We start from the raw sequence: 72,089 nt of genomic DNA on the forward strand, positions 1-72,089 counted from the left end.
TTAAACTGGTTCTATTTGAATGCAGCTCTGGCAATAGCATCTGTTTGACCTGAGCTTTGCAAAAATGCATGGTTAACCCACAGTCAATTAAAAATTAACATGGAGGAGGATTGCTTTTTAGCATATGAAATCCTTTATTTATATAGGAAAAATCTCTTGAGACTCATTGTCTCATTTATAAGAGCGATCTGTTACATACATCACAAAAACATGAAAAGGATAAAGTGATCTGTTAAACACTTCTAAAAATCAAGGTTGATGTGGATAGCTTTTTTCTCTTAAAATAGGGTTTTGGTATTTACTCGGGTTATTTATTTTATTGTTTTTTATTATTTGTTTGATGATGTGAAAACTGGGTTAAGGTTAGATTATCCAAAAAAAAAAAAAAGTAATGAAAGAAATCTGACGGGGTGCAAATATTTTCTCGATGATCTGTTTCCGTCCGTCCATCCATCAGATGCTTAACTTACATGTTGTAATTCCATTTGATGTGGAGAAGCGGTGACCGTACTTTGAGCTTTCCCCGATGAATGGGCTCATCATCGTATTTCTGAGAGTAAGCACAGCCTGCACACAGCAGGACCTCAGTTTAGCACTGACACCTGGCATCTCTTGACCTTCTTCAATGCTGTATCTTATAACATTCCACATGAGGGTTAAAATGAGGGTAGATCAGTGAATAGGAAAGTGAGGTTTCGGATCAGTTCTTTCTTTACCAAGTCAGACCGGAGCAGTGCCCACGTTACTGCGGATATGCCTTGATCCATCTATCAATTTCACACACCACATGTTCATTAATCTTGAAAAGAAACCAGGATACTCCTAGAGTCAAAGTCTAATGTGTCCCCTGAGAAAGAAATACACCCAAATATGGTTGAGATTCCTCCATGCCAGCTGCTTCTCACTTGGCTGAGCACCCTGAAGGACATGGGTTAAGATACAAGCAGAATCATTTTGTCAGCAAAATACAAATGCTTTTACACCAGACACCCTTTATTTTTGAGATCTTGTCCTTGAATGCTACAAACAGCAGTGACAAAGGTCAGCCCAGCAGGAGTCCATCCTGCTTTGGGAACAAGCTTGACTTTACTCAGACAATGTGCACACAGATCTAGTTTTGGTTTTCGAAGGACCTGATTGTCTACAAGAACGGTTTATTCATAAATAATAGAAAATGTCCATCTGATGAAAATTACTTGGATCACAAGTGAAGCAAGGGAATCTGAAATATCATCTCAATTTCACACCATTACTGTTGAATCATATTTGAAGAAAATTGCAATCCATATGTGATGTAGTTAAGGAATGCATCTCCGCAATCTATCTTTTCTTCTACATGACTTTGTTTTGGTTTACCTTTCTGGGGCCTCCCTTACTTTTTACTCAGTGTTGGCCTCTTTTTTTCTGTCAGGCATGGGTATTTAAAAACTGCTGTAGGAAGGCTTTTATTATATTTATTAAGCTCTAATTATCCACTTTGTCAATATTTTGTTAGTGAATCAGCAATCAGCAGTGGTTTAAAGTGCATCGCTTGAAGTGTTATGTACACAGCCAAAATGTCTTTTTAATGTGGCTGGTTTCAGCAGGATGAGGATTCTTTTAAACGAGGCAAACTGCTGCAAAGAGTTCATGCAGGTGCTTTGGGGTTAATGAGCAACAATTAGGTAATAAGTGACTCTGTGTTTTGGTGACCCTGCTGGAGATGTTACTTCTCTTTGTCTAGCAGTTAAGTCTGAACACGATAATAAACTACTTTGAGCCTGAGAGGTGAACCAGGAGCTTCAAAAACAGGGATAATAACTCAGATGGGGGGCTTATTTTCTGCTTGAGTGGACCTGAGGCACTCAGGCAGCACTAATAAGGGGTGAGGGAGGACTTGGATCAAGGTAGCTTAATGCTGCAGTGTACTGTTATGCTGCACAAGGGGCATATGAAATCTTGCCAGTTTTAGGATGATATTTATAAAACATCAACTTCTTTCACTGCGGCTCTTTCAGAAGCAGCTCCGAGACCAATCTTTCATCTCTACAGCAGTGTTAAAAATCTAATTAGCTTTACTGAGGAGGTCATTTCAGTTAGCTTCTTTTTTTTTTTCATGACAAAAGAAAAAAAAGTAGGAGAAAGAAGAAGCATATCTCATATCATTTTCTTTTTCAACATATGCTGCATGGCATACTCTTTAGTTTTATATTTCAAATGTCTGAAACTAAGGAATCAATACATAGTAATTGTCATGTCTTGACTTTATGTATCCCTGTAACTTAAAAACTAAAAATGTTCTAATAGTCTGAGAGAAACTTGAAGTATAATATATAATTTTTTGGCCTTTCATTTACTGTATATTAGAGTGTTGTTGCCATGACAGCAGAAAGAGGCAAGTTGTGAGAGTTATTTTAATAAACAAAACAAACAAACCCTGAATGTCTGAGCTCCTTTACAGAGAGAAGCATCAGAAGGATCGGAGAAGACAATGAATCACCATAAGTGCTCTTACAACAGTCATGTCAGTGACACTGATGTGGATGTTCTGAGAAACTAAGTGTGATGGATGTGTTTTAAAGACATTTTTACAGCTCACCAACAACATTAGGGGGCAGTATAACACTGGATCAGTTTCCTGCAACAACCATGCTGTACTTCCTCTTGTTCTTTGTATTTGTCACTGTTGGATTTTAAATGAAAAAGAGAAAACACAAGTAGAATAATAAAATGAAAACTTACATAAGCCTGCAAGCATGTTGTTGCAATCAGCAAAACATATATTTTTTGGACAAAGTCTCTGTGATGAACGTGATGAAAATGAAATGTGGTTATTGGGGAACTTTGCTTATTGGCAGGGACTGTGTATTCTTAGGTAATAGTTCTTTTCACATTTGTTTTTAATTTTTCACATTCCTAAACTAACAACCTTTTTTTTCAGTTTAACTAAAAGATCTTCCAAGAAATAACATTTACATAAAAATTCACTGCCTTTGCCAATGTAGCTTAGAATGAAGCTGTTTCCACTGATTGTACTTGAGATCTTTTTAGCGATTGAATTGAGTCCACCTGTGATGAATTCTGTTGATTGGACTTGATTTGGAAAGACACACACCTTTCTATAAAATGTTTCTCAGTTCATGAGAAACCCAATGCTCTGCTCTGATGAAACAAAGAACGACCTCTTTGGTGTGATTGCCAGGTGTTATGTATGGAGGAAACCAGGGCAGGGCTCATCATCTCCTGGAGAATAGTGGCAGCATCGTTGTATGGAAATGTTTTGCAGCAGGTAACTAGTCAGGACCATCCAGAGACATCCTGAATAAGAACCTGCTTCAAAGTGCTCTTGACCTCAGACTGAGGCAACGGTTCATTTGTCTGCAGGACAACAACCTGAGGCCCATGGACAAGATCTTAATAAAGGAGTGGCTTCAGAACCGTCCTGTGAATGTCAGAGTCCAGACTTGAATCTGACTCAACATCTCTGGAAAGATCTGAAAATGACTGACGGATGTCTGTAATCCCAGCATGACGGAGCTTGAGTTGAACTGTCTAAAGATGGGTGTGCTAGGCTTCTGTGGTGTTATTTATTTATTTAATAGTTATTTAACCAGGAAGTAAGTGCTGAGGTTAACAATTTCAATGCTCAAATTGACAATTTCTTCTTCAAGGGAGACCAGGCAATGATAGGTAGCAGCGTAGAACATTCAAAGAGACTAGAGGCTATAATTTCTGCAAGGGGTTTAGTAAAGTGTTTGGTAAAGGCTGTGAACTCTTATATGCAATTTTTTGGTTTACTATTTCTAATAAACATTTATTAGTTGGTCAGATATTGTTTGTCATTACTATCTTTATTCCAATTGTTTCTAATATATGTTTAAGGCTCTAGTTTTTTACTCATGTTGTGGAGGATAAGAGGTATTTTTTTTCAGGTCTCACTAGATCAAGTGAAATGCTGCCAATGGGCAGGTGTTGACTTGATCTGCATCTGGACCTAAATCTGCAGAAAAGTTGGTGGATATCTGCAGGAAAGAAGACAGACGGAGAGTCTTTTGCCCAGACCAAGACTTCTCTTCAGGCTAATTTGCTGCTTGGTCTAGTCTGAACAGCTTCAATGCAGCGATGGTGACTGAGTGAGGGCAAGTCTGGTATGAGAGTTGGATGTGAAATGACATCTCCATACACCGAACCCACCAGCCCGTTGCCTTCAGAATGTCTCATTTAGCAGCAGAGCAGAAATGCAGAGAGAAACGTTCTGAGACATTAGTGTTATGGGAATGGTACGAGGTTAACAGACTGAATCATCTGAGCTTTCAGGTCAACAGTAGTACTGGTTTTTGAAACTGTAAAAACATAAAAGCTCATGTTTTCTCTTGAATGTCTAGCTAATTTGAAACACTTTAGCTGCCAATTCATTTAATTTATGTTAATCAGGAACTTTTCCTTTGATTACTATTTTGCTAAAATATAAAAGGGTCCTTTTTACTCAGGCCATTCAGTTAATTGGACTTAGTACTACGTTCACTATCAAGCTGAAGTATAATACATTAAATGCGATGAGAATAAAATCTGACAGCATAAGGTCACTTATATAAACTATCTTTCTTCTTGTTAATACATACAGTATTAATGTGGTTTTACAGAAAGGGTTGAAGTGAAAGATGAAACTTCATAGTTTGCTCTGCAAGCTTCATTTATAAAATCCCATTTAAAATGATCAATGTATTCCAGGAGCATTTCCTCTATTCTAAACATGTTCTTTGAAATGTGCTCGTCAGAACGTCTGTCTGTTTATCTTACAGGAAAATCAGTTATTGGAACCATCATTAAAGACACCAAGGCTCATTACTTAGAAGTGCTGCAATGGGTGTTTATTTGGTTTTCAGTGAAGATCGTTGGACCAAATTGAGAAAACCTTGAAATAAACTCTAGTACTTCTATCAATCATAGCAGTGTCATTTTCAGGCAGATATTTCCTGAACTTGTGGCTGTGTTAACCATTGACATGCCAAGTCTTATTGGTTATCATAAATATGTTAGAAATTAAGTTTTTCTGATGATGCACATGTTGCTGTATGAATATTACATAACTCATGGAAATAGGATTTGTATCTTTTGATGTACACTGCTGATTTTTTTTCATCTGGATAGATCTTAGTAATTATCCTATTTCTCAAATTGCATCAAGCACACGGAGTTGGTCCTTCAGCTTACAGCTAAAAGATTATCTGCTAATAGGAAAATTACTCCATATAATGTTTAATCTCAAAGGTATGAGATTAAGAAAATGCTTCTAAAGCTATGCATATGTACAGAAATGATAAAAAAATGAGAAGGAAAACATGTCCAATCCAACTTTGTTTCCAAAATAGTTTTCACTCAGTCCTACTTGTGTGTTTTGCATCATTGTCCCATGCACAATCAAATTACATTTGAGCTTCAGGTCATGAATGAACGGCTAAACATTCTCATTTAGAAATATCTGATTCAGACTCCTGAATCAGCCTCACAGCCATCACCATCATACTGTCAACATTATGTTCTTTTTCTGAAATGCTCTGTAATCTATAATGTATACACACTTAAAAATCATCTACATTTTCTTCAAACAATTCTGACAATGAATTCAAAGGTTTCTAGCACAACTTCACCTTCTTCCAAGGTGCATGGAGAAGGACAAAGATATTGAAGTGAAGAATGCTTAAGCCGAACGTGTTCCTCTGTTAATAATGTTGGTTCTTCAGTGTACAAAGTGTTGCTGGAGTCTTCAGCTTAAGCAGTAAGCTGTGTTAAATGTCTTTATATCATCAGGGCATGAAGTGTTGTTGGGGGAGAGGCGAGGTAAATCCTGGACAGGCTGACAGTCCACCACATAGTTGGACTTCAATACTGAACCAAAAAAATGTGAACAGTCACAGTAAGGTCATGATTTATCAAGAGGGAGTAATATATGTTACACATTTGGAAATAAAATCTTATTTCCTTTATGAAAAGAAAATTGAAAACTGCTGTTTTATTAAAATTTGGGTAACACTTTATTTGAAGGGGTGTGCATAAGACTGACATGACACTGTCATAAACATGACATAACATCTGTCATGAACATATAGAAGTCTTTATGAACGTCTATGACAGTGGTCATGAAGTGTCATTCTGTAAATAATTACACTTTTAATGCAAAGTTGCTCTAAAAGGTGCATTAAAAGTTCATTAAAAATACCAACTTTGCATTAAATTATCATAATTTACAAAATCATGCAAAGTTGGTACTTTTAATGGACTTTTAATGCAACGTTTAGAGCAACTTTGCATTAAAAGTGTCATTATTTACCAAATGACACTTCATGATAACTGTCATAAAGATTCATAAAGACTTTTTTATGTTCATGACAAGTGTTAAGTCGTGTTTATGACAGTGTCATGTCAGTCTTATGCACACCCCTTCAAATAAAGTGTTACCAAAATTTGTTTTATTTTCAACATTTAAGTGTTAAAATCCTGACAAAACGTTAATAGGTGAATACTCTTTATTTTGCCATGTATCATCAGTTCCCATATTTTCTTTCTGACTTATTCTAATTACAACATATAGTGCAATATTTTACCTACTATTTCTACAATACTGTAATATTTTCCTGATTTCTTTCTTATTTTGGTATTCAAACTTGAAATCAGAAGTATTAAAATATGTCTCCTTTAAAGGCATTGCAGTGATGTGGATGAAGTATTAAGTTTGTTTAAAACTTTGACGTTTCAATTAAAATATAAACTCTTGTGTAACAGTGCTACATCCTCAACTCGGAGGCATATTTTAGCTTTTACAACTTTTTAAAGAAGTGTTGAAAAGCTTCAAACACTCCGGAGTCAGATTCTGAACTCAGACTCAGTGATGTTTGATGTTTTTCTACCTGCCCTCTTTAAATCACACAAACATTTTCAATCACATTAAAGCTGGTGACTGGCCAGGCTGCTCAGGTCAAACGCTTGGCTGTTTGCGAGGCACACATACCTGTGGTTAATAACTCCAACAAGTTCCAGTCTGGTTTTAGCAGCCCACAAAGCTGTATCCCAAAACCCTGTACTCCTCTTCAAATCCTTGTGGTCCAAAATGGTCTGGGTCTTGGGAGTCCATCCAAGGCGCTTTTTCAGTAGTGCATGTTTTATAGCTGCCGCAGAAGCCCCTCTATCTGCCCTTATAAAGGCATGTTGTAAGTGTTTTCCTTTTACAGGATGTTTCTCTTACTTGTCCTGATTAAGTTGCTAAGAACTCTTGATTCATTATTTTCTACCACAACCAATCAGGTCTGAATGAGATGTACATTTCCTAAAAATTGTCTCAACAGTCTTGAAATGTTGTTGTTTTTTTCTTTTTACTTTTGTATACTCACAGTTCTTCCATTATGAATAAATACTATCCTCTCCCAGCTGTTTTGGCTCTTCCTTTCACCTTGATGATTTCAATTTAACTGATTCAAAAAATTATAAACAATTGTGGCATGGTAATGTTAACAAATTTGCCTCTGTGTGCTATATACACCCCTTAATTCGAACAGATAATTGAAAAGACCCTGATGAGTCCCTAAAATTTTAAGGAAGTTAAATATTTCAGATTTTCACTGCAGACTTTGGGACTTTAATCAGCTTTAGTCAACTGAGATTTTACAATCCCTTCTTACTTTTATCTTGCAAATATCAAACAGATGCCTTACAAAGAATTATGATGGCCATGTAGTTTTGATTGTTGTACGAGATTTAAACCAGAGCTCTGATTGAAGATGACGTTTCAGAAATGTCAGAAAAGTTAAGGAGTTCAGAGCTTTGGGTTGGCTTATCTTTTGGTGTTGTCCTGTATTGTACTGTCTCTGGTAAAGACTTTATTTCAAAGGGAGCTGTGTCAAGGTTCTTCATGGTGGGTGGGGAGACCAACAGCAAATTGCAAAGTCTATGGTTGTATTTGGGCCAAAACTGCATGTTTATGTAAACCTGCTTAATTCTATGAATGTCAAAGCTTAACCAAGGCTGAACCTTGAAAACCGAGGGATCATTTTACAAAGCTGTTGTGATTGTGAGTTTTTTGGCTACTGTAGCGCTTATGATCCTAGCTTATCTAAGCAATATTGAGAAGATTAACTTGCTACACTCCATGTGCAAGGTTCTGATCTTTATCAATGAATGGAAACTATTCCCATGTTTACAGCTGAAACCAGGATGTTTCTGTTATACATATAAGGAAAAGTCAGTAGAGTCCTTATACTGTAGTTTATGTCAAAATTTATCTCCACAATACCTGCACAATGCAAAGCATTCTAATTTATGAATACCAAATACCTTAATATCAAGATATGTATGAGGTGATCAAGACAGATAGATATGACATGACTTTCATTTTGCACTGCAAAGCACTATTGAATTGCATTTAGATCTTTCACATTTCTCTCTCAAGTTAGATCAGATGATTTGAGGATTCTTTTTTTTTTTACCTTAACAATGCTTTTTCCATAATTGCCAAATCTTTTAGATGTCACAAGACTGAATGAGAGACAGGGTACAGCCTTCACAGGTCACCAGGACATGACTAACAACCTTGCACATAGACATTCGTACCGAAAGGCAATTTTGAGTGAACGATTAACGTAAGATTGATGTTTTTGGAGGAAACACAAGTACAAGAAAGAGAACCCACTTGAATAGAGAGAACATGCAAACTCCATGAAGGAAGCCTTTTGTCCAGGATTTCAACCCGGGACCTTCTTGGACGCAGGAGTGGATACAATCGCCACCAATCAACCTGGGTTCCAAATGTTGGGAATAAATATATACCAATGCCATTCTTCTTCTTTCTGGTGTTTCCTTCAGGGATAGCTTCAGGGGAGCCTCCATCTCACCTTCTTCAGCTGTTTTATCATCATGTCATCCTTCAGTGTGTATCTATGAATCGTTTCCGGGGTGGTCTTCTTATCCTGCTCCATTTTCAACATCCAAATTTCCAATGTATCCACTATCTCTTCTCAGAATATGTCCAATCCATCTCAACCTCTTCGACTTTATCTCCAAACCACCCAACCTTAACTCTCTCTCATCAGCTCATTTCTAATTCTGTTCATTCATGTTACTCCCAGTGTTTATCTCAGGATCTTCAAATCTGCCACCCAAAGTTATGCAGCTCTGCTTCCTGTCTGACTATTACATTGGCACAAAAAGGACCCTAATTTAACTTGATTTTTGTTGTTTTTTGTCTGTCATACTTTATGAATTCCAAGTTAAATTAAACTCATGTTGTTTACAATTGTTGGCAGAGCTGCTCACTGATGCTGACAGTAAGGAATATATCTCAGCTAAGCAGATGGTGTTTTGTTTCATGTTAGTCACAAGTTTGTGAAATACACACTGAAAACCTAATGAACAATGACCTAATCCTTTCGCCCCCAAGGTACAACAGCTTTAATTTAGTTTCTGAACACTATTGTGTCACAAATGGATACTTTGTATGTCGCCAAGCATTGAAACATCACCTGTGGACTTGGGATGATAATCCTCTATTTCTTTATATTTGCAAAGCAGATGAGAGTCCCTACTGGAAGGTAAAACAAAAACTTGTATGCAAGCTTTTAAATGAATGAGGTTTCATTCATTTAAAGACCGTAGTCTTAAAGAGCAAGACTATGGTTAAAGTCTAGCTTTAACCATGCTTGAGCTTGAGCTGTTTTATGCTAAAGACTGATACAAGTCTTTGTACTTTTGGGCAGTGGCCACAGTGAGCCCACAAACATGTTTTTTGAGGTGACATGAGATATTCACATAAATAACTGCCTGTTTTGTTTTTGCTTTTGTTTTTGTTTCCTATGACTTTAAACAGACTATGGTTAAAGTCATGGTCATGGTACATTCACTATAGTAATGTATGTAAGATAATCTAGCAATCTCAGAGTATGCAAATTTCAGAATCTGACTAACAATAAAAATCATTCTCTGAAAAACTGATTATTCTGCTATTATGCAAATAGAACTAGCTTTGATAAACCTAAATGATATTATAATCTGCCTGAAATAAAAATGGTTATTGCTTTTATTATTATTATTGTATGTAAATATCTGGTAACGGGCATCTTCTATTTATTTTAAACATGTATTTAGATATATATCTAAATGAATATCAAGGAAGTACAGATTTCAAACTTAAATAGTTGCACTTAGGTGGAATACTATGTTTGGTTAGGGAATCATGCTTTGTTTATTTGTGGTCAAGCCCCTGTTGTTAGAATTTTATCTAATAACAAATTTAATTTCCTGAATGGCTGTGAGGAGGTGAAGCATAGAGAAAATAATAACAATCTATTAAAACCTTATTTGTCTGCGCTGTTAATTTATGGCTCTTGAAATGCATTTTCATCCAAGAGAAGAAAAACGTCAATACAATCAATTCATGGCTGGGTTTTTTTTCCCCATCCCAGTGTATTAAGTTGATAAGTTATTTTAAGGTAAGCTTCACTTACTGCCAACAACAAAACCTTTCATTTTATGCAGATTTCAGCTACTTCTGACTTTCGTAGTTTATTTTAGAGCCATGTGGGAAAAAATGATTCCCAAATAAAGCATGTTTGTTTTTCCCAACACAACTTGTAGAAAATAGAGTAGAGGACAACCAAAACAACTGCCGACATGCCCAGGTCTGGTTTTCCAATTGTCATCACAGGATCTGCCAACAGCCATCGCCATCTTCAATTATTCTTTGAAGAAGCTGAATTAATGAGCTACAACAATATTTAATTTATCTAAGGATTATTAAGGTATTTTTTAATTTGAGTTTGTGGAAAGAACAAAAAATATATATTTGCACTTTTAAGTGCAATAAAATCACTTAATTTTCAAGCAATAAATAAAAAAATGTTCACTATATAAATATTTCTAAATAAAGAGCTAAGTATTTAATAGAATGCCTGAAACTTTTCACTACTGTATGTAGTTAGTTCTTTATTATCAACAATTAATAACATAATTAATACAGCACTGTATTATTTTTATGGAATGCACATCTTTTAATTAAACTGAAATTTGTATAAATGAGTTTTATATAAATTCTACAAAGGAAAATAATGGCATGAAATGTTTATGGATGAAGTTTTGAAAGATTCTACATGAATTTGTTCTGGAGTCCGCAAAGTGTTATTGCTGCAGATTTTTTCTTGAATCCTTCCCTTTTTCTAAGGTTATAAGAGGCCAAAACGACACCTATTTGTCGAACCAAAAACCTTTAAGAAGCAGATCACAACAGAGTTCAATGGTAAAATGGTAGACGAAAATGTATTTTAAAAGTCAGAACATTCATTCTCGATAGATTTTGTTTTCGTTTGTCCTGCATATCTTGACCCAAGTAAGCAAAACACATACACATTTGCTCAGTCAGGAGCCAGGGCATTATCTGTTTGCAAGAGTCCAAGCAGAATACACAGGATAAATGATGAAATAAATGGTGTGTTAGAATATTGTCCCTTTGTATTGCTCTTTCCCCTTCCTTTCTAAGAGGGGGAACAAATGGTTATACAAAAAATGCTTATAATAACCAAAACAGGTGTCTGTAAGTATCTGAGAACTTTTATTTAATACAACTCTGCCTCTGTTCAGAATCCACTGCAGGTTCCCGAACAGAAAACCCAGAATCATTCTTTACTGTCAAATATCTAACAGGCTCCATTCTGGTGTTGGTGAAAACTAAATATGTCAAATTTGTTCACTTCCTTCTTTGGCAGAAAAAAACCCCAGAGTGCAGCTTATAGCAATGTTCACTAACACAATGAGAAATAAAAGGGTATTACAGTCACAAACACAAAGCACAGTAGCTACAGGTAGACCTACAGCTTTTCTGGTTATTTCCTTTCAGGTCCAACAACATGTCTTTGCAGATAAAGACCAAAGATCTATATATTTTATAAACAGAGGTGTTATCGCTAAAGCACAACAGCCTTGATGGAAAGTTCTGTTACAAAGCTCTACAGTCTTGACAGAGATGGCAATAATTATGTCAGAGTTGTTTATGTACTTGAGCTGGAGGCATCTTTTGTAGATCTTTCTGGACTTGAAATCTGTGCTTTAGTTCAGGATGTGTAAACAAAATCCATTTTACCTCTGCTAGAGTATTGTGGAGAAATAAAGCTCCTTATTGAGCCAACTAAAGAGAGTGGGAAACTCCATCTTTTCCAGGACAGTTAAAGCACTGAGAACAGTGCAGACACAAAGTTCACTGGTTTCCTTCAGATATTTCCCTTTTCATTTCAAAAAAACAAAAGATTTTACAGGTATATATTTAATGACATGGTACATTATCACACATATCTGTGTTATATGTAGCATTGTTATACAGATGGGTTAGTCCATGAAATTGTATTTTAATTTCATTTCAGCTTGCTGAAACACAATGTACAAATGTACACACTGGTGCCTGGCTGCAGAAGGTTGCCCACATATGTGGAGGCAGACTGTTTTGACACAGAAATTAAGAAAAAAAACTGTGCCACTGTTCATGTTTAGAAGAAGGAATAATAGCCCATGTCAGTTTTCTTCTGTTTCTTCCATCTGCTTAAAGGGTCCTCAGTGAGTTTCCCTGCAGCGTTTAATGTCCGTAGAGGCAATGGAGGAGCAACAACAGAATGCTGAAGGCAGCCTGAAGCATTTGGTTGAGAGGTGGGGCCAAATTTGGGAAACTATTGGAGGGAAGAGTGTCATGGCCCACCAGTAGTTCATTTCCCAGAGCCTGAAATGGAGAAAAATGTAAATATGGTATAATGCTGAAGGGGACAAATGATGCAAAATTCACATTTGGCATGTTTGTGTACTTCCGTTTGGGTTTTTACTGCTTCTAAAAACAGCTCAAGTGCTTAAAAAGTACTCAGCCAATTTTTGGAAAAAAGAGTGGTTTCAAAAACTTCTGGAATGTAACGTCACAAAAAAACAAGTACAGAAGCCCCTGGGAAGCCTAGACAGTTACCTAGCAACCCCAGCAAAGCTCAACCTGTCACCTAGCAACCTAAGGAGAGCTCCATGACATTTGGTTAGCTGGTTTTACTGCGCAGTACAATGGCTGCTGGAAAAAGCATTTACCATCCAGAAGCCATTAATTTATACATGTTGTTCTTTTTCTGTATTGAAACAGATTTGTACAACTACCTAACATGTTTTGCTTAATAGTTTATTAGATAATTATGTAAAGGTTCCATGAGCTCATAAGATTATAAAGAGTACATAAACAAGATATTCACTGAGTAATTTTGGGTCAGCTTTTTTTTTTTTCCCTAAAATCCCACCTTTTCTTTCAAGTTGTTTGTGTGGAAACATTTTTTGTACTGTGTAATGCAACCAAGAAACTCACACCAGTGATACTAAAGTTGCCATCTGTTCCTGAGTCTCCAGTCATTCTAAAGTAAAGCATCATTTCCCAGTTTTTAATGAGTATAGACTGCATTTGACCAAGTGAAAATACAAACACTGACCAAAGTTAAACTATACAATTTAAGAGAGATTTTTTTCAGAGGCAGTCAAAGATTTAAGAGTTATAACTTTTTTTCATTTGACAGAATTTAATTTTGAGCATTTTCTTAGATTTTTTTTGGCAAGCATTGAAGCATAAAGTACAGTTCATAGACTTGTCTGACCTGGAAATCAATATTTAAATGTAGAGTATTTCAAAGCAAATGCAGATTATTTTATTACATATGTAAACCCAAGAAACACGGCTTTAAGCCATGCAACAGTGACTCTTGAGGATATTCAGAGATTAAATTTATGCTTTGATCAACAGATAACTTAGTAGCAATAATTCATTGTGCAGCAATGGCTAACAACATTTTTGCTGTAACAGCCAGGATGAAAACAAATTCATGTAAATGCTCTACATGCAATACATTTGTTGAAATAGGTTTATGCTTTGTCTAGACCTGTGAGCTCTAGATCAAAATCTGGAATAAATTTTCATTAATTCTAGATTTTGGTCATGACATAGTGAAGAGCTGCTGCGGTGAATATGACAGAAAGCGTGTGCACACCTGTGTAGGTATTATAGGCTCCAGAATGTTCCCCATAGTTTCAGTGGTTTGTGGTTGGTAAGTGCTGCTCCGTCTGTCTCCTCCACTGTGGCTCGGTGTGCTGAGAGGAGTCTGCTGGTCTGATTCTCTTCCAAACATTTTTAAAGCATTTTCTGAAACAGAATATAATATAATAAAACATCAGAGTTGATATATTTATTATTTTATTTATTACTTATTTATTCTTCCCCTGAAAGTTTAATTCAATAATTTCACCTCCAAATTTTTCTGATTTTAATTGCCAAATTTTCTAGTTGCCAAAATAATTTTGGACAGGGTCAGCAGCAGAGAAAAACAACACGTACTCAGTCTTAAAGTGTATAGACTGCATCTGCATCTTCGCATTGACCTCATTAACTGTTCAACCACTGGGACTGGAGAAATAATGCTGAGATCCCTCTTTCTCTCTCTTTTCCAGGCAGGGGGCCTGAGAAAAGAGTTGCCAAAGATTTACCATCGCAACGCAAGCAAGGAAAAAAAAGACTCACATAGGTCAGTAAGACGGACATGAATTATTTACACTTTAGGAAATAGGTCATGAGAGGTTGAAAACTAAAGCAACTAAGATGAAAAATTGGGGAGATGCAGCAGAAGAACAGAAAATGCCGCTAATTTACAAAAGTACTTTAAAAGTTCAATAAATAAATTCAAATTCACCTTTTTTGCTAACTATGACATCCTTTGAAAATAGTTTTTCAATTGTGTTAGCTAATAAAATGTTAATTAAAAGTGTTATTGTCTGTCAAATGAATGTTCATGTGTTACTCATAAATTCGTTTTAGGCCTTTTCTGATCAGTCTTTTCCTCCATGCTCTGCAAGATTGTTAATTACAGCTCAAGAACAAGTGAAAGGTCACAACAAAGAATATCACGGTCCACTCCACCTCAGTACGTAGCTATACAGCCAAAACCACAATAAACTGTAAGAAGGAATACTGAACTGCTTGATACAAAGCAAAAAAGAAGACAAGTCTACTGGAGCTCACATCACAGTCAAACATTTTTTTCTCCTGTGATACAGTTTTGCAACCATATCATTTTCATTTAGAAATGCAAACTCTTTGATTTTTTTCTAGACTAAAAATAGTTAAATAGTTGTTGGTTTTTCACAGTGAAGAGAGAGATTTATATCATCCATCACAACTGTATGATGATGTGTTCCCCTATAGTTAATGTTTCCTAGTTACCTGCACTTGAATGAATAATGGCAGCATCACCTGATGATAAAATGAGGAAGGTAGTCAAATTACTTCAGCGACATAACAACGGTTCCATCCTTCATGTGGACGTTGTATAGTTAAATCATAGGAGCACACATAAGATGACCTTGATTGCAGGACGCTGTTAGTCATCATGAATGTTTTTTTTAAAGCACATCAACTATCTGAGACTCCCAAAGGTTAACTGAGCTAATGGAACAAGTATGGCTTAAATTGCACTATAAAGATTAAAAAAAGCAGCTCTCAAAGTTATAATACAAGGCCATATTACATTTGTTCCTTTCAAACATGTAAAATGAGACCCCCTGTTTTGAACCTATTTCAATCATACGTATCTATTAAAGTTCTGCAGCTAAGCAGAAACAGATACATATGAAATGAACAAAATGTTGTTTTTACACTGAATTCCTTTCATTTGTGGCTCAGTTAGGAAATGAATTACATCTCATTAGAGCACAAGATTCTTCAGCAATAAAACTTTTAACTTCACATTCATATTGATGGTACTGACACACACCACCTTCCTAAAGACTGTTGCGGACAGAGTGTTCCCCAATTCCTGCACCTTCGAGGCACCAGCCAGGAAATAATCTTAATTTTAAAAAATGTGCCAGTGCTAAACAGCAATCAACAGCATAAAGTGAAATGGCCAGTCATTCCCAGCCTGCAGTTTAGCAAAAATAGAAACCAGGGTTTAATCAGACAAGATGTCTTTGACTTAATAAATGAGGGTAAAATAGTGGCCCATTTGTTACTGTAATCATGAGTATTCAAATCAAGAGCAACGCCAGCTTTTTCCAGTTTTCAGACAGACAAAAGATAACAAACTAACTCAATGACTGAACTGAAAAAAGAGTTCAAATCACCAGGGATACTCCTGTACTTTTTTTTTTTTTTTTTTTTCAAATGAAAAAGTAAAATCAGTACACTTGGTTAGAAAAAATATGCAGTGACCTCACATTTGCAGGGCCACTTATTTGTAATTCATAGGATCCGACACTGTGAACTCTCGGGTAGCATTATCAAGGTAAGCAGATAAGGGGGATACTAATAGCGAGGAAAAACGGGGCATGTAAATGGAAAACAGAGAGCAAGCGCACGCTGATAATGCTCCTAAACCCACAAAATGCCTGATTTAAATATATCTCGCTTTGCTTCTGTTGAAGCCTGCTGGGAAACATCTGTCTAGCAGAATCCAAACAACTTCGTCCTATCACTTTTTGCAGCCACAAAGCGCTCTTTGATTTTCACATCAAGTCTATTTGAATTCTTCCTGTTTCAGCTTATCTGTATGATTCACTCTGATTAGTGAATATGATTTTCCTGTTTCCTTCAAAAAACGAATTTGCTCTGCAGTGCCGATTATGCATTTAAAAGAATATCAGACAAAAACAATCACAATGAGCTGTATGTTAGCTTTTGTCTCTATGTAGCTGCTTAGCATACATAATATGTCCAGAAGCTATACATCATAAACAAATTAAATGTTTCATGCAGCTGTAAGTTATTTCTTTGTACAATCTGATTAGGATAAAAACAGCAGGTATACTGTGTCAATAGTAGATTGGATTCCATTTTGCTTTCAAACCTGCCTTAATTCTGTGTGGTATAGCTTGACTGAGGTGTTGGAAACGTTTCTCAGAGATTTTGAGTCATGACGTGATAGCAGCACACAGCTACTGCAGTGCTGTAGCTCTACCTCGTTGATACAAATCTGCTGTTCCACCACATCACAAAGGTGTTCAGTTGGATTAAGGCCGGGCGACTGTGGAAACCACTGGAGCACAGTGAATTCATTGTCATGCTACAGAAATCAGTTTGAGTTTGTGACATGGTGCATCATCCTGCCAGAAGATGAGCATACAGTCATTACAAAGAAATGGAAGGTCAGCAACAACCCTAAGGTTGCCGATGGTCCTCACTTGGCACTAATCAGACAAGATGTCTTTGACTTAATAAAGACATCTTGGGTCCACTAAGTCACCCACATCAGCACACCTTAACCAGCAGCCTGAACCACTGATACATGGCAGAATAGATTCATGATTTCATGCTGCTTATACTAAATTCTGACCCTACGAGCTGAATGTTACAGCTTTAATCTAGGTAGTGTGTTTGCTGTCTTTCATAGTCAACTTTCGGTGAATCTGTTTGAATTGTAGCTTCAGTTTGCTGTTTCTATCTGCCCATTCTCATATGAACAGTCACAACAAAATCTGACATATTTGTTCAGACATCTCCTGCTTATTGGACACTTCCTCCTGTCCATGCTCTGAACAGCCAAGATACAGATAAAAATTTCAGCTACTTCAAGTTTCTGAAATACTTAGACCAGAACATGTTGAACACACAGTCATCCTGCCATTAAAGTAATCTCATTTCTTCCCCTGTCCTGTTTGACTGAGGTCTTCCTCGTGCCTTGATGCCTGAATGCATTAAGTTGCCGCAAAGTGATTGATCTGAAACAGTAAGTGTTTAGTCTGGAATCACAACTTTGGACAATTGAATTATAGAATTAAATATTTTATTTTTATCATACAGAAACATAAACACGCCAGTGCAAAAAGCATCAGTTTGTGTGGCAGTCAGTAAGAGATTTATCTGAAAGAGAAGTTCAGAAACAATGAGAATCAAACTGTCAATGCCTTTTTTCTTCACAGATCCAGATCAATTCAGCTAACTAAAGCTGCAGAACATGGCTAATGTTGGCTTGTAAAGTTGTTCATCACTTTGTCCTTGAATTTGAATAATCTTTTTTTCTGCACCGTACAACTGTAGAAGATGCTGTGACTAACTAATGCCCTGATTGCCTATAAAGACAATTAGTTTCTTAAAATATCTGGTTTGAATGATTTAGCTGAATAATGATATTTAATCAATTGTATGCAATATGTCAGTCAAGTGATAAACTATATATGTACAATACAGTCTTATGTTCTGTTTGTGCCATACAAAAGAATGGTACAAATTCTTCAATTAATGTGATTTTTTCCCATGGTGTGCATGTCAGTTTCTTCTGACATGCACATGTTCAATTGGTGTGCATAAAAGAATTAGAATTAAATTATTTCACATTTCTGAATAATAAAATTTAGATTTTGGCTAATTAAGCAGTTATTGTTGAAGGGCTAATTATGCAATGATCAGCAGCAGATGTCCAGGGTTGGAATAATAGTGTCTCTGTAATATTCTTTGTGGAAAAATGTCTGACTAACTCTGCACCAGCCACAAAAAGCTTGGTAAGTCATTCAATATGACTGCAGAGAGCTTACAATGGAGTTCCAGTAAAGCAAAGTTTGTGAGGAGAGCTTTAACGTCAGATTCAAGGTCTTCTGAGTGTGGAAAAACTCAAGCTTGTCAAATATTTCATACCCATAAAGTTGTAGTTAAGAAACCTGCTGCATATTTAAATCAGTTCAGGATTGTTTCACAACATTTTTCATCTAAATCTATTATATGCCATTCACTTTGTTGACTTTTGTGTCTAACTAGTTAAAGTTAAAGGGGTTTAACAACCGGGGCCCGAGGTCAGAAAATAAATGACAAGAGTCAGAACAAAGCAGAAATAAAACAAGTGCTAAATTTCTACAATTTATAACAGAACTAAGTGGTTTAAGATTGAATGAAAATAATAAAAAAAACAGGGATACATGACTAAAAGCAAATGGCTCTAATGGGTCATCATTAAGTCCACAATTCTGTATTAAATATGGTTATCTAATGGTCTGATGTAATAATATAATATTAAATGTTATGTTTTCATTACCTGTAAGTGGAAAATAATCATAATAAAGGTTTTCAAACATCTATGTGTGTATAATTAATGCATGTTCCAGAAATACATAGGCTTTTCTGTAATATTCTAATCTATTGAGTGGATCTGTAGTCTCATTTCTCACCAGAAGAGACTTAAATAGAATTTTAAAATGTTTTCACACCCCAATAATATTTTTTTTCCAATTTAGTCATGTTACAAACACACATAACTACATTTATTATAACAGACAACACAAAGTAGCACACCTCACAATGTAAAGCGTAGGCAAAATGATCAAACTCTGAAAAGGCTGCCATGCATATATACAAAGCCCTCCAGAGTCAGTTCTTTGTACAGCCACTTTTTGCTGTGATCGCATCTGTCTGACTTACTTTCTACTGACTTTGAACATCTCCAGATGGAAATGTTTGCCTATGTTTCATTGTAAAATACCTCAGGCTCAGTCAAATCAGAAGGAAAACATCTGGGACAATAATTTTAACTGAATTTAGGTCTGGACACTGTCAGAGTGTAGCCTTACTTTATGTAAGACTTTCACATAAAGTCCCTATAAACCCACTGCAATTTGTGGTTGCGATGAAGAATGAAAAGGTTTCCAAAGCACTCTAGATAGATGCTGAAAGTGTTCAGTTGCTATGGACTCACGGAGACAGCTGTTGTCTGTGAAAAATCCCAGGAAGCGATCGCATTCATCCCTCGTGCTTCCACTGGGTGAGCAGGAGCACCACGGAGCCACGTTGGATGTGGAGTTGTCAACATAGTTGGGAGTTATGGTGCTTCCTGCAGACAGACAGCACCAGAGTTCGATTAGTATTAAATATTCATTATTCTCAGAATTGTTACACTGCATTCATACTGCTTTATTTTTTTTTCTAAACATTAATGGTCACTGCATTTCCTGTTCTGTTGTGAGGAGATAAATACCATTGTAATATTAGACGTCTGAGAGTGTGTGCACTGGTTTAATACTATAATTCTACCTTTTTAAGTCTTGGTTGTGTTTTTTATCAGCATTGCGGAGGTGGATTTCCAATTGCTTTAGTACATACAAGGCAGGATTAAAAATGCCAAGTGAGTGTTTCTGCTAAGGGGCACTATTTAAAGTTATTGGAACACATTAGGTAATTTCTAGTGGGGGAAATGAGGCAGTCGTTCTTTTCCTTTCACAGAGAAAACAGATTACACCTTACATTATATAAGAGGCCTTTCAACGTATATTTTTATCTAGAGATGCTCACAGTGAACTTTTGTTTTGTTTTAGTTTTTTTTAATCAAGTCTCCCACTCACTCCTAATGTGTTTTGAGTACATTAATTCCCCTTCAAGCAAGCTTCTGCTCATTCCTCTCCGTTTACGTCTTTCCATCTCTCACACAACATATGGTGCACACCTCCATTCATACATCACCGTTTTCTCCTGCAGCATTTCTTATATCGCTTCGTTTTGCACATGTTTTCCTTCTCTGAGTAACATCTGAAATGTCTGCCCACCTATAAGCCCTGTGTAGGCGAGGAGACACGCTCCATAGTTCCCCTCCTTGCAGCCACTGGCAGATGTTTTCGAGGGTTCGCAGTCAAACCGAAACTGTGCCAGACGAGACCTGCAAAAGCACAACATGGGCACAAGTTACCAGGAACATGACAGCAACTTGTAAAGTCCGTACAGAATCTTTCCAGTTTTTTTTTTTTAAATGAATTATGTTGCTCTATCTTTAATTAACATGACATGAAAGATATATTGTTTGCAATGCTAAAGAGACTGAAACTACTGAACTGTAGACAGAAAGTGATAGAAAGAATAATATATTTCATCCCCCAGACCTGGGATCATTAGTAAAGCCCTGTGAGTGTAATGGGGCTGAGGAAAAATAATGGCCATGCACAGGAGATAGCAATGAGCAATAACTCTGATCCATCTGTTTCTCAGTCTGAACTAAATATTTAACAGGTTATTCCAACAGCCTTTCTCCGGGGTGGTTAATGCAATGGCGGCAGAAAGCTTTAAGGTAAAATAGTTGTTCATTCTGCTGATTGAATTGCTCTTTATTCAGTTACCGCTTACTGAAAACAGCTGGGAATTGCAATTCTATTGCAACCTAGAATGTATGCAAAACAATAAAATGCTCCAATTTTGCTCTGCTCTAACCTGCAAACATAGTCTGCATCACACATCTTCTTCTGTGCAATACAATTAGGCTTTTCCCCACTTTCATAGGAACAGCTTGGCACAATGGTCTGCCTCCGACGCTCCGCGCACGCCGTGTCCGTGCAGGGGCAGAAGAGAAGCTCGTGCGTGTAGTCGGCAGGAACCCGGTCAAAAAACCTGCGTAGGGCCCTGTTGCATTTAGGCCGGTTGCACAAGCCAGATTTGGCAGTAGGTTTGATGCAAGCGGAGACGTATTCAGTGCGCAGCTTCTGGCACAAGTCGTCCACGTTGCAAGCCTTGGCTGCATCCAGGCACCGATTCACAGTTGTCATGCCAACGTCCGAGTCTGTGGATGAAAGCAAGCTCAAAGTCAAGAAGTCAGCGGAAAAGTAATAGCAGTATATCAAGAAAGTTTTGTGTTTATGTAAATAAGTACGACCTGTGGCTGCTGCTTAAATTATTCATCATTTGTGCTGAGATATTTTCCTTGACCTAAATATGTTCATGCAAACTTTCATTAACAAACAAAAAACCACAGCCATCCAAGACTCTTGGAGATGGTGCTGAGACATACATGAAATAAAATTATTTCAAAACGTTTCCCACCTTTGTTGTGAAATTTATTCTGCACAATGTATATACAGGATAAAAAATAAGACAAGTATGGACACCCCTTAACAAAACATAAACTAACACTGAAGGTAAATCAAAAGCACTTCCTGATTTATTTTCAGCAAGAGTTCCAAAACAAATCCTGTTCAATTGCTGTCGTCCTTCAGTGCTTTTTTTCTGGGATTGTTCCCATTGAGTTTGATTTAATAAAAAGTCAAGTTTACCATGCTTGTCCTGTATTTATGAGTTTCAAAAACTCCAGAGTGTTTTTTTTTTATATATAAAAAATTCAGATTATTGCGTAGGAATTAATTGCTCCAGAAAGCTTGAAAAGGAACTTTTATTAAATTAAATCGAGAAGACAATGTGATGCAGACAAAACTGTTTTGCTGGATGAAAAATTTGTGTGAAACCATAAAACTTATGTCTCAAAAGGTAAAATCGCAGAGCATCTAAAATTTTTATATCAAACTTGACTTCAGTGTGAGAGCATTTGTGAGGAATTTATTATCACACAAAAAGTTGAGAAGGGCTCTGTATGAAAACTGGGCTGAATCTTCATAGCATCCATTTTTAGGGCTGCTTGAGGGTGGGAAAAAAAACTGGCAGAGAATCTTTTTTCTATGAGGATCCCAGACATTATTGTAAAAGAAAATAAATGCATACTTATCTGTCTGCAATCTTTGTCTCTACCAGAAATGGAATGTCCAATATTTTCTATTTTTGTTTTGGTTTCATTAATATGTTGTGTGATTGTATTGTTTAGAAAGCCCTAGGCTGCGAAGGAAACACAAGATTTAAAATACTGCATGATCCAAAGTTTGTTGGTTAAACCAAATTCCCCATTAGCATGCTGTAACACACAAAGATTAGTATGGGTTTTTTTTTCCGAGTCTAGAATATTGGAGCTTTGTATCCAAACATACTCACAATCCAAACAAATAACTTTGATTTTGGAAGTTATACAAATATTTACACATTTTCTTACATGACTGCAAGAGATCTGTGTTTGTCTTAGGCATGTTTCCAGGGAAGTCAGTGGATTATGTGCCTTATTCCCACAACAAAATGTCTTTGAAGGATGAAATGTCATAAACAACAGGGGGAAAGGTAATAAGAGGAATCTAGCTAACCTGCTGTAATAGAAGCCAAGCGGACATAATCATAATCCCTCTGCACTGTCTCGTAGGGATAACTCTCCACAAGGTTGAGTCCTGAAAGAATAACAGATGTCCTAAATTAATGATCAGAGGACGAAGCAAAAATGTAGAAAATAAATATGTTTATATTTAGTCACTGAAAGATCCCAAAGGATGAATTCATAAATTAATCATTTAACTTGGTCAGTCACTGTGTCTTTGGTTTATTAAAACATTCTTTCTAAAACAACAACAACAAAAAATTACAGACCATGAATGATGGACTGATGAAGACTCCAGTAGATGCTGAGGCAGTTCTTTTCCTTCTTCATCCCTCGTTTGCACTGGCAGCCGCGTAATGGGCTGGACAGGAGGGCGGACACTGCGTTGGCACACTGGCTTCTGGCGCCGGGGCCCAGCTTCATGCTGCCGTTTCCGGCCACACACTGCCGCAGAGTACGTAGGCGCGGACTACAAGTCTCATCACTGGAGCACGAGTCTCCAGCCACCAAACAGTCGGTTCCAGCCAGTAAAACATCTAGCAGAGCTGTTAGAGAGGAAAAGAAATCATCGCAGGGAGCAAATGGATTAGGATATTTGAGGTCCGGAGTAAAACGATAAGATTAACTTAGGGAGACGAAAACAGAAAAAGTGAAAAGCCTTTTAAGAGATCAAATATGATCCCTTTGTATGAAGATGTTGAACATTTTGTTAAATAGGCCAACAGTTTACTGTGAAAATGAACAAATTCTGCAGTGATTATGCCACTGCTCTCATGCAACATGCTGAAAATTTAATGTGTGCTGCTCATCTTTAAAAGCTGGAATATTTTAGAGTTTTTAAACTTGGTGGAGCACTGAGTCACCAGATCCTATTGGCTTTAGGTCAATGTTTTCAGAGTGAAAAACAAAAAAAAATCCTGCAGTACTGTGGGATGATTCATTTTTATACAAGAACAGCACATTATATGTAACAAATATCTTACAAAATTCCTGATTTTATCCACCTTTTTTCATGCAATTTAACAAAACTTTAACATTGGCTAAGATATTAAGTGGAAATTGTGGCAAAACTTGAATATATTATACTTTTTGATGTAAATGCATTATGCACTAACTGAGAGTAATTTATCCATAATTATTCTGAAAAATTCCCATTTAGCTTTTTTAAGGACTGAACTTACAAACAAAATGAATGGATCCAAAGTAGAACTATATGACAATTAATAATTATTGTATCATTCATTTATTTTATTTAAGTTTCACTGTATCATCTTCATTTGAGGCTTTGAAGAAAAGCGTTAATTCTTAGGCAAGGTCTTTAGTGGAAACATTAGTTTACATTTACATGCACATGGAAAAACCTGAGTGAGAAGAGTGGTGACTCCGATGTATAATTTTTATTTTCTATACAGGGTATGTTTGGGCAGCTATAGTCTTGTAGTAATCAAATAAGAGAGATGAATAATGACTTTGAACAACAGTTTAAAGAAAGACACATACATTTCTTCGTCAGTCTTTAAAGGTCTTTAAAGTTTAAAGACCTTCTCCACTAATCTCTGTTTAATGAGCTGAACTATTGATTCCTGAAAACATCATCAGCTTATTTATTTGTTTGTTTAATTTTAGGCATGTCTTAATGGTATCCTGGTTATCATATTGGTCCTGATCAAAGCATTTTATAAGTGACTCAGGTATCAGGAGACTAACTCTGTCAGTACAGTCTGCCAAGCTGGATTTGGGAAAATGTGGCTCCCTGTGTTGAAAGACTCTTTTGTGCATCCAAACAAAATGGATAGTTTGAAACACATCAACTTCAAGGTGTTACATACCTTGTTTACATGAAAGTTGACTAAAAAAAAGCTACTTAAATGTGGGATCATTCCTGGAAAAAACTTTACCTATACAAAACAATAACCCCATAATGTCTTGGTACGTATGCCAGGTCTGTAAGAGACAGTGCAATGCAGAGACTGAAAAATACCAATGTCAAAGATGACATGGTGCATTTATTTTCAGCTTTCTGCTCCTTTTCAAAAGGATATCAGAATTTACATAAAAATCCAAGCACGTATGCACTGCAGCATTCATACAAAACAACAAAACAATGTTTTGGGGCTCCCAAAACCTTGCAGCCCTTGGGTTCCTGCATCTCTATGCCCTTTCCAAAATCTGGTTCAGCCATTTGTGAATTTACGTCAGCTGCATCCCTAGCAACCAGTGATTTATACCTTTATTTTAAGGTACTACCAGGAAAATGTAACCGTAATATACGAACGTGACCTAAAACAGAGGAAAAGGATTTAAAGTGTAAGGTACAAATATTTAATACAAAATACAAAAGTAACTAAACTGAGTTTGAAATAAAATTTGCCATTTTTATTTACAGAAAAACATTGTTTACTATTTAGCAGCTCATTAATGGTAGATACATTTATATTTATGGCTTTACTATATGACTCCTTTAAATTTGTTATGATATTAATAATTCAGATATCTGGTCTGTTCCTTTCAGTCAGCATAGCTCAACAGAGAGACAATTAGCCACCACTACTTTAAAGGTAATCGTTAATACATTGAGTAAAATACTTACATTAAAAATGTATTATCTCCAAAATCTACATAGATCTTCCAAACTGATATTATGTTTTTTTATTAATAAACTTAAGTAATAGAAGAAAAAAGTATCAAAACAAGTCAAAAACATATAAAAAACATAAAAAAATTGCAATAATATTAAAATAATAAACACACAAACAAACTACTTCTTGCTAAGAAGGCGCTCTAACAGTAAAGATTGTGCACATCAAGGTAAAATTTGATTACTATTACTTCACAATAAAATAATTAATCTTTGAATAATTTTTAAAAAGCTTGAAATTTTCGCCACTAAAGTTATTTTCCCTCTGAAATTGGAACCTCTTTTTTGTTTGCATTACATTTTTACCATTCCAAAACTTCGGAATTTTTTTGCATCGAGTTTCATCTTTTTCTTAAGGTTGATGGGCAGACATTTCTCTCATGACTAAGAATATGAGGAGGCATTTAAATGTTTGTAAAACGTGGTGAATTCTTGCTTTGACTTTGTTTTGTTTTAATCTATATTGAGTAGTTTTGGTTCTGTCACTTATTTGCCCTGAGCCCCAGTTTTCCACACTTGTCTTCATTATTTCTTGAAGTTCCACAGACAAGAACGTCATATTCCACTTATTAAAATAAGACATTAATTAACTGTACTGTTAATTATTAACCAGAAAGGCACAAATTAAGCTGACTTTATTTATTGTTACTATTAATAAAATGTTTAACTTTCCAATAAGCAGTTCCTGAGTGAAGATTACTGTTACTGAAGAAATGCAGCTTTGTGCATTACCCACACTCCTGCAATTCTAAAAATAATTCTCATAACATATTCCTAGGCATGATCTGCCTAAAGCTGAGCAAATATTGAAATTGCATGTTATATTTTTGTTTACTTGAGATATTATATTTTTGCTTACCCTGTCCTTGTATAAAGATTTGTGTTTCACACAAATCTTTCCCAAGATTACACTGTGGTTATTTCCATAGAGACATTCCTCTACTTACATTGCCTTGGATACAAATTCACCTCCTTTGAATATGTTTGCATTTTGTCAAGCTACAACTCCAACTATCAAGTATTTGTATTTTATGTGATAGACCTACACAAAGTAGCCCATAATTGGGAGGTCAAAGCACAAGATAACATACTTTTTTAATGTTTTTTACAAATAAAAATCCAAAAGTATAGCATACATTTGTACTCAGCTCCATTTACACTTATACCCCTAAATAAAACCAGTGAAACTTAGGAAAGAAACTCCTGTGGAGAGATGTGACCAAAATACTAAATGAGACACTGCACACTATCCTGCACCCACTGTCTGCCCAACAATGAATGGACGTGGCAGCATCATACTGTGGGCTTGTTGCTCTTCAGAAAGGACTTAGAAGCTGGTCAGAGTTGAACTTGGATGGAGGGAGTTAAATTTCAACCTCTGAACAAAAGTCAGTTGAGCCTGCAAAGTACTTTTGACTGACACAAGGACTCACCTTGCAGCACAAAGATTTAGATTATAGCCTATACATGTGTTAAAATGGTCAAGACTTAATTTAATTGGGAATCTTCTAGAGCCTGAAGTGTTTTGCAGAATGGGCAAACAGTTCAGTCTCTGAATGTGAAGCAACACACCCCAAAACATTTTCAGATTTGACGTCAATAAAAAGATGAATACAATGACAGAGGGATTGTTGGTATTTAAGCACATAATAATTTGTAGGTTTGAATTAACAAAAAATGCTAAAACTATGTATCATTTTCCTTAAACTTTATAATCATGCACTACCTATCACATAAGTCTGAATCAAATACATTTCTAGTTTATGGGAGGAACACATGATTGGACCTTTAAACCACAGGGGTGTTTTGATTCAGTGGTAACACAGGTTAGTTTAGCATATCCAATCCTGACAGAGAAGGAACTCGAAGGCCAGACGGTCAGGTGAAAATCCATGACTGAAATCAGAGATCCTTCTTGTCTGGCTATACGTGTGTCACTTTGTGCTGCCTGGGGCAGATGCTGCTATCAGCGCCATACATCATGAATGCAAATGAGTTGCTTGATTTGACATTTCCAATAAGATCGTCTCAATCTACCAGTGGGCTTAGCCTATTAACTGTGTCAGTAATCGCTGTGTTCTTAGGTTCAGTAAGTCCTCAGCCTGCCTGCCACATAAATCACTGCAAGATTAGCTGATCAGTTACCTCCATGCACCAACTTAATGATCCACTTCACCACAGATACTGTTGAATGGGTCCTAATGAAGTCAGCTGGAATAGTACCTTCATGCACTCTTTGCCCACACAGATGTTAAGTTGTGGATGAAAATTGGGTTTATTGTTGCACATGGTATTTTTATTTTTGTGCACTTATAAGTTGTTATTTAATGGGGATAAATGGATCAAAGCAGACAGATACATATTAAACTGGCTATAGCTCCTTAGTTCAAGGTCTTATGGATACTTAATACGTTATTGCATCACCTTGTAGGTAAACAGTTTCCCACATCAGGAATGTTTTACTGATTTGTACTCTTAAGTCCAGGTAATAAAGCTCACAAATACCGTGATTTATTGCAAAATAAATATTTTATTTCATATTAGATACATATTTAATAGACAATTATGCTAAACTACATACATATGTCATTAAAGTGTGGGTGGGGAAAGTTTTTCCCGATGATGAAATATACTTAAATGTAATGCAGTTTGACAAGTTAGCTGAGAGATAACAGGTTGAATGTGTTTAATCCACAGTGTTTGAGATAAGTGGATGTGTTTATTTGAAAATATGGCAAGGTATTAACATTTCTTACTGAAATAATATAATATTGTCAGTATTTTTTCATCTGGTAAATACAGATCTGTAGAAGAAAGCAACTATTTATTTAGTTATTTCAAAATTAGTTTGAGGTTGCCTGTAGCATCACAGACTGACAACAGACAATGCAGCATGTTGTTGAAAATATTTAAAAAATAATTAGGGTAAATATTTCCATCTAAAATACTTTTATGATGTGTTTATGGTGAAGAAATAAAGAGTGCAGTGTAGTCGACCTTAATAGTCTGCAGAGCTCTGAAACTAGATTCTACATTTGCTACTATGATCCAACACTAAAAGCATGTCAGAGGCAAAAGATTTACATGTGTTGTGCATTACTTGATGGTGGAATGGATGAAACACAATCTGTTTGTTTGAAATAATTAAGTTATTAAAGTTTTGTGGTTTAACCAACTCCCTGTTCCTCATTAAAAAAGACTTGCAAAACTTTGCAAACAACTGTATTTGTTGCATTTTTCTGTTTGCTACTAACTCCCCACACGATTTCATACAAAATAATTTAATAATTTTTGATGCAATTATTACTACAAACTACAATGAGATTTTCAGCATTTTAAATATTTCTTAATACAATTTTATGTGATATACCAACACAATTTAGCTCTTTACTGGTAGTGGAATTGAAATGATGCGATGATGAAGTTTTTGTGTGTCATGTGAAGGCATGTGAAGTTCATGAGGTATGAATAACTACAAGGTACTGTATGTAGAAGCATTTTGCTTTTAAGATGCATAATTCCTAATAACCAAAATGTAGCTTCGTTTGCAAAGACATATTGCTCCTGTTCTCTGTGTAGGACAATATTGCGCTTTTCTACAGCATAAATAAGCAGCTTTACAGATCAAAGTAAAGCAGATTGGGCTTGGAGAAATGAGACAATGAAATCTAGATCTGGCAACGTCAGCTCTACTCTTTCAACAAGCATCAAACAAATAGACAACCTAGAGATCCTTTCCAATTTAACTTCAAGGTGTTTGAAAAGAAAAGCATTTGCACTTTCAGCAGAATATAAGGTAACACAGCTATTCTTAAAAAGTTTATTTTAATTCCTCCTCAACAGTATCTCATAGAGAGGTACAATGTTCTCTGTAACACAAACGAATGAATTATTTAAACCAAGCCTCTGACAAAGCCAGCTGTCAAACCGTAAATTGAAACACACAAATATGACGAGCTCTAATGTAGACTGAGGCTTAATCCTAATATATTTTAACTCACCACTCCCCGACGTACTTCATGTGTGCAAAGAGGAGAAAATAAAATATTAAAACAAACTATTTAGAGCAGGGACAGGATGTCAGAGGAATGACCAGTAGAGCTAATGAAGTAAATGAGATTCAGCATTAGCAACCTGAGGGGTTTAATGTCATATTGTATCCTGACGAAGACTGACTGGTGTAAATGGATGATTAAAGAAGTCAGCTAACACTCAGGGCTGTCCAAGATGATGTGTCAAATACTGTCTTATTCCGACTGCTTCAATCCAAGATGGGATTTCTGCTTTTCTTTATGTTTTCATTGATTAGCAAAAATTTAAACTTGAGCTTCGTTAGCCATCAGACATTTGTGACTATTTATTTGTACATTGGGATCAATTGTATTTCAAAACAGCAGCAAATATGACAAAATAGAAGACAGTGGGACAACAGCTTTAGTTCATAAAGTTCGTCACTTGTTATATTTGTTTAACTGTTTTATTAGTCATCAACATTCTCATTCTTTTATTGATCTTTAGCAATAAATATGCATTATTTTATACTTCATGTGATTGTTTCTTACTAATGCTTTAGAAAAAGTGTTTTTATTGCTAAGCTGTTAGACTCGCTTGTCTTTGATCACCATTGACATTGGTTGAGCAAGAATTACTTTAAAAGTCATTTGAAGAGCCTGGAAATAATTACAAATGATAGTAGTGGCATCACTGCTTCCATGATGAAATCACAGCATTCTTCCAGTTATTTATGATTAAACTCAACATTTAACACAAAAAACTGGTTTTCATGTTAAAAATGTAAAATATCTTATTAGGTTTGTCTATATGTTTTACTAAAAAGATATATCCCATTACTAGAATCTCAACCAGTAAACAAATAAAAATATTGTTTCCTATTTTGGTAGGAGTGCTTAATTGAATGTTTCTCAAAGTTTGCTACAAACTCTTTATATTTTCTGTCTTTTAAGTATTTTTCACACGTACTTGTTAATCTACTTTGGCCTCACTTTCTCCTAATAACACTGATGAAGTCACACCAAGCACCTTGTAATTAAACTGTGAATAAGCTGAGCTGTGTTGCACTTTCAGCTCAGTAACGTCACAGTTATGTAGTATCCAGTTCCCAGCAGTTTGTTCAGAACCGCAGTACATGCGCCCCATGTTGGAGACAGTGACAGATATGCAGTAAATCTCTTAAAATGCCTTTATTTTCTAAGATGTTACAGGTCTCCAAGATGGCATCAAATCCTAGATAGTAACAACACTGATATAACCATCTCCATTTTCACCCCAAGACCAGTTTTTCAGAAATATGTGGCTATTTAACAGAGGTGTTCACTCAGAGGAGCTGCAGACAGAAAAGAAGACATTTTAACTCTCACTGAATCACTATCACTTATCTAAAAATGGCCTTTAAACAGGATTATTTGAGTTAAGCACACAGAGTATCTGCTGGGATTTCAGTTTTTCTGAGTTGAGCACTTCAGAGCGCTGAGGAAAAAACAAGGCAAATCTTAATTTTTTTTTATTTTAACCTCATGTAAAGAAGTTGGTTTTATATAAAAACAAGGGCATAGTAACTTTTTAAACTGCTTTGTACTTTTTAAGTAAAACAATTTTACAATACTGAGCCCATATTTTGCTCTAAGTCTAATCCAGTCTTTGAGAGCCACTCTCCTGCAACATTTATTTAAAATAAATAAATGGCTCATTATCAGGCCTCTGCAGAACTGGATGACATGCTGAAAAGAAAATTCAGCTACTACCCAAAAGTTGCAGGAAAGTAGCTTGCATTGTAGCATCCAGTCCTTATTTCCTTTTATGGATTTTGTCCCAAAAAATGAAATAAATCTTCACAACTATGAGAATTATATTGTGTACGCCAGATGTCAGTGGAAAGCTAAGATATGTGAGTTTTGTGATCTTTGAGTTTTGCTTTATTTCGGTATTTCACCACCCTTTTTATAATAAATCACCAGCTCCTTGTTCAGTAATAAACTCAGCCATTTTAATATTGCTACTGATAACTTTTTGAAGTAAAGCTTTTTCTTCCATCTGCCTCCTCCCTGCATTTCATGAGCGTGAGATTTTTTACTGAGGTGTCAATGTAAAGAAATATATAACTGATAAAGAGAACTGTCTTGGAACACAAAAGAAATTAAACATTTCCTTCTTCCTATAAAAATATTGAACTGAGGATTAAAACTATCTTTGAACTGCAGGATACCAGCAATATAAATGTAGAAATTAGTAAAGAAATATTTGATGACAAATTGCAAATTCAGAAGCTAAAAAGGGAACCTGATTAATATTACAGATGTTTGAGCAAAGGTTTTGTTCAAGTGGAACTGCAAAATGTATTTAAAAAAAAACATCATATAAGTTTCCCTAAAAGTGAAGACTCCAGCAACATTTAAAGCTATAGGAAACAACTTTATTGAAAGCGTTTCAGCTTGTGGCCTTCAAGTTGTGTCAGAAATGGTTTGAATTTATGTAAATTACCCAAAGGATCTAGGTTTTTGTCTGCAGTATGAGCGTTTCATTTTGTGCTTAATTATCCTTTGAGTTGCTTTAAATGCAGTCAAAGCCTTTTGTATTACAAAAATGTTTACATTGTTTAATCTGCACTTTCTGACAACTGTTCTTTGCAGCATGGACAGATTTCATGCTGCGCTCTTTCTCCCTTCTCACATTATTCATCCGTAGATCAAAAATTTGCTAACCCAGATCCAGACTGCAAAAACAAAGAAACATCCAAATTGATCCACAAACTCAAAAAGCTGCTGTGCGAACGACAAAGAATCAAAAACAAAAGATTATATCTGAATGAGACAAAGACCGCGGTTGGTATTCATGACTTGTTCTGCTGCTTCAGGTGAGGATCTGTGCCACTTCGATCCAAAGATCCAATGCTGTAAAACAGATTGATAGTTGTGACGGTACCTTAGCATTATAGTTTGTTTGGCCTCTTTGAGGTATGACTTGACTATTAACAGCTTGTTTGCTTTAGTCTTTAGAAAAGTGGTTTAATCTCTAAAAGTGAACATTTTAGCAGTGAAGAGTTTGCTTCAGGCAAAGTTAGACCTAAAACATTTATTTTATAAAAACTCTACAGCAATGTAAGGTACGAGTTCTGTCAGTATAAGTCATATTAAATAATATCATTGAAGCTATGTCACTGCTACATAGGAATTATGAAGGCTTACATTACTGTTAAACTGTTGCAGAAAGATTATGTCATCTGATCAAATCTAATCACAGTGATTTTCTCCTGCCGAAGCGTTTCAAATGTTTTACAGCCGTCCATGTTTTAATTTGTTCTGACTGAGAAGGACTGGGGCGATGTGGTGGCTTGCGAAAGTATTTATACCAGTTTAATTTAGTTTACATCGTATCATGGTGCAACAACAATAATGTTACAGGCATTATAGTTCATAATTGTAAAATGAGTGGAAAATTATTCAGTTTAATGTTAAGTTGTGTGTCTGTGTGTGTGTGTTTTACAATTGAAGAGCTGAAAAATGTGGTGTGCATTCGTATTCAATCCCCCTGAATCTAAAATTTGTTGAGCCTTTTTAATCCAGTGGACATGCATGTTGATTGAGCCACATCTCTAGCTTCTGCACACACCTGGAGACCACTTTTTATTCTCATATTAGTTCAAACTCAGTCAGATTAGATTGAAATAGTCGGAAAAGACCAATTTTCCTGCCTTGTCACCTATCCTCAATTGGTTTTAGGTCTGGACTTTGACTGGTCCATTAGCAACACATGAACATGTCTTGATCTAAACCATTCTATTGTTGCTCTGGCTATAGGTCTCTGGTTATTGTTTTGCTGGAAAGTAAACATTTCACAACCTCTTGCAGGTTTTAATCCAATGTTACCCTGTAGTAGGCTCCACCAAATTCATTGTCAATGCTGGCCAGGATTATATTCAATGTTAGTTTCTGACCATTTGTAGCATGTAGAGTATACAGTGAGATGCTGGCTCCTCCATAACTTGTAGCAAACATTAAGTAGTACTTCTTTGAACATTTTTAAATAAAGGGGATTGAGTGAGGGACACTTTTCAGATGTTATATTCTTACCTTTACCTGCCCCTTCAATAGCATACATTCCTTTGTGTCTGTTAGAAAATCTAAAAAAAAAAAAAAAGAAATAAAATATAGCAGTGATTCATAAAAAAAAAAACAACAACAAAAAAAATATATATATAAGTGAATTATGGCATTTCACTATGCAACTATGTTTAGATGAGGGCAAAGAGTAAATATGCTGTCATAGTAATATTAGTGAATTGAAGCTAAGTAAAGATAACAGCTCTTCGTTTAATGTCAGTAGTTATATTAAGTGTATATTTCATTATTAAGCATGTTAAGCAAGTTTTATAAAGAGTATCAGATCTCTTAAGATGATGCTGGAGTAAATATGTTTTTCATTTTGCTTCTCAAACTGAGTGGATATCAACATTTTGTTTAATTTCTGTTATCCAAATTTGAACCAACATATAAAGTTACTTGGATGACCGGTCAGAATTGCTACTGAAAACGAAAATGTGACAAAAATTTATTTTAAAATAAGTATTTATTTTCTGGCACAACCTCTTTAAAATTGAAGTTGTTTCTAAGATATGTCATGGCACAGAGTGCTCTAACAACTTTTTGAGAAAAATTATCATAAAATACATTAATATATTTGCTGTGATAGTGATGACAATGGCAAAAAAAGACTTTCTAATAAATACTAACACATTTGTTTGAAGTGTGGTAGCTGCAATTATCAAGAAGTGAAAAAAAGTAATTAAATGCAGACTCTATTTGTCATTTTCTTTTCATTTGTCAGTGCAGATTTTGGAACGTGTTTTCTTATAGAGGTGTTTCTTTCGCTTTTTCAACAAACTGTTCCTCAGTTGTTAAATGCACTTCCATGTAAGCATCAGAAAAGTTTCTTGAAAATGTAATTAAAGATTTTTGCATCTTTTGTTACGCAACATGAATTCTTGGAAGCCTTTACCACCCCCCATCTTTGTCCAATATTTCTGAATCCCCTGAGGCTGAATTTCAGAAAGTGAAATTGTATCACCACCAACATGCTGACACGAACACAACTACTGGCATAAAACCTGTTATCGCTAGATGAGTCAAATGAAAGGCTAGGGGACAAAGACTCAGTGGGAATATGCTGACTTCACTGGAGATCTTAATTAAAGGCAGAATGCTACCTAGGAGAGATTATTCGTATTTCGATGCAATTGTAATGTTACCCAGTATGAGATATGTTATTTTTGTCTAAGGAGGGAAAGAGAGAAGAAAACCTGAACCCAAAGTAGGACAGAGAGAAATTGACGCCCGTTGAAAACAATTAAGACCAAGCAGAGGGAGGTTTAGAGTAATCTTTAGATTCTGTCCACAGCTAAACAGCAAGAAGTTAATATCTCCACTGTTATATCCTTCTTCAAACGGCAAATGTATGTTTTACTGAAACTGAATCTCAGTTCATTATAAAGTCATAAATAGACCTTGCTAATAGTTGTAAATTCTTAAACCTAATTTTCTGCAGAGGAGACTTTTTGGTTCCAAACCAAATGAGAAGCTTCAAGAATTTATGTGTAGGTCTTAGGACCACCTTGTTACCAGTAATGAGGCAAGAAATTATGAAAGGACTCTTTTGATATGCAGAGTATTTTTGATCAGACTCACTCCGAAAAGTTAAACACTATTAATTTTCTTAGATCTCCTCCGTTAAATATACGCTGTGATTACTGAGAGGCAAAATTGAAGGAGTAAAAGTGTACGCGCTTGTGTAGTTTTTACAGACTTGCGACACTGGGTGTATCATCTAGTTAACTAATCTATATGTGATTCATTGGAAGCATACAGAGAGAATGATTCATCACTTTATTCTTCCAGAGTTGAAGTGTTGCCTGTCTGCTGCACTGAGCAGGACTTATGCCTGCCAGCAAGTGCGTGCAAAAAAAAAAAAAGGATCTTATCAAATAACGTGAGCAAAATGCAGCAGCGCTGGAGACAGCACTAATCTGATTCGTAATATATGTCACACTACAAGACGGCTGCCAATTAAATCTCGGCTTAACAACAAGATCAGAGAGTTTCATAAACAGCCAGTAGCTAGATAAATGTCTGTATTAATTAGTTCTCAGTGCTACTAGATTCTCTCTACTGGGTTTCACAGGAATAGATGAAACAACTAGAGACTTCCATCCATCCATTTTCTTTACACTCTTGTCCCTCAGTGGGGTCGGGAGGGTTGCTGGTGCCCATCTCCAGCTAACGTTCCAGGTGAGAGGCAGGGTTCACTCTGGACAGGTCGCCAGTCTGTCACAGGGCAACACAGAGACAAACAACCATGCACACATACACACACCTAGGGGCAATTTGGACCTGACAGTCATGTTTTTGAACTGTGGGAGGAAACCGGAGTACCCGGAGAAAGCCCACGCATGCACAGGGAGAACATGCAAACTCCATGCAGAAAGACCGGGGCCGGGAATYGAACCCAGAACCTTCTTGCCGCAAGGCAACAGCTCTACCAACTGCGCCACTGTGCAGCCTCTCAACTAGAGACTTCTTAAGTTAAAATTATGTCAGCCCAGGTACAAATAAAACTCAGAAACAAAAATTGTTGCTATTCTCATGTCATGTCTACCATACAAATTTCTTGGTTTTTTCCTACGTTGTACTTTTTTGATAAGATGTGTCAAGTTTTGTTGTCCTCAGTATAAGTTGCTAATTCTCAAAAATCAGTAAAGGAGAAGCAAAAAACAAACTGAAGTAGTGAGGTAATGTTTAAGGTCACATTAACACTTCTTCAAGGGAACCAAGACCTAGCAGACAAAAATAATGTCAATGTTTAATCACTCTACTACATTCCAGTACTAACCTATACTGTATTCATATATTCAGCAATTTTCACATTTTACATAGAACACAAGAAACATAAATGATAAATCAACTATGAAGAGTCCATCAATTGATTCCTCATTGCATCTGTATAGCGCTTCAACAAAGTCTTTTATGTTTTGTCTGTCTTTTATGTACTGGCCTTGGGCAGAACCTGAAACAGTCCGTCAAGAAAATGCAAGCGAAGATTGCCTTCTGATGCCATCATAAAATTACAACATGTTACATAATGCTGTGTTTTGGTCACAATGTCATGATCAGTTTAGTTGAATGCCTTGTTGGGTGTCCGATGCAGATCTGTTGTCCTAAAGAGAAATCACCCAATGAGCAGAATTCACACTAATGATGACAGAAAATTTCAAAGAGTGAGGAGGATTTTTTTTTTAATGCAGCTATGAAATAGAATATAAATATCCTTCTTTGTCCTGCAATGGGGACATTTCTGCTATGGGTTCAAACTTAGTTTTAGTTTGTAGCATAATCTGGAGCATTTCAAGAAACTTCATTGAGCTTCATTTCCTTATTTAAGCTGCATGTGTCCATCTCTGTGTGTCTGTATACTGCAACAGGCTGGCAAGCACTGCCTACATGACGCCATCATCCCGTCCCAGACCTGCCATATACAGTGTTTGTGTTTTCAGGATACACAGAACATAAAAGGCAGCCTATCAGCAATGTTACACCATATGTGCATAAATAATTAATCATATTGATCAGTTAAGATCAATCCATACAGGCTTACCAGAAAAGGGATACATTTATTTTTCTTTGCCAAATAAAATATTTTATAAAGTCTGACTTCACAGTAAAAAGGTAATATCTCAATATACAGTCAATACATCTAGTTTACTGAACTGTTATTAGTATTTTTGTTTTCTTACCAGCTCAAGAAAAATACAAATAAAGTCAGTAATCACTTCCTGTGTGTTTAATTGTCTTCTTAAAGCATAACTAGCCCCCAAATCAAGTTTTGTGTTATTTTTGCTCAGTGCACCTCCTCTGTTTTCACTGTAAAAAGAAAAGTTGCTGGATTTGTTGCTAGTGGCTTTTTCAAAAAAAAAAAATATTAGAGGGGTTTGAAAAGCCGCTTAGCATAGTGACAAAGTGGATAAGTTGGCAACAGTGTATTTTTCATCCTAACCACAGCCCCACTCAACCCCATCGATCACCTACTGTTCCCCTCAGTTTTCTTTGAATCGCCCACTTTGCAGGAATTTTTTCAAAATTTGTCAGGGGTGTTAGTTACACCTTAAGTTTATTTTTATATATTTGTGTTTTATAGCACTTTGCAAAAGTGCTATAACGTTCATCACTGTTACTGTTAAGCAGCAGACAGTCGCATTTTGGCTCGGCTCTCCTCATCATGACAGACCAGTACAGTGCTTGCATCACTATAGACCGCACACCAATCCGCCAATCTAACTCAAACGCCTCCAGGAACAAATCAACATATAGCCTTTGCTCTAAAATATGTTTTAATCACAATATGGCTTTTGACATTTTACTTTTTAGTTCATTTGTTATAATATTTGTTCAATTCAATAGTGATAAGGAAATGTTATTCTCTGAAATTGTTGATTTGAGGTTCAAATGCCAAAACAGTTAGGAACTACTGCTTTATTCTGTTTCAGCTGTGCCTCATACAACTGTGTGACATGCTGGGGATTTTTTTTTATTCGTTTTTTTTTGTTGTTGTTTTTGTTTTTTACTTTTACAGCGAGGCAGCAGATTATGTCACAGACTGATTCCGAGGCTTTGTTTTACTTATATCTACAATACAAAACACCAGGAACTCTGTATAAGAAAACATGAATTATTATTCACCTAAAGCCCACATTATGATGACAGGACGTGAAAAATGGGTCAGCATGACCCATTATTATAGACTCTGGAGCTGAGGACTCAATCATGCAAGCCCATGGGGAAGACAAGGAGATCTGCAATAGCTCAGCAACACAGCTTAAATGAAAGCCTGCAGAAGGATGTGAGACAACAAAAGGCATAGCCTAGAGATCTGAAAAGACATAAGCCTTCAGTGAACATACAAGATGGTACAGAACTAACACTGGCTACTCTAAGGACCCTTTTCATCCTATGTCTCACACGACTATATACTACTTTATTATAATAATAATAATAATAATAATAATAATAATAATAATAATAATAATAATAATAATAATAATAATAATCATTGAGAAATGAAAGGAGTTCTTTCTAGAACATCTAAAACTTGGGAAAGCTTCTTTAAAGTTGCTATCCAACCTTCTAAGATCATTTCAATAACTTAAACTCAGATGCAACACCTACAGAAATACAACACAAGCAACTACTGTATCAGTTTCCAGATAACCCCATTTTTAAATCTACTGTTTCACAATTGTATTTTTTTTTTCAATTGTAATTTTAAGTCAACATTTTTAATAGATTAATATTCTGGTCGCTAGCATGAAAAATACACCCAGAGAATGACAGGAACAGCCATCCATTGTTCGAACAAAAATCCTGTTCTTACTCCAGGAGCACAACCACTTTGTATGAGATGATTAGAAATTTCTTTTTCAGCCACTTCAGTTCAACTTCCACTTGCAGTAAACCATAACAACAGTCTAATTAATTTTAGCTTTGAAATTCCTAGTTATGCTGTCAAACAGACCGACTGAATTATAGCTTGCAGGGCCAATCAGCAACCAAAGCTGAAGGATAATTAAACAAGTGACTTCCAGGAGTATAAACAAGCAGTGCATGAGAAAAACAGAAAAATTAATAACACAAAAAAGTGGCATCTCTAAAAGACTGGTGATCCTTCTTTTACATTTCTATATTTTCTGAAGTGTCATAATCATTAACTGAAATTTGAGAGATGAAATATAATTTATTTCCTTTATATTAAATCTTTTATCTATTGTATGACCAATAGAAACTCTAACAAAAGCTGCAAAGCCGCAACTGGATGAGACAGATTCTCCTTTTTTTCTTACAAAATGTGAAAGCAGGTTTATATGATCATGTGCTTCAGTAAAAAAAGTTTTATCATCTTTCATCATCATTTGAAAACTATATTTTATAACTACTCATCCTGTCTCGTTGTTCTCGACAATATAAACAGATTTAAGTGTGAGAAATGAGCGCCTATTTAATTCACACTTAGCAAAGTCATAAGAACAAAGAGTTACAAAAAAAATAAAACCTCTTGGTTGTTGTGGCACCTGAAGGATACAAAATTAATATAATAGGTTTTGAATTAACAGCATTCACAAGTTTTTTTAAAGCAATTCTGAATCTATTTTAATTATTTAATTATTTTATGGGTGTTATCATTTGCCTTTTTATGGAATAAAGACGGTTCAACAATCTTTTAGGAAAATATTACTATTCCAACATCATTAATTCGTGACTGACATCAGAGAAGATTTTTTTCTGGTTCAAAGCATTTAAGACAAAGCTTAAATAAGTGAAGCTGAATCAAAAGCTACAAATCATATGCCAAAGTCAGCTCATAAAAAACAGAGGCTACTTGCTAATTGTAATCAGCAAACCTGTAACTTAGAAAAAAAATATTGGCATTCACTCTTAGAGGGTTTGCTTAGTGTAATTAAGAAATGTAATAGAAATCTAAATGTTGATTAATGTAAACATTCATCTAGTCTTGTGTTTAATGCCAACTTTAATTTTCAGATGTAGAAGAGAAAGGAACCAGCATATTCAGAGTTACTTTAACTCTCCCACACCTCTCTATGAAATCAGACAACACAGAATTTATAAATGTTTTATATCCCGTTAAATGTACCTCCTTCAACGGGGTCAAAGCTATAATTAGGAGATACAAACACAACTCTGTAATTTGTCTGGTGTTAAAGATACACTTAGAAACTTGTTAGACTTGGCGATAAAATGAGCTGTGGTTCATCCCAACACAGATGGACTTCTTTTCAGTGCATCCGTCCACATCTGGTAGTAGCAGGTCCCAAGGGACCACTTTAACTCTTCAAATCTGAATAAACATGTGGATTATTTACATTTCTAAAAACCAAATGGTGGAGCACTCCAAGTTCCCCACACCAGATTACAGTCTTAAAGTTTTACAGAATAACTCAAAGCATATGGATCTAGTGAGCATTTTTATCCTTTTTCATATTTACCTAATATTTGCAAAAACCTTTACAAACTTCACTTTGTTTACACATTTGCACACAAACAAAGTGAATATTTGGACATGATGCATTTCTGAGATGAGCTAGAATTATTTTGTTATCCTCAGTTAACTAACCTCACCTGCCTTGACCCAATACTGCTGTTGTTAACTCAAAACCATCGCATTAGCAAATCTCCTGCATTGTGTGAATGTGCACAATAGAGAAAAACTTGAAGAGGCGAGGATGAACGCACTGATCTACCCACAACGTAAAAAACATTGTTGAGTCTTGCAAATGTAAAACGAGAAAAAAAAAAGTTTTTTCACATAAACAGCCCATGAAAACAGTTTTTACCAAAACATTTCAATAATTCTTGGTAAGACATGATAAACCTGCAGCTTTTTCCTAGTAATAATAAAACCATGTTATTATAACGTTTAAGTTTTTGTTGTAGTCAAAGGATTTGATTCTCCTTTCTTGTTTCCAATTTTCATGTCTGAAAGGATATAATCAGAATTTGTATGAATTTACCCCTGGGTATAATAGCCCATAACATCACCACATTCTACCAAGATCAGGCTATCGCAAACAGTAGCTGATTAAACATGAACAATACCCTGTGGATAACATGATGAAGGTTTCATGTATCACAAGACATATTGTAAAGAACCTTTAATTGGTGTATAATGCAGCCCAGGATTGAAATGTGGATCTTCAACTTCCCCTCAAGTGGTCAGAAATTTATTAGCCAAATAAAAAGAAAAACTCAGTTTGAGTTTCATCTTAAAGTATCCCACCTGCAAAGCTGAAAGAAAATTATTATTGGGTCACAGATGGAATATTTTAATCTGAGTTGCAGTGATTCCATAGTGCAGATGTACATGTGTTGGCAATCCGCCTTTTTCCTCTAAATGTTGGTGGTCAGCATTGGTCATTATAGTTAAACGGCTTAATCAAACCACAAGACATGACTCCAATAATGGAGGTCTTTGTTCCAGTGTTCATTTGCAAACTGCAATCCGGCATTTTTTCTGTTTCTTTTGGAGTGATGGCTTCCCACTCACTGAATGGCCTTTCAGCCCAACTCAGTACAAAACATGTTTTACTGTGGATAAAGACGAATCTTCACAAAGTCTCTGACGTTTCTTCTAGAGCTGATTTGAACCGATTTGGACCTAAACTGTATGAGCTCAAACTGTTTTGCAATGACGACAACAAAGTTCCTGTCTTTACATTTGCAGCTTTTAAACTCATACTTCAAAAGACATGAAGTGTTAGTATTAGCAAAATTGGATTCTGCAAAGTACTGTCAAATGGGGTTGGAAACAAATGCATGGCACACCATTGATTTTTCTATTTGAAGATTTTAGAAAAGTCATTACAGAACTTGAGAAACTTACATTCTGTTGCCATATATATTTAAGAAAGAAGATGCTTTCTCCTCCAATGCCTAAAAACAAATACTTGTTCAGTCGTTTCCTGATGCTTGTAATCTGACCTTCGAGTAAATCTACTGGAACATCAGCTGCTAAGAAGGTTGGTAAATGTCTTAATATGTTTTCCATTTAAAAATAAATGTTGTCTCTGAGATAGACTGTAAATCTTTGAAAATCCCTGTGTTACTCTTCCCAGATTGATTGGCAGCAACAATTATTTCACTTGGGTAATTGTCTCTCTGCCTTGGCAGCTTGAGAATGAGCACAAAAATCACGATTGTGTATCCATTTCCCTCAACTTTCCAATTATACACTACTTTATGTTAGTCTGCCACATAAAATATCAGTAAAATACAGTGAAGTTTATTTGCAAAAGTAGTTACACCCCTTCAATTTTTTCACATTTTGATACATTCACAAAGTGATATTTTAATACTGACAACCAAACATTAAGTTGACATCTATTCTAAATGAACACCTACACTGTCATAGGTGTGTCTCCAGTAGGAAACAGGCTTTTAGTGACTCGAAGAGGAAAATTCAAGAGTTTGTCGAAGAGAACAAGGCATGCTAAATTACATGGGTAAAACCGTTGAAAGTACTCTGTAACAGTAGCTAACATTGTTGAGTTATAGTGTGTGCTACATTACCATTTGTATGATAATCACATAGATTGCTTTTCCTGCTTTCTTTTGTCCCTGAATACCAAGACTGTCAAGGCTTGCTCATACTGAATGCAGTGTGTGTCACCTCCAAACAATCTGTTCAAGGTCTCCTGGTGTGTTAATCTGCTGAAAAACCGAATGTATACTCTCACATAAAGGTGTTTATTTGCATGCATAATGAAAAAGCTCTTTTCTGTGACGACAGACCAGATTCGAGGAAGGTTAGAAAATAATGTTTTGTAAAGATTGTTATGTGTGCAAGGGTTGTTATCTTGTGTATTGGTTTATAGATTCTGTGACGACGAAGGTCACCTGACACTTTAATATTAACACACAGAAGAACACAGAAGCCCCTCAAGGCTGCAATGATTTAGAATCGGCGCTTTAATAATACATTTATGGTGAGACCTGCTCTCAGAATCTGCAATGGAGACAAGATAATCTCATTAATCTCACGTTAATTTCCAAAACATTCCTAAAGCCAAATCGAAAATAAAGAAGAAGAGGAGATACAGAGGGGGGAAACTACCTTGGGTGGGAATAAAAAGTAAAACAATGACCATCTAAAAAAAAAAAAAAAGGATTTTATCACATTTAGACGGTTTATCTGTTCAACAAGAAGCTGACTACATCAATGAATGACAAACTGAAAACAATATGTTTGCAGAAAAGTATTCTGTAACAGTTTTACCAGACTTTTGGAGAGGCAAATTCAGTCACAGCCACAAGAATAAGACAACTATCCACCACACTTTTTTAATCTCTATATTATTTAATTATCCAAGATAAAGGCTAAGCTTATTTTTGCTCTTCCTGCTAACATTTATTTTCAGTAAGACATTTTTTGTGACATTTTTGAGGAGAAATAGGCTCAATCTTAGTTCGCTTGATCTACAGTTTTGGGATGTTTGTAGTTTCTTGGAAATAGACAGTTTTGTAGCTTTACCTTGTATTGATGGTCAAATCTAGGGTAGAATAAACTAGTTTACCATGAATAATCGGGTACACACATTTTCTTACCAATTAAATATTTACAGATACATTGGAATATAAATACAATTCTTTCAAACATATTATTTTAATCATAAATAATAGTGTGTGGAAAACAGTTTTCATAATAAATGAATAAATTTATTATGAAGCATTTACCTGGATGTTGCATCCAAAATTCGATTGTTTTTTACTTTTTCTTTTACAACACTTGTTACCAACAGCATTAAGAAACAGATTCAACAGAAACGTTAACACAGTTGCTATTACAAGCAGCATGTAGTAGCTCCTCATTGGATCTATTCCTGAGGCCCCTAAGGAAATTTTCTATCTTTACACAATAAGTAAGTCAAACCCCACATTTTTAAGATAAACACCAATATTACTAATTTTAGTCTGCTTCTAAAATGAGGCTCATTCATCATCATATTGCAAAAGTTATAAAATACAATTTAATGTTATAAAATGACTTCTTCAAGTTGTATCTTACACAAAAAGTGTATGTAGGATGTTTTGTTTTGTCCAAATGCATAACGCAGAGTTCAGATTTAATCCAGCTCTTGGATTATGATTGAGTCCTGAAGCATCCTCAGTGTTGAATCATGTTTGTGGTCTCATAAGGAGGAACATCAGCTTTTCCTGACCTCATGTTTCACACATCATCATCATATCCCTTCACTGACTAAACAGCTGAAAGACACATTTTTTAAAGTACACACACCAATCCACTAGTTCTCATTCCTCCCTCCTCACACTCCCAGCTTATTAAGAAGCTTCCTTCCTTCTTCAAAGCCCTGGTGACTGATCCAGTAAGAGATTTCAAGCTGTGCCTTGTAATGATGCAAGCCATGCGAAGCGCAGAGCAATGGGTCAACATGAAAAAAGTTGAAACAATGCTCTGGATAGCATAGAACTGAACATTAGGAACTTCTTAAACTCCCCTTTAATCATTTTTAGCAATGAAAACAGAAAACAATGTAATTTTCCCACACAGTAAATCACCACTTTTCATTGATTCCTAATTTATTATCGTCACTAATCAATGTCTTCCAGAATAGTAACATCCTGTGATTCAGTCATCATTACAGGACGCAAAGATGCAACACCAGCTCGTTAACTAGGATGTAAATTACTATTAACCATGAATTTAAAATATGCAAAAAACACATACTGTATATCTGTTTAGTGCAGCAAATGATAGAAATACAACAGTTTTGGAGAGTTTTTTTTTTTTAAGATCTTTGTTCAGAGACAAATTCTATAGTTTTCACACTGACAGATCATTTATTTTTAAAGCAAAGCTTGTAAAATTAAAATTATAAATAGTGCATAGCTGCTTTCTACGGGAACACTGCTTTAGTCTCAGTTTTCACAAGGGACTTAACACCAAAAGATTTCCAGAAGAAAACATGAGTGAGGAGGTAAGCCTCTGTTTCAACGAATCAGGAGACAGTGAGAATGCATGAAACATCCCGTAGAAACCGATACACTAAAAAAACCTAGTAAAGGAGCATATTAGCTTGATTTTTGAGTTAATATAAACACCATTGGATTTTCATCCACAAGAGCAAAGTGTAAGGTGATCTGAAAATTACACACAGAAAAAATTCTTGCAGTGAATGGAATGTTTTTTCCTCTTCAAACATTAGAAATGTGTGACGAGCTAAACTGAAAATGTTCTGTCCTCTGAGGCGAATCTCAAAAAAACATTCCCTGAACCCTTTTCGTCTGAATGCATGAAAATGTCAAATGTCTCAAATTATCTTCACTTATAAACTTTAGTACGTAAATATTAAAGTCATGAATTTTCAAACAGAGGATCTTATCTGCTGGGTAAAAGGTGCTGCATCATTTCCAAGCTCAGAGCTGATTTTGACAAATTTTAACTTTAACTTTAGTTTTTTTACCTTTTATTTTTGTGTGATTTTATTTGGAGAGTTTTGCTGTTCAGCTCTACGCTTTAGTTCAGTTGAGAAAATGCAAGTAATTGCTGGTTCATGTATCAGCCAGAATTCAATTCAACTCAGTTTATTATTATAGCTAAAATTCACAACAAATGTCATATTGGGGAACTTCCATCCATCCATTTTCTTGCACTCTTGTCCCTTAATGGGTTCAGGAGGGTTGCTGGTGCCGATCTCCAGCTAACGTTTCGGGCGAGAGGCGGGGTACACCCTGGACAGGTCACCAGTCTGTCGCAGGGCAACACAGAGACACACAGGACACACAACCATGCACACACACACTCACACCTTGGGGCAATTTGGAGAGGCCAATTAACCTGACTGTGGGAGGAAACTGGAGTACCTGGAGAAAACCCATGCATGCACAGGGAGAACATGCAAACTCCATGCAGAAAGACCGGGGCCGGGAATCGAACCCAGAACCTTCTTGCTGCAAGGCAACAGCTCTACCAACTGCGCCACTGTGCAGCCCACATATTGGGGAACTTTACGAATAAATTAAATCACGTTTACTCAATCATACATGCATTCCATTTGATCCTTATCAAACAGTACATTAAGTTCTGATATTTATTCAAAGTTTTAAAAAAATTCTATCTAAGTGGTAATTCCCAAAGCTCCTTCAGTGCTACTACTGAGGTCTCAGCAGCCTTCCTGAGCGCTTCAATCTTGTATTTTCAATGAAGAAATGTCCAGTGTTAGTCATGCCACGCTTCGCAGAACGACTGACTTCTGATCCTGCGTAACCTCTCTACAAACTCTAAAAACATTTCCAAATCAAACAAGACATGATTCACAAGGAACAACGTTTTGTAGAAAACCCGTGCTGTGAGTGAAAAAGGACAAATTCTCAGAAAGGACTCAGGATTCTGCTTGACCAAAGGAGATCAGTGTAAATCTGATGATTTTTTTTTTTTTTTTTTTTTTTGAAAAGCAGCAAAATCTGTTCTTACACCTGTGGGATAAATGTGCTTAGGTTACAGATTCAGATGTCTTTTCATTTTATGTTACGTATAAAATTTTACAACTGCAAAAAAAGAGAGTCTATTTTAAAGTAAGGTTATGCATGTGCTGCATACTGTATGTCTTGGAACATCAATTTAATTTCTAAAATAATAAACAAATGTATTATAAAGTTGCATTGTTCCTTTTTTTTCCCTCTGAGAAAGCTGAATTAAATTTAAGATTATTTTTACACTTCTTTATCAGGCCTGCCAAAAGAAGACAAAAAGACTGAAGTGTACTGGAATGGAAATAACTTCAAAACATGATCTCACACACACGCACGCCGTTCTATAACAACAGCAGTGTTGGATCCCTCAGGAACCATTGTGGCATCGAGTCAATGGACCTAAAGTGGAGCGCTTTCTCTCTTGGGGCACATACATATGAAATTGGCTCAGGTTTCACTGCTATCACTCACACAGACTGTCAGATGCTTAGTGGCATTCTGTTGATCCAATTAATTAACTCCTAATAAGACATGGAGATAAAAGGGATTTGCTACTACTAAGTAGTGACAGAATCAAAGCCCTCTTCAAATTAAGCCAATGCTTTATCACAAACTGACCATTAAAGAGATATATTCCTTCTGAATAGTCATGTACACCAAGTAATTTCTCCCAAGAAGACTCATACCTTAAGCAAAAACTCATAAACAAAGATTTCCTAACTTTTATTGTCTTGGTTTAACTTCTAAATGAGATCTATATGCAATATGCAGCAATTTTGTCGGTGTCACACCCTAGTCTGAGACGGTTAATCAAGCGGCGCTGAACGGAGGTGACACCCTATCCTGCATGAAGCAGATGTTGTAAATCTACTGCAGCTCACTCAGACAGGTGCCCTCCAGCTGGTTCCTCTCTGTTGCTTTGTGTTTCCTTTCTGAGCAACACTCAGTCCAGCTGTTATGTTCTCCTCATTATAAGGTTGTACAGCGAAGCCTGATTAATGACCAAAAGAGGACTCTCTGTAGAATAACATGTTTGTAGCCTTAATGTGTTTTGAACATTTAGATAAAGTTTAAAAAAGATTGTGTCCCCTATATGTGACTTTCAGATACAACTTTACCATTTAAGACAGGGATGTCAAAGTCAAATACACAGAGGGCCAAAAAAACAAATTTGCTACAAGCCGAGGGCCGGACTGGTTTAATGTTTATTAAAACATATTGAAATGATTGCACATAGCCTATTGAACCAAGACCTAACACAGTGTATATTATTTAACGATTAAATGAATAAAGCAATATTTTGTTATGGCTCTGTCAGTAACTTCAAGGGAAAACATTTTTCAAGAGGCAAACAGCAACAAATTTAATTGTTTTTAAAAACAAAATATGTTTCTTAATATCAAGATAAATGCATAAATCAAAGTGCATGCATTATAAACTGAAAATACGTTACTGCTCTGTGATGCTCACTTGTCTGAGGCTGAGCCTGATACTTGGAGGTGTCTCATCTTTTGTACAAGTTCATCAATGTTCGGGGTGAGGCTCTGAGCTGATGAATAATGAAGCCGTTTGGGCGCGCTGTAGTCACTTCGCGGGCTACCGTTGCATTATGGGAAATGTAGTGTTTGCAGGCAAAACACGAGCGGGCGGCTCTGGCTTGCGGGCCGGTTCTCATAGTAATTAAATATCATTCAGGGGGCCATAGATAATTGATTTGCGGGCCGGATGTGGCCCGCGGGCCTTGACTTTGACATATGTGATTTAAGACAATGAAATTTAAGATATTTCGGAAATAAAGACTCTGGATAAAAATTTGCCACTGGAAAATTAGCATTAAAAGTCAGCAAACATGCAAACATGCAGGAATAAACCGAAACCAGATGTGCACCCAAGTAAAATAACTAATCCATTTTGATATGAGCCATTTGTAAGCATACTCTATTACTTGTTAGCAAAAAAGTCAGTCAGAAAATTTCTTGGTAGCAACTTAGAGCATTTAGAATGGAAATATGGTGAAGACAACTTCTGTAGTTGAAGTGTGATGTAGTTCAACCCTAAAATCAAAATGCTGAATGGCTGTTGGTGACAGAGGCTGGTTCAAGTATTTCAGACATTGAGGATGTATAACTTACCAAAAATGTATGTAATTAATTACTAAACTGGCTTTTCACAAAAATCATAATGTGTTGAATCATATGTGATTACATAAACATGTTCAGGGACTGTGGGTGGAAATTGACATTTTTTTACTATAACCTGCAACATCTCTCCTTTTAAAAAGTTAATGAAATCTTGTACATTGTCTCTGCATAAATAAACAAGCAGCATAAACAGTGGAAATTTCACATATTGTAATCTCTGGTTTACAACAAAAAAAAAATCCAGTGTGCAGCAGTGGTGTGCAAAAGCCCTTGTTATAATTAAGTTTTATATAATGTGCAAACAACCATCACCAGTCAGTTCTTCATTTTTTTTTATTTTTTTTTTTTTACCATCGTGGTGAAGATAAAACCATAAACCGCTTCCTCTGAAGAGATCTTCCAGACATGCCATGCCAAAATTATTCATAAATCCATTTTTGTATAAAAGCTGCTATAGCTGCCATAACTCAGCTGATACATACTTCAAAATGAGAGCTATGATAACAAAATATCCAATTTGCAGTAATTCACTTGCCTCACAGTGTAAATAAACAACTAAATATTAATTAAATACATTGCACTGCCGTTGTTTGAATTGCGTTAATTGCAGATGCATCATCAAACAGTTCAGTTTGTGAGCTTCTCCTGCCTGCCTGCCTGCAAGCCAGAAAAATAAAAACAGCATCCCTCATGTAAAAGCAATGCTATCATAGCTTTTTTATGGCCTGTGAGACATGCTTTTTTGCAATTCATGCATATGGATATACTGCACCACAACACTAATAAAAATGAATAGGAATGTATTTTCCTTCTGTTTCACTCACTGGAAAACAAAAAAGGGGACATAAGATACAAGAACTGTATATTTCCCAGCTAAGAAAGAAGCCACTGTTAATCAAAGTCAAATTCAAATTTGTCTTAAAAATATTACAAAATTAGAGCAGAATATGACTTCAACGCAACTGCTGTTTTTGGTCCAAGTTACCACAAAGACACTCCACCAAAGAATATTTCACATGAGAAAAAAAAATCTTATTAAATCAGCTAAATAGAGCAAATATAACAACTGGGTTAGTGCATTTCCAAAACCAGAACTCCCATGGGATGCTACCAGTTTATAAAATGTGGCTCAAAGAAGAAAATTGACCCGCAGATATTGTCATGGGGAGAAAAGAGTCACTGGTGCACAAAGGGGCCAAAGCCTGGCCTGTGTGGTCCGATCCACCGGATGAACTTCTGAAGCTTTAGTTGCTGAACAGGTTAATGCTGGTTCTGATAGAAAGGTGGTGTCAGAATACACACTGAATCTCAATTTGTTGTTTCTCCAGCCCAGTCAGGGTGTCGGTGCTGACCCTGAATCTGAAATGAGTATGTTATGATCACAACTAGACCACAAGTAATGGAAAAAGGTTTCCTGGATTAATAAACTGTATATTACGTGAATGGCCAGGCGTGTGCGTGTGTGTATCATTTAGCTGGGTAACACTTTACACAAGGCTGGACTATTGGAGAAAGGCAAAAGCAGTCTGGCAACATTCGGATAGGAAACCTTGGGCGGTGCCATTCATAGATGTTTCTTTAACACATTCCACTTATCAGAGCTTTGTATTTGTTGCAGACACTTTTTCATGGAAACAGTGTTTTCTGATGACCTCTATCCAATTAGATCTAAAATATGAGAGCAACTACTGTGTAGTTTTTACCTCCTCTCTGAAACAGTTAAAATCATCAGGCTTTGATTGGCTTGTTGGCCAATTTGAATGATTCAAACGTAAGTGTCAGCAGTACCTGGATTTAAAATGCTAGCATCAAATCAATGCTTCTTGGTAGAGCGGAAAATGAAGTTTCTTCTTTATAAGGAAGAGTCTCTTCCCTTCCGCTGATGCTACATGATTGCTCAGGAGGAGGGATTGCTGCAAAATCAATGACTCAATAGAATCACAAAAATGTGCTGTTTCGCATAGTAAATTAGACTCAGTTGTTTTCTAAACTGAATGCATGTAAATTAATGTATATCTGACTTTGTGGTTGGATGCACATCTGATATATTTCTGAATATTGATTACATATTGATTACATATTGATTACATATTCTTCTTCTTTTGTTCAGGGTCCTCCAGGACTATTATAAATATTAAGTTATTAATTTCCTCTCCCCTTTTGTTATTCGTTCCACTGGGGAGAGGCAAGTTTTATAATCTATTGTAATCCTTTCATTTATATTGTTCAAATGTTTATTTTTCCTTCTGTATTAATGATAAGTGTTTGGATATTTTCATTTGAGTTGCTATTACACCTTTATATCATTTGATGCATGCTAACTATTATTTTGTATAGATCGGGTTGGAGAACTGGAGCACATGCTAGGTGCTAATGCTAATATCTCCCGATTGACAGGTACGTTAGCGGGCCCTTTTGTTATTCGTTCCACTGGGGAGAGATCGGGTTGGAGAACTGGAGCACATGCTAGGTGCTAATGCTAATATCTCCCGATTGACAGATTGAATAAACGGAGACCGCCTCCAATCCCAGACTTGATGTCTTGTGGTTTGTCTGATCACCACACAACACACACAACGCAGAAATCCACCGGTCACACTTGGATGACCGGTGGATCATCAAGACCACATACGTCTCCGACTGGAAGAACGTGAGGAGAGTGGTGCGGACAGCAGAGAGGATCATGGGGGCCACCCTTCCCTCCGTTCAAGACCTTTCATCCCGGCGCTGCGTGTCCCGAGGTCGAAACATCGTCAGAGACCCTTCACACCCACAGCATGGATGGTTCTCCCTGCTGCCCTCTGGAAAGAGGTTTCGAAGCATCCGGTGCAGGACATCCAGGTTCCGAAACAGCTTTTTTCCACTTGCCATCAGACTGCTGAACTCCCAACCGTATTGCACTTGAAAATCTGGTCTCCACATTATATCTGCCTCTTGCAYAGAACAAAGAACTCTTTTACTGTTATTCCTTCACTCTATATTTTTCTATATTTATATACGTATTTACTGTCCTGAGCTGTATGCAACGAAATTTCGTTTTGTATTCACCTTGTGTATGCAATATGACAATAAAGTTTAACTAACTAACTAACTAACTAACTAACATATTTTTAAATTAGATTCCTTTTGAACTGGTGCTGCGTAAATACAGTACACTCAATTGAGAAATACAGAGAGAAATCTAAATCGCTTGCCAAAAAGCACAATTGGGTAAAGCCAGTTCTAAATTTCCATGAAATGTTCCAATATGAAATATTTATTCTCAGTGTGTATGCCTGAAGTTTCACTCTTTTATTATACTAAATCTCCACTGTCTCACCCTGCATAACAACTAGGAGTCCGAGGACATCGGGACAATCAGCATTAAAAGGAAATCATGCAAACAAAACAGAATGTGCTTTTTCGACGAAGCACGCACAAACCGCAGAATGTTCAGTCTTTCCTACACAAACAGAACATTTCACCAGGAGCTCGACTGCTCTTCCAATTTTAACCACAGAGGCTGTTCTGGCCAAAACCTTTGTCAGTGGTTGTTGTTGCATGACCCAGACTTGATCCAAAAAACTGCTGGCTTTGTTCAAAACCAGTCAAGGTTTTCGATTTTTAATTACAGGAAAATCAATGTGACCGAAGATCTCAGTACAACACAATAGACAATGTTGGAATATGTGGTATGCTACTTTTCTGCTTTGGTGAGCCTCATGCAGATCCTCAGAAGTGAATTTTTCAAAACATGGAACAAAAAAATTCATGTATCTTCAATGCTTTACAGATTCTAATTTTATGCACATAAATTTAGGCTACTTGTTCTGTGATCAACTAAATTTGGTAGTTTATAGCTGAGCTAAAACCAAAACTACATTTTTTGCAAGTGTTCATTTACATTTACTTTTTTGTTGTCCTATTACATCCAAAATTTACAGTGAATTTTATGTGAATTTTATGTAGCAGATAAACACAAACTAATGCCTAATTGTTATGTGGAGAAAAAAAACAAGAATGTGCCATGCAAAAATATTCAGATCTCTTTACTCTGATATCTCCTAAATAAAAAAACTTACAGCATAAAATATGTGAGCTGATCTGTTAGCAAAACAGGTAAGGCTTGGACAAAATGAATGGATAGCTAAGTCACAAGTTTTCAATTTGAATTAGGTCTTGACTTTAGATAGAATATTCTCACCATTCAACAGTAGCTCTGCATGCTAAGGGCATCACCCTGTTAGAAAGTGCATCCTAGTCTGAGTCAAGGTCTTTTGCAGCTTGGAACAGGTTTTCTAGCTCCTACAGAGGTCAAAACTGGCCTTTTAGCTTCTCTTTGATGAATGTTTTCTTTTCCTGCCCGAATACTGTATCTGCTGCAGTGGAAGGCCATGCATTGGTAGGTTTGTAGTTGTGCCGCAATCTTTTCTCTTCAAAGTGTATAAGTACTTTTGTAAGTGACCGAAAATTACTCTGTTGGTAATCAACTCCCCAGTGTCTCTTACAGCAGGGTGACATTTCTATCCCTATATTTAATCAAAATGTAGAGGTTAATTTTTGACTCCTGAAAGAAAGAAAGGGTTATAGAAGGTTTCTCATAAAGGCTGTGAAATAACATTTGCATGAATAATAATGTGTGCATCCCTAATATTCACCGCTGTGAGGAAAATGAGCTCCTAAAACTTTCCACTGAGCCGTGCTTTTGTAACTTTATTGCCTGGTTTTACAATCCCATAAGGGTTATAAATGCATTTAGTAGATACGAAAAAAAACAAAGTCTTTAATTTGAAGTCTAGTCTCTGTCAGTGTGTTAAATGTAAATGGAACCTCAGCATTTAAATCACGCTCAGTTCTCTATATTTATTAAAGTAAATCTTCTTTTAATATCTAAACTCCTTTATAATTAGCTGTGACATATCACCTTAGACTTTCTCTTTTTGGACTGTAAAACTATTAAAGTTCTAATACAAAGCCTTTAATACGTGTTTGTATTAAACGCTTTGTGCTCATTTTTTAGAAACAGTTCGAATGAATACAGTTTACTTGTCCTGCTAAATGAAAATATTGGTTGCAGCAGATTTAAGTAACATTTAAAATCCTAATAAACTATGCTTTGGCCATCACTTACCTTTTCATTTTCTTGTACTACAACATATTTGATCACATGAATCTCAAAACAGAAACACTCTCACTGATTAGCGAACAATGATTTAACTGACACTTTATTACAATAATGGATTAGGACAGAAAACCCATTTATTTTTACTACCATGCATCACTCCCAGTCAATAGCATGTCTATGGCTTTCACACACACACACACACACGCACACATGCACACGCACACACCCAGCCCTAACAGTCTGTGTGTGTTTCATACTGAAAACGTGCAGCAGCTTCTGACTTCCAAACTTTGTTTGCTTAAAGTTATATTTTAACATCACAAGCAGACAAGGAAGTGAGAAACTGAAAAATGTCAGCATGAAAAGTCAGAGACATCAGACTGATTGATATCAGCTGAATCTCAATGTGCAGATTCTAAAATTTCAATAATTAAAGAGAAAGGTAGGAAAACATGAGATTCTGCAGAAACACTGTAGCAGCCAGACTCTTTGACAAGACTTTTTTTTTCTCCAATGTGTCCTACAGAGGATTAAAATTTGAGTTTTACCTTCTGTGTATAATGCAATATTTACACTTTGTAGTCAATTGCTTAAAAACCTTTACCAAAAACAGTTGTTAGAACTGCTTAATTAAACTGCAGTTCCAAGTATGCTTGCAGAAATACATTTCTATACCTTTTTCACTTTCTTTTTCGTAAAAAGGTCCTGGAGACAAGCTGACAAAGGCCATCAAGCTTCACCATGGGGTTTACACTCACAGCACATTTGGACACACCAATTAGCCTGGCATGCAGCTGTTTGGATGGTGGGAGACCACTAGTTCTTGGAGAAATCCCACACAGGTAGAAAGAGTAGCATGCATAGCACACAGAAAGCCCCTCAGCCTTCATAAAGTCAATTTTTCAGTCACCTCACTCCACAGTATATATTCTATTTATCCACAACATGTTAAGATTGCTCTTTATTTCTGCACTTATTTGATATTACTCAACATATCTTTCCAGATAAAAAATGTATTGCAATTCAATCCAGTCTTAAACCAATCACAGTTTATTAGGTACTTAAGCACAAAAGTGTTGAATTTCCTTTAACCTTTCCACTTTTTATTACTACTTACTACTTTTATTAATACTTAACTGTATTTTACTGGGTTTCATGAGATCAACCAGCACAAAGTAGTGCGAAATTTTGTAGTGACGGAAAAACTAATCGTTTTCATCTGCAAAATCAGAAGTCTGCAACCTGCAGCTCCAGAGCCACAAGTGATTTGCCTCACTTAATATCTTTAACATTGAAATGTTGCCCTGTTTCGTTTTGTTAGTTTGCTGTTGTTTTTTTTTTTTTGCTTGTTTCATTCTTTTGCTTTGTGCATTCATGGAAAAAAACACAGACCCTACTCCTAATCTGCTGAAAAATATGGTTTAGAACCTCTATTGCGACTTTATCAGACCAGCCAGGTGTTTCCACAAATAAGAAGAACAATGCAGTTTTTGTCTTGGAATATATCTGGATCTAATAAAATAAGAGCAGTGATGCATAATGTGAGGTCCAGGTGCAAACATGGCCTGTAAACTGGGATAATTAAGGTAGGAAATTCATCTTGGAATAATGATACAACACAGAACCAAAGCAAAAAGATGAAAAACAGCTGAAAAATGAACCAATCATGTAAGAGGACAAATTGGCGAAAAGGAGAAAAACAACTGGGAAAGAAATAACTAATCAATGACAGGTGGTAAAAAACCAAATAAGTAAAACCAGGAGGGAAGCAACCAACTTAGAAAACAAGACTAGCTGCTATTAAACAGCAAAAGAGTTACAAAGCAAAAAATTAAGTCAATTCAAACCCTATAAAACAAACCAGAAATCATTATTTCCTGCATTGGTTCATAAGTTCTGCTAATTTCAATCACACAATCACTGAAATATGCCTTCAGGAAGGGAGCTGTGGCATTTATTTTTCATAAGGTCAAAAAGGAATCTTTAGAAATACCATTTACCATTAACACAAGTGTGGTAAATAATGGCATCAATGATTTATATCCAATGTAGACAATGCTGAAAGAAACAAAACACATCTAATCCTTATGTAAGATGCTGCATAACTAGCTATTATGCACAGATTTAAATTAAGCGCATTTCTGAAATTCAAATGTTTACATATTCAACAAAACGTGGTTTGAAGGCTGAAAATGCAACCCGGTGTCATATGTCGTAGTTTTATAAAAGCAGAACTCTGTTTTTCCCTGCACGCAGCATGAGCATGTACTGGGTTGTGTGTGTGAAACAAAATGCATAGTTTAGTTTTTGTAACAAATCTCCATGTAAGGGTTAGTTTATAATGAAGTACAATGTCAAACAATGCCTATTTGTGTTTATTAAGAGAAAAAAAGTTTAATCCAGCAACACCAACAACATTCAGTGAAATAAATCAGCAGCATGGCTGAAGCAGAATGCTGTGACAAAGCCTTTTGTTGCACAAATATGGGGTTAAAAATAGTACATCTCATATCCTTAAAAAGCACTGAAAGCACACTAAATATAATATAAGTATATATAAGTCCTAAATATAGGACTTAATATAAAAAAAAACTTAACAGCAAAAGGACTAATGATGAATATAAACACTGTTGGCAACTCCTAGAAGATATTCCCTGGTTTTTGTGCCATTTAAATATATTCACTTTGCTTTTAGTTTAGATTATTGTAGAGTATTAATGCAATCAGCTTTGTGCTATGAATAGGTCTTGCATTGTGATGTGAAACATAATCTGACTCTGGTGAAAGTTCTATTAAGTTAACGTTGCACAAAAATGCTTCATCAACCATAAAAAATGAGGTACTCTGAACAGTTGAACTCGATTTCAAACAATTATTAGCTTCAGTGTGAATCTGTCAAAGTGAGTCCCAGTGTAAATTTATCATGCGGATAAGATCAAAGACTGGGCAGTCCACTAGTTATCTCAGATTATTTGCTATTATTCCGTACAACATTGGATGCAGCTTTGATGCAGTTTGACACTACAGCTTATTTAAACGGACAGATTAACCCTTTAATGTCTTCTGGAGGACCCACAAACCTGGTCTGAGCATCATCAGCGCTAACGCTTTCAGCTCCAACCACACCAGGATGAGAACAACCTTAACAAAGCAAATAGGGGCTGATGGATGGAAATAAAGCACAATTCCAGATTATTTTCACTCCTTTCTGCAGCCAATTAAGAGATTAACCTCTATAATAGAGGAGTGCAGTTTGAATGCAGGCTTAATGGATAAAACTGGCATAGCAGCAAATTATTTTATTTGATAGCTACATTGAAATACAAATAGGTATAATCTAAACATAGAGAATGATCTCTAAACATAGAGAATGATGTGTTTGTAAGGACACCTTACAAACACATGTAAGGTGTCCTACATGTGTTTGTAATCGACCTAAATTAGTTATGAAATTCTCATGATGAGCTGAATATGACACAGTTTAACAACAGTTACTAAAAAACTGAGTCCAAGGAAAATTTATTAAACATATTTTGATTCAGTGCCCACTGATGTGAAACTAATAACATACCATTTGTGTTTTTAAACTGTTATTCAATATAATTTCTTTATTGATCTTTGATTGTAAGACAAAAGCCTGCAATAATCAATGCATTTTTCCTAGCAACACTTTAAAACACTTAACAATGGCAATATTATAATTAAAAAATGATAATGATACTAAATAAAAACTTTACATTTTTTAAACTCTTATATTACCTGAGGCTGTCTATTCCTAATTTTAAGATAGCAACAATCCCCCGAAAATGTTTTATTGTTGATTTTTTTTTTGGGGGGGGGGTTGTTGACACAAGCAAACACAGAGAAATCTTTGACTTTGTGCTCTCCTGAAAGGCAGTGCTCAATACCAGCATTTAATGGACACTTTTTACAACAGAGGTCTTGATGTTTACCTTCAGAGTTGGTTCTGGAAAATTGTGGTCATTCTGTTGTGGCCTGCAGGAAACTGAAGTAGTTAAGAGAGTGGGGGGTAATGTGTGATTTTATTTCATCTGTCCAGATAAAATATAGATTGCAGAGGAACTGTGCAGAAAGTGGCAAAAACAAGTTTGGTAATGCAGACAGGTTATACAAACTGACCATTAAAAGTTTAGTCGTGGTAACTGATCAGAGTAAACGGCTAAATAAGCAGGATCATCGTATCTACTGTGATTCAACAAAAATCTGCATGTTTAAAAACAAATACATAAATATGCCTTCCAAAGCTATTCGTAACCTTTGAATTTTTTTACTTTTTTTTACTTTTTTACTACAAAGTTCAAGCATTTCCACAGTTTCTCAATTAGTATTTTAGACTGACCTATAAATATGTTGTAATCTAAATTATTATGCTTTGGGGTGGGTCAATCTGATAGAGAAACTATCACTCTAAGATTAGGGTGATGGCTAAGAGCCCCACCAACCACCAATGAAAAAATGCAAAAAGCAGGTAAATAATTACAAATAGGATTTAAATACTGAAATGGTGATTTTAAAAAGTGCTATTTTGTGTTATCTTTTCAGATATAGTTGTCAAATTTCCAATCATAAACTAACTTGAGGTTTAAATGAAAATATCTTTAAATCTAAATCTGCCAAGTGTATAAGTGTAAAGTCTCGTGACTTCTTTAAACAATCATTTCACCTTTCCATGTTCCTATGACGATTAAATCTGTGGGAAAAAGGACAAACTGATGTCATAAGCTATGGATCACTGCAGCTCTTCCACAGGTCAGTTCAGGTGGATCCCCATGAAAGTTTGGGAAATTCCTTTGAAACTCTGTTTTCTCTGTCTTCATCTGTTTGTTCGATATGCCCAAACAAAGCTTCGAAGCATTCACAGGACATAAAAGAAATTATACGTAGGTGGACTCTTTTTAAAAACTTCTGAAGGCCATTAGTTGCACTGGCATTTATTAAAAGGTATCTGAGTAAAGGGTGTAAACACAAAGGCAGATTCCATTTAATAATCTTAAATAAAGACACGTCTAGTGAAAGTGGTTCTCTGAAAAACTTGACAGGTGAGAATACGTTTTTAAGGCACAGTAGGTCTAAGCACATCACCAGATATCATTTGTGGGTCTATCTTTTTCCAACTATTTGACAACAATTAAAGCATGCAAAAAAAGTTTTTAATTTGACTTGACGTTCACAGAGAGCAGCTGATTCAAGTAGTAAATCCTTCCACTCAGCATTTCTTGGAATATCCTTTCATTTATTTAATGAATGACTTCCACAAACAAAAAGCATTAATAATTAATGACAAAGATTAGAAATACATTAATGCATTTTCCAGCCTTTGTTAAGAAGGAAAGCTGGAGCTGCAGGTAAAAAGAGAAAAGAAGCCATCTCAGTGGCCAGGCGGCTAAAACTTTATATTTCCAAACAAAACAGATGAAAATATGAACCAGCCGCATGTTTCTCTCCACCCAACTCTGTGTGCTGTTACCACAAAAATCCATATTCTAGCTTCATTCAGTTAGAGAGCAATATTTCACAGATGGCTGATGTACTGATGCCAGTGGTCGCTTGTGAAGGATTTGCTAAATAATTAAGCAATTACACCATAAAATGTACCTCTGTGCACTTAATATTTAGTTTAAGTATAAAGAATGACAAATGCATTCTTTATACTATTAGGACAAATATTTCTTCGAGCAACTAATTCAATTCAACAACACACAGTCGAACCATCCCTGCACACAAGCACCCAAGGCGGACTTGCCCACTCTTCAGCATATGCACTTGCAAGTAAACTATTTTTGCGTGGTTTCCCATATTGCGCTGTGCCATCGGGTCATTATCACGGATTCCTCGTTTTAGCGACGCATTTCAACGCCGCAGCTATAAATTTGCATCAATACAATTTTAAGCACATGTTGCCAAATATTTTTCATTACACCCGAATGGAGCGGGTTACAAATCAGGTCTAAAAAGATAAGTTAATACTTACCAAAAGTTAGGAGCATAGACAGATAAACTCCCCACTGATCCATCTCTGTCGGAATTTCAGGTTATGCCTCAGAGCTTAAATCTACAGCGGAATATTCCTTATGCGCATTTGGGTATCCTTGTTTGCGCAAATATCTTTTTTTTCCCCCTCCTCGGCCAGTCTAATGTAGTTAGTCGCTTGATTTTGTAAAAATCGTTTTATATCTCAGAGTCCCACCAGTTCCTTCCCAGCCGCTCTCTCTGTCGCGGTTTTGCGTAAAGGTACAGCCATGCGTGATGCTGCGAGAGAAAGTTGTCCTGTGCGCTGAACAGTCCGCTGGTATTGGAGAGCCTTCTGTTGCGCGTCTACGTGGTCGCTGAAGTCCTTGAGTCCGCTGCTGAAGAGAAGCCGAGCGCAGGGAGCAGCCGAGAGGGAGGGGGCAGAGAGACGGAGGGTGCAGGGGTGGCGGGGGGGTTGTTTGTGCAGGAGAGGCATTAGGCAGTCTGGTCACACAATGATTGCTTAACGGCGATTTTCTTTTTTGATCCAAAAAGTAGCTTATCTTAAAATTCCTGAATTCTGCAGATCCGCTTTAAAGAATTCCAACCTTCCACATGTGCTTTTACTGGGTATACCTGAAATTCTTAAAGGACGTGGATAATTTTCCAATGCCTTATAAGTTGTCATCTACATTTAAGTATTTTTTTTCCCTTTTCCTATTGAGAGGCATTTTTTAAATCAAAGTTTAAAAAAAAAGTTCAAAAAAGCTTAAAAAGTGTGCTTTTTGTCAAGGAATTCCCAAAGCAACTTTTGACAAAGTCTGTGCTGATAGTTCTGCTTTATCTTGCGTTGTCATTAATCATCTGTTTAGTTTTCTGGGTGCCCTGTAAGACCTCTGTCAGCACAAAGTGCAACATTGGGGGCTTGGGGTCAAATAGCAAAGGAAAACAAATGTGCACAAAAAATTATGTCGTAGAATAAGGCTTTTGACAGTATGTATATCCTTATGCTTACAATGTACCAACCATTTTTTTATTATTTCTTTTGCAATTTTTCTTAGCAAAAAATCATTTTACGTAAGCGAACTGAATGACTTATGGTGGACCTTGAGTTGATGACGGAGATAAAAGAAGGAATGGCAATGATAATGAAAAGGCAAGCCTCTTAGGGTTTCAAAACATGTCTGAGATGAGAATACAATTACAAATGTTTGTTCAAAAGCTAAGGTTAGATTGTAAAGTGCTGGAAAGTAGTTTTTTGCTCCCTTTCAGGTCTTGTGCTTTTGCTTTTTTGTTACACTTTCAGATAATCAAACACATTTTCATATCAAACAAAAATAAACTGAATAAACAGTTGACTTTTTTTTTTTTTTGTATTTATTAAAGGGGGAAAATCATCCAAACCAACTCTAGCTCTAAAAGCTGCTTGTGATGTCCTTCAGGGCACAACTGCTACCAAGTGTGAAAACTGGCAATGATTTTTTGGGGTTTTCAGACTGATTGAGGTTAATACCACACAATCTCTTCCAGACTTGTACTTTTATTCATTTTATTTTAAAGGACTATAATAAAAAAATCTAATAAAATTAATGAAAAGTTTTGGTTGTAAAATAACAAAAAAAAAGGGGGGAGCGGGTTAACTGAGCAAAGACTTTTGCACGGCACCGTATACATAAATGAGCATTGTTCTCTGCAGGTCTCTGTTGAGAAGGGGACAAATCTATTGGAGAAGCAAGAAAATCTTTTAGACACAAACTAAATGATGGAGCTTCCATTATTACATTACATAGGCTACATATTTTTTGTTGTTTCACACAATGGTTTTCGGCGTATTCTTTTATTGCATCTCTAAAAGTTGATGGCCAGTGGAGTTTGTAAATGTAAACAAAGCTGCTGAGGAGCAGATAACAGCTGGTCTCCATGTTGGATCACCCAGGCTCAGAGTGTGTGCTTTGCTGTATGCATGTGCATGTTGCCTGCAGATCAACCCAGAGGCCCTAAAGGATGATCCAGCTTTATCCAAAGACAGACTAAAGACGGCAGAAGAGCCATTTCGGCCTGTCAGTTGTATCGTTATTCCCACATCCTGCATTGCTGCTCTGCTGTTCTTTTCCATTGAACAACTTTGGGTACGTTATGCCCAATCGTACCCAAAAAAACTTAAAACTTCATCGTTTTAAGTTTTTGTTTTACTTTTTGCTGAGGAATCAAATTGGGAGGACTGTAACTGTACAATCTTTTTACGCCTCAGTAGTTGTAATTTTCACTTTAACAAGCCCTCTGAAAGAATATCGGAAACAATATATTAACATCTCTGTTGGGACTTGAAGTGCTTAAACAAGGGGAGATACATTCTGAAACTGCTCTTTGAATCTTAAAACAGCAACTCAATCCCACTGGGGGATCTCTCAGAAAAGCCCATATTTGCACTGTGCATCTGTAATTTAAAACATTAAAATGTGCAAAACATTGAAAATGCACATATAGGGAAAACTAAAGAGGAAGTTTTCATTTGCCTTCAACCCGTTAAAAGACTTTGGCATCTTCCCACTGGATTTGTGTTGCAGAGAACTGCAGAACAGACGTGGTCTGAATAACCTCCAATTTAAGCTTTTTTTGCAGGATATTTATTGAGCAGGAAGTCTGATGGTTTTAAAATAAACATTTTGTTATCCATATGCCAGCATGTCTTCTTCCTCTCCTAATAATTTCTCAATTAGAAAAGCAAGGTGCTCTATAAATGAGGGAGATAGACGATTCTCAGATCTTGCTTTAGGCAAACTCACATTGATCATCTATCTCTTTTAGCCACAGCAATAAGGAGAGAGGATTAGTAATTTTATATATTTTTAAGTGTTCAACCACCAGAGCAGGAACCAGTACATCTCCCGGTGTTTTCATACGTTGATTCCTCTGGAAGGTTTGACAGATTCTAAAAATCAGTCACTTGAAATTGTTTTCCAAATATTGTCTTCTCCCTAAATGAAAGAGTCACATTTTTGTAGAAGATGCACTTTTTCTTCATGAATCAGGACAATGTTAGGATGACCTGATGCACCATATGGCTCAAGCTGTAGATCCACCTGGAAACCATCAGTATTTAGAAAAGAAAAGACAAACACAAACCAGATGAAACGTGTTTAATAAAAGTCTATCACTGTGAGATGTAAAAATAGTGCATCAGAGATAAAAATCACTGAAGAAAGAAACTCTTCCGATGTGTTTTATTAATTGGCTATTTCAATGCAGAAGTATGCTGACTGATTTAACAGTACATTTATCCTTACTATTTATTTATTTATTTATTTATTTATTTATTTATTTATTTATTTATTTATTTATTTATTTATTTATTTATTTTTACCATTTATCTTTAATCTCACTATCCATTAACTTCTCTGACTCTGACTGATACAACACCCAGCGTATTAAATTTCAAGATGGCTAATTGTGCATAAAAAAGTTAAGGGCAATCTGTTTTTGTAGAAAATGGATAATGCTACCTACCAACAGATGGTTGGTCACAAATTGCTTAGCAGTTGAATCACATACAGTACCATGGAATACAATCCATATCTCTTGAACTTTAATGCATTACAGCTACAAACTATAATGCAATGCCAACACAAAGTTGTGCATCTCATGAAATAAATGGCAAAGGTACGATTCTTAAGACATTTTGCAAGTCAAATATCACCCAAATGTGCTGTAACCTATCACATTGAGTCAGTTCAGCCTCATTGACTCTATAACGTCTAAATCAAATCAACAGCAAGTGATTGCTGTCAGAAGTCACCTGATCAGTGCATGGAGCCCACCTGTAAGAGTACGTTAGTGAACAAAACTGACAGGAGAGCATCAATCAGAGAATCAGTCAAGAAGACCATGGTAACTCTGGAGGAGCAGCAGCGATTCACAGCTCAGGTGAGAGAACTTGTTGACAGGAACTATTCCTAGTACGCTCCACAAATATGACACTTATGGAAGCGTGGTAAACAAAGGAAAGTGTTGAAAGTTATAAGAAGTTTTCTTTTTTTTTTTCCCCGCCTACATACCATATAGCACCATACCATACAGCCAGAGCGTCAGTGGAATGGATTAGATGTTTGTTGTTTTATCATGGTTGTTTTATCAAATATGAACATGTTTGAGGCATATGAATATTCTTCAAGTTAAAATAAAATTAACAGAAAAGCACAGATAAAATCAATAAAACACCCACCTTAAAAGACGAGTCTTATATTGCATCTTGATCTATTGAATTCCTAGACAGTAGATGAAATGGTAAAAAGTTCCAGAGAGCTAACAGCAACAAACATTCTGTCAACTTAAGCTTTTAGAATTAACCCTCCTGTTATGCTGCGGGTCAAATTGACCCGCAGCATAAGTTAAAAATAAGTTTATATAAATTTTTTTTAAATAGTTGGAAGTGCTTAATCTGCATGAAACTTTTTCTATTTGTCTTAATAGGTACAATCTACATATAAATTAAAAATGTATTCATTTTACACATTTGCAGCCCCTCCTGCGTCTATACTATACTATACCTAGATACTGTTCGGGTCAATTTGACCCGGCAGTCAAGTTGAAGGGTAAGACAGGGTCAAAAAATGTCCAATTCTATTTGTTTCCTTGCACCTATGAGACATATTTCACCACACACACACACACACACGCACACGCACGCACGCACACACACACACACACACACACACACCACACCATACACATACATGCATATGTGCATGCGCACAAGTCCACTTTCTCACTAATCTTTACTTCACTAGGAAACTGCGAGAAAGCAGGTGTCCATGCAACTTTTGATGGGAACGTTTTCTGATCCCATGGGCAAACTCCACCCACACTGAGTGACACTCAGTAGAAGTTGGGGGAAACATAAATATGACTCGTTTGTCTTGATTTTAATTAGCGGGTCAATTTGGCCCAGAACATAATACGTGTCTCAAGTTCAATTATAAAGATCATCCCTTTAAAAAAATGTGAAATGTAATATAAAAGAAATTACAAAAGATTAATTTTAAGGATAATTATTGTTTTGTGTGTGTGTTTGTGTGTAGGTTTTTTCAGAGGACATAAAAAATTTAAATTCAATTTTTTACATCCAAATGAGTAAATAAGTAAATTGTCATCATTGATCCTTTATTTGTGAGAAATAAAAAAAACATCATTGCACAAATATTGATTGAAATGGTTAGCATTGAAGTTAATAATCAGATACAAAAATGTTTTGGAAGATTTTTTTAAAATTTCTGACACTATTGCATGATTAAACACTCCACGGGTCAAACTGACCCAGGAACATTATTGCTGTACCTCAGAAACGAACATAGCAGGAGGATTAATTTCAGCACAGATTAAAACACTCTGATCAGATAATTGCAGGGACCTTATGGTAACATGCAGCTTGTTCAGAAATGAATAAGAAAACAGGGCAGGGCTTTAAACTCCAAACCAGCAAATTAAACTAAATTATGCACTGAACAGAGAGATGGTGCAGAGAAATCAGTAAAGGTGTAACATGGGAGCGCTTAAAGGGCCTCAACAAAAGCATATCAGCTGCATTTGGACATGATTCAAGGGATCCAGAGAAGTTTTATTGTGGCAAATAAAAAATTAATTACAATAACGTATGCAGGAGAAAATAAAAGCATAAATAATACTTTTACACCCCCTGCATTGGCTGTTGTAGCACTCAGTTGACCAGTATTTCCTGGCCGATAAAAACAAGAACAAACAATACTTTGGCATATTAGTCAAATGATAAATTACAACCAAAAGTCAAGCCTTAATTTTGAATGGTAGTTGTGTCTTGTGCACAAAGCAAACCTATGTTTCCAGCAATGTGTTGCTTTAGTATTACAGAACAAGTGACAGCTACAACCCCCACCCACCTCCCCGCCAAGCTAGATATAGTTTAGCCATCGTAAATGTTGCATATCATCCTTTTAATTAGTCAGACACAAGAAAGCAGCGGCTGTTGTTGTTAGCATGAAAATGTGTCTCTTGAGATAACTGCACGGAGCAGCAAGCCCACACAGTGATCCGAGAGGCACAATAGTGCATCTTGAAATTAAAACACATAACACCTCTGCCTTTAACACTGCATCACTGACAAGTTCCTATTTTACAGTGTTATTCCCACCTCATCTGCAGTTTACCACTTAGTTGCATTTGCTATCAAACATATAATAACATTGGATTTTCAGCCATAGTCAAATATACTAATAAGATCCAAGCGTGTTATATCTATTTGGGGGTTTTAATGGTTTATTTTCTTGTTTCTTCTGGCTATAGACCGTTCTGAAAGATTAATTTGACCTGATTTAGCTGTTCCAGAAGCAGTTTTGATGTGAGCTGTGGTTGTCATGTTAAAAACATCCAAATGTGTCCAAATTCCAACTATAAAGTCATCAGTTTCAGAGGAAAAAATGGAGGTACAGTAGTTCTTCAATCGTCATTCTCTCTATTTTGTGCAAGCTATCAGTAGAACTCAAAGAGAACACACCCGTAAGCATGATGCTACCACCACCATGTTTGACAGTTGGTACACGAGTCTTAGGATTTCAAGTCTCACCTTGTTATTGTGACCAAGTAGCTGAATGTTCGTCTCAACGTTCTTCAAGGCACAAATTGTCTTGTTTTGTAGTTTTGCATAAACTATGAGACTCAGGAAAAAGCCACACATGTTCAAGGAGATCTAAGCAGTTGATGTTGTCTATTAGGATGCACAGTAATGTTTTCAATAGGCTTATTCGTTTGTTTTTAATTTATAGTAGCTGTTGTTAATGTTTAATTTCAGAAATCAGGATCCTCTGCATGACAAAAGATGCACATTCTTCAGCTTTTATTTCGTCCTAAAACTGCAGGAAAAATGTACAACATCTAATATATTTTATAACTTCTCATTTACTGCAATCCTTCAACTTTGCTGTGTGGAGAAGATTTAAATGACTGCGGCTTTTCCACTGTCAAGTATCTGATGTTTACTGGAAAAAATGGGAAATTTCAAGCTGGGAATTACGTACCAAAAAAAGAAAAAAAAAATGTTACTTCACCTTGTATTAGTTAATCTTGCTATAAATAAGGCACTTCTGTTGGCTGTCAGGGAAAGGGGAAAAAGTAGCTCAAGGACCATTCTCTTAAAGATCTATAGGTGGGTTACAAGTGATTCATGCTGCAATAATGACGCCACTGACATGTGTCCAGAACTTGGCTCCCCACTCCGAAACAGTCACAGCGCATGCATGCAGCTCCCAGGGTGGTGACGTCTTGTCTACGCTTGATTGCAAACAGAGTGGTAGTTGTTCCCCCAGCACCCCTGTAAAGCTTCCTCTTTCCCATTCAGTTCCTCTTGCAACAGCTGAGTGGCTTCATATTGGTCAGACTTGTAAATAAATGGTTGATTTATGGAATATTCAAAGAAGTTTAATGTGGCTAAGTAGGAATTAATGTAGAATTAGGTGGGAGTTGTTGCAGCGATCAGATAGGTTCCATGCCAAGCAGAACAATGCTCAGTTGGAGTTCGCCTGTGGGGTGGTGTATGTGCACAGACAGCGACTTGGTTACTTCTCACAGCAACAGATGGTGATGCAGACTCTGTGGAAGAATGTGTCATTACCCTGTGGATTCCTAACTTAATTTGGAGCACACAGGTGCAGAGACACATTGACGCAGACACACAAATTGATGCAAAAATAATAAATGGAAACATTCTATATATTTGCATTAATTACTCAGAGAGATAACAGCAAAAAAAAAAAAACATGTTTTGTCACACCAACTGTGTGAGGTTTAACCCTCAGCCAAGCCCATAAACTCAGATGTATTGTTTCGAAGGTGTGTTTACATGTATTAAATAAAATTTTCATGTCACATTACAGTTCAGGCATTACTGTTCAGTGGAGCAGAGGAATCGGCTTCCTTTGACTTCAGCAGAATTTATGTATCCATTCCCACTTTTTCAGACGGAACCATCCATCTCTGTGGTGGGTTTAAGGGGGTGATAAGGTTATCCGGGAACATCTATCACTGTTTTCCTGACACTCCCAGCGGACAAAAACAATTAGACAGCACCTGGATCAACAGCTTTCTGTTTTAAGTTATCTCCAGGGGTTTGGTGAATGTGAGTGAAAACAGTAAAATGTGTGGGTGAGTGCAAGTGCATGAGTTGAAGTTTCTTCAAAACTTTTCCAGGGTGAATTTACAGCGCCTGTCTTTTCAAGTTAGAGGCCCTCAACAGATGTTTATTGGAAGAGGTGGTGATGTGGAAATAAGCTGATACAAGCTACACGTTCTCGGAGTGTGTGCACTATGTGTTTGGGATAAACTCAATAAATGCTCGCTAACACATTCAAAACAAATAGTTACAAATTTAGAAAGCAAAGCAAAGTCCTGTTTTCAGTTTGAAATAAGACATAAAAGACAATGTCCCCAACTCTGATCCACAGAGACCTCTCTAAAAGAAATGTTTTACATTAGAAAATGTTCATGTGTTGTTAGAATGGTCCAGTCAACGTCCATACCTAAATACAATTTGGAATAAATGGCAAGAGTTGATTCATATTCAGACATATTCCCCCTGCAATATGACTAAGCATGGGCTAATTTGTAAACAAAAGGTGGAGAAATATTTTTAAATCTAAATGTGACAAACTGCCAGGTGATTCTACAATGTAAAGATGGAGATGGGAAGGAGGTCCTACCAACTTATTACCAATATTATCCATTTAAAAAAATGTAACTATGTATGCTTTTCCATTAACTTCACAATTATAAACTACTTCGTGTTGGTCTATGTAATAAAATCCCCAAAAAATTCACTGCAGGTTTTAGTTGTAATGAGAGAAAATGTAGGGGAAAAAAGTTCAAGTGTTATGAATGCATTTGCAAAGCACAATTCTGCAAGTATCGTTGTTTTTGGTCAAAAACAACAGATTTGTTCTTTGATTTAGGGTTCTATTAGTACTATCTGCACAGCAATTCATGTTCTTAAAATGTGCAATTTATCAACTAAAAGCAGTAGAATTTTTAAAGGAGTTAATGGCATGCTTATTCAGTAAAAGAAAAAATGTGATGTCCATTTCCCTTTTACAGCCTTCATTTGGCAGCAGTTTAAAGTTACACAGTTTAGTGGTACAAGGTCTTTTCCTTTCTCCTGACATATTTCCAGCTGTCCCAATTTTTGTTCTTGCCTCCTGTCTGTGGGGGTTTGCTTGATGTCTGATCATCACAGAATGCCATAAAAGATGTATTCCATCTTTTGACACAGTTCAGCTTCCAGACGGAGGCATTCTGCTCATGCTCTAACATCAAATTACAACATATAAATCCAGCAGACAAGTCCATATGGTTAGAACACATTGCAGAACACGCTGCAGCAGACAGAGAGTGTTGCATGCATTTTGCTGATAAAACTTATGCAACAAGGGCCACACAGGAATCCCATAAACTCGCAGTCATGCATGGCACAGAAAACATGACCATAGTTCTGGTTTCTTCCATAAAGTTTCAGTAAAAGGAGGATTTTCTTCAAAATGTAGAAACTGGCAATAATCAAGAGCAATGAAAAGTATCTTAGTCATGTATACTGAACTTTGTCTTAACATGATGGTTGGCTCACATGGAGAGGATTTTTATTGCATACCAGTTTAAATATTAAATATGGCATTAAAAAAATTCAAAATGGCAAAGAGAAAAAATGGTAATATACCTTCTAATAAGGTGAAAATAATTGCCATTGTCTTTGTTTTGTTTGCTTGTTGCTGATCGGATGCTGGTGCACCTACTTTATATAGTGTCATATTTTCTTTATCCACATAATATTTTCTTATTTTTCCAACCTCCTCCTTTATGTGAGCATTCTTTGCACATTTAACAAACATAAAATAAAATCTTTGCTTTTTTCCTGTCTGTTCAGGTTGATTTCATTCAGTTTGACATGTTGCAAAAATTGTTACACTGCTTGTGGTGGCCATTTGTAATGTTTGCAACTTGTAAGTTCTATTAATTTTGTTTTTTATTTTTGGAAAGTTAGAATTAAGTCTGTGATTAATTTGTAAATTAGAATTGATTATGTTGGTAATTGGTTAGCCCCTCCCATTAATTTAGGTAATTAAAAACACACCGGGTGCTTGGTGGAGGCATTGTTTTGCAAATGTCTGGTGTGGACGGGAGGGTTGGTAAATGATTTTTTGACCATTTCATTTCACTTGCATTTCACTTTCAATTTGACTTTTTATTTTGCACCTTTTTACTTGAAACGCCATGTTAAGTTCACTTTCGTTTTCGATTAAGATGTAGGACATTTTTTGATATTTTGTTACTAATTTTATAAGAAATAAACAATCTATTTTTGCAAACAAATGAAGAGGAAGTGCGTTCAATCTAAAACCCACCTGTTAACACACACGGCCTTAGTTGGAGTATTGGAAGCTAGAAGGCCGCGACACTGCTAAGTGAATTATAATAGACATTCTCAGAATTGTTGAAATATTTTGACAACTAAACTTATCTGTGCTAAAATCTTTGACGTCTTGTTTTCTGACTTGCAGAGGGAACTTCATGTTTGGTGCTTTTATTGTGGGTAGAATAGACCTAGGAATTAAAACTGATGCGAAGAAAGAAAAGAGATGTGCTGCAGCACAAAAGCACCTCAGTAAACTTGATTAGACTGAATTTAAGCTTGGACTTGTCATCTCTTCGCCTCTGGCTCTGAAGCTCAGCTGCCATGTCACATTCTGGTAATGCCAATTGATGGGGCCACTGAGGGTGACTGACTTATTTAAATGCTGGTTTTATTCTAATTTCATTAAGCAGAATGAAAGTTTTTTTACTTGTGGGAAAGTCAATGTGACAACAGAATGAATAATTTAAATGAGATAATACAAAGTTCTTAAAGTTTGTTTTTTTTTAAGAAACTAAACCTGAAAAACGTTGTTCTCATAAATCTTCAGGTATTATCTCCTCCTCTGTTGGAAATCAGACAGAACACACCTGCATGTGTTCAACCATGTTGTAAATAATCCTGAAACAATGAAATACGATCCAGTGAGCTGAGTGAGAGCAGTGTGTTTAAAGTTAAAGAGTTTTCAACACTGTGAAACTGTATCTGAAGGTACTGAACTCGAAAACACCAAATACTAAACCATTTTCGCTGCTTGACAGAACAAATGGGCTCAGGCACAACTAAAGACCACATGTTTTTTTTAGGAGCAACCCTCTGAGTTGGAAATTTCACTGGAAACAATTTTTCTGTTAAATGTCCTTCTGAATGCAACCTCAACTCTTTTGGCTTATCCACTCGTCTTGAAAGATGTGAAATGTTCTGCCATATTTTTTGTCAGTGCTACGTCTTGCCAAATGGCATCTTGGAGCAGCATAATATTAGTTTTGACTTGTTATTATTTTGATCATATCCCATGTCTTTTTATGCCTCCTTGTGTTAGGATAAAAAGTAGTTTTTTTGTTTTACACACACATTCAAAATCTTTGTAAAGAATACTTAAGAGCTACAAAAACAACTTTAATAGCAAGTTGTCCTAAATTCTGCAGTTTATGTAGGATATACATTCCCTTAAATACAAAACCAGTCAGAATTTTTCATACACACAACATGCAGTCCATCTTATCATAAATCTGGGCCATTAATTTCATTGTGAACATAGATATGACTTTCTCGGCTTCAGTATCCTGTTGGAAGATTCATTAATTTAAAAATTGTACTCATAAAACCTGAAGGGTCGCCTCAGATGAAAGAATATCGAATTGGTGCATTGTGCAAAGTGGACTAACGAAGGCCATTCCAGAGGCTTGATGTTAGTCTTATTCGCCCAAACCAAAACCAGTTCTGATGTTTGTTTGAGATCATTGTCGTTTTGAATCATTCAACTGTATCTCCGAGTTTCTTCCTATTTGAGGAGAAGCTAAAGAATTTGGAGCTAATCCTTTTTTTTTCCCAGTATTGCACTTTAAGTTGTTGCAACCTACCAAATACCAACAGCAGTGGCGCATACCATTACGACAGTGTTTCTCAATCCTGGTCTTCAGGGACCACTGCCCTGCATGTTTAAGGTGTTTCCCTTCTGCCACACACCTGACCTGAATAAATTGATGATTAACAGACTTCTGCAGCACTTGATGGCATGCAGGACCTAATGCTATCATTTGAACCAGGTGTCCTGGAGCAAACACACATCTAAAATATGC

The 72,089-nt window shown here is 36.1% G+C and overlaps 1 protein-coding gene across 1 annotated transcript; it reads right to left on the reverse strand.

Moving 5' to 3' along the window:
* Positions 1–11,549: 11,549 nt before the first annotated feature.
* gfra4b (GDNF family receptor alpha 4b) lies at positions 11,550–60,281 on the reverse strand. The gene is made up of 8 exons (XM_008420564.2): positions 59,887–60,281; positions 23,219–23,494; positions 22,942–23,022; positions 21,197–21,542; positions 20,542–20,651; positions 19,698–19,832; positions 14,016–14,167; positions 11,550–12,727 (listed from the first exon to the last, which is right to left on the reverse strand). Exons 1-8 carry the CDS (start codon positions 59,927–59,929, stop codon positions 12,587–12,589), a joined length of 1,284 nt encoding a protein of 427 aa, XP_008418786.1. The 5' UTR covers positions 59,930–60,281; the 3' UTR covers positions 11,550–12,586.
* Positions 60,282–72,089: the final 11,808 nt, after the last annotated feature.

Source organism: Poecilia reticulata, linkage group LG10, assembly GCF_000633615.1.
Source record: "Poecilia reticulata strain Guanapo linkage group LG10, Guppy_female_1.0+MT, whole genome shotgun sequence".
Taxonomy (NCBI): Eukaryota; Metazoa; Chordata; class Actinopteri; order Cyprinodontiformes; family Poeciliidae; genus Poecilia; species Poecilia reticulata.

Bases quoted from the DNA above. Each gene is read 5' to 3' on its own strand.
- gfra4b (XM_008420564.2), bottom strand. From the start codon at position 59,929: ATGGATCAGTGGGGAGTTTATCTGTCTATGCTCCTAACTTTTG. The intron at 23,495-59,886 runs GTAAGTATTAAC...CCTCTCTAACAG, and splicing joins GTCTATGCTCCTAACTTTTG to CTCTGCTAGATGTTTTACTG. The intron at 23,023-23,218 runs GTCTGTAATTTT...TTATTCTTTCAG, and splicing joins TCATCAGTCCATCATTCATG to GACTCAACCTTGTGGAGAGT.